A 72,089-nucleotide genomic window follows, 5' to 3' on the forward strand; every position below is an offset into this window, starting at 1 on the left:
GTTTCACTAAATATAACTCCACTAGATTTTTATATCTTAGCAATTAACTCATGCACAAGTTTACTTCTTTCCCATAAACTCAAATTGTTTGACTTAATTAAGTGACTTAGCCATGTCAATCTTGCTAACTACAACTCAAGTCATCTTGCTAAAGTGTTATTTTGAATTTCTCCATTGACTAGGGCACAAGTCAAATGAAGCCTTTTCTTGCTATAATTTAACGCATCTCCAACCATATTCGGATTTGTATAACCTTCAAGAACAACATTACTATTACCAAAACATAAAAAATAGTTACTAGTACCCTTGAGATGCCTTAAAATCCACTTTACCACTTTCCAATGTTGTTTTTATGAATTTGCAAGGAAACTGCTTAGTACTCCCAATGGATGTGCAATATTTGGATGGATAAATACCATGTCATACATCAAGCTAACAGTCATTAAAGAATAAGGGATTTTACTTATTTCCTCCTTATTCTTGTCATCATAAGGGCATAAATCAACACCAACTTTCTGCGAAAATTCCTTGAACTAAAGAAACTGAGTATTATTCTCCTAACTTAATACTTTATTTGTCTTTTGTAATTATTATTAAATAACGAATAAACCATACTTCAATTTTTCACCAATTAAAATACATTGTGGAAACAAAAATATGGAACTGAGAAATAGTTGCACACACAAAATAAAAATTGACACCATTCTTTTGGACTAAACATCCCTGGAAAAACCCTAAAGGGAAAAGCAATGCAACAGATGCGGGTTTATTTTATTATGTAGCAATTTGGGAAAAATTACAACTGTATGCCCAACCAGCTATCCTTCGGAAAATATAGATCACAACTGGAAAAATATATTGGAGATCTCAGATCTCCTCTTCCAACCAACTCGACCTCTATTCAACCACTCACACTTCTGCCCAGAATGCCCATTGGTGGCTTTAAATCCACTTGCACTGCCTAGAAACTAGATCTAATTGAGCTTTCTTGCCTCCCTCTATCACTATAAACCACTTTCTCCACCTTCTAGAAATAGATCTGGCTTTCAACTATTGATATGTGTCTCTTTCAGTAACTTGCACTAGGGTTTCTGGCTATTCGCACTAATTGTATGACCCCCTCTACAAATGTATTCAACCTCCATTTTCTTACCAATCTAGCATTGGAAAAATACTAGGATTCTCTCCTTTGGATATTTTCTCTCAAATATTTGTTGCTCGCTCTTCTGATGCTCTTTCTCTGGCTTGAACTGCACCCTCACTGAAAACTACAAACTGGGTAGCTTGATCTTCCTCTCACTATTGAGCACACTGATGCTATCTCTAAGCCCTTTGACCCACTCTTATAATCTCTCATTGATGTATTCAACAATCAAGATTTAATCTCCATCATTGGCTAAGATCAATTTGACTTCATCAGTATATTCCTCTAGAGAGGTCTCTAACATCCTTAATTAATTTACTTTAATTTACCACTTTTCCTAAGTTAGACTTAGGAAATATTTTGATTATGGAAAATTAATTTAATTAAGGTGTTTCCCAAGCTTGTATCATGAAACCTTTTCTATGTTTTGGATATCTCATGTTCCTTAGCCTCTTAGGAACATCTAATACTAAAAGACATGTTCGATGCTACTCCAAATCCATAAAATAATACTCCCTCTTAGTGAGTAAGGTGCTCTCCACTATACCCATCCGTTCTCTGATGAAGAACCTGTAGCTAGACTGTCACACGTTGTTGATGTCTGACATCACTTCCAATGATGCTACTACACATACTCTGATCCACCACACATTGTTGTTGCCATTGAATTGTTGTTGCAACTACTGCAAAAGTGAGTATGATATCACATGATCTCCCTCTGAAACAAAACTGGGAAATATCTCCTAGATGGAAAATCCCTCATGGAATCTCACTCTGGATAACGTTGCACTTGCAACCTGCAACTGGGAATTTTTCACTACCTCCTTGATCTACTGTGCGATCACAACTATCTCTAGAACCTCTGATTATGATTGGACATGAAACTACCTCTTGAGTAACTGACTAAGCTTGACTACCTCTCAAGCATTTGGATGCTCCAAGTTCTGCTAATTTATTCCAAGTAACTAACTACAACTATCTAACATTGATCACCTCCTACTTTACTATTGTGGGCCCCTGTAACAAGGGTGTTGATCCATGTGAAAAGAAACTAGTTTTGATCTAGACTTCTTGCTTGTCACGCATGGACCCCGCCCATACTGGTTAGCTGAAGCATCATGCTTCTACTCCATTTGGAGGTATCGATGTTATCAATGCAAACTCCTCCAATCTAGAGGTCAAATCATTGATCTCTGCCAAGCTATTGTCTATTGCCCCTTCTTGTCGTTCTCCCTCTTTGGACACTAGGTGACATAATAACCAAAATCACCACATCTAAAGCACTTAAAATTTCGCACGTCCTTCTTCTTCTTCTCTCCCTTTGAGTCTTGTCCCTGACTTTGACCTTTCTTTGCCTTTCCCTTTCCTGTAAGGGATACATTTTCTTCCTCCATTTCCACCTTCGGTCCCTTGCTATTGTTGTTGGTAGCACCTTCGGTGAGACTGAGCCTTAGCTCCTCCTGAGTGAAGTCACTCCACAGGTATTCTAAATCTGGTATCTTATCTTGTCTAGTGATTCCTTGAATGAAATTTTTTGTTAGGACCCTATACTACTAGTGTAACCCCTTATTGTTATTAGTACAACCCACTTATTATATTGATGTACCCATGTAGTGCCCATATTGTTACTATTGTGCCCCATAGAAGCCCACTATTGTTATTATTGTGCCCTTACATTATTATTGTTAGGTCGGCTCTGATTATGTTATAACCCCTTGGACTCCTATATATAGAAAGGAGGTCTTTTCATTTGTATCATCCAAGAATTGTTCATTTATGTAATGTAAAGGAGGTTGCCCCCTCGAAGAGGCTGAATTCTAAGGCGTTGATCTATCTTTTCTATCTTTTCTTGAGCTGGTTTCATAACATTTGGTATCAGAGCTTTGGATTCTAGGGTTTCGCTGCTCCAAACAGGTTATCGTGGCATTTTCGCTATAACTTTTTTTTTCTGTGACGTTTCAGAAGTCACAAAAAAACCCATTTGATAAGAAATCGCGTTGAATCTTGGTTCCGAATTTCAGAGCTTTTCACGCGATATTTGCGGAGATATGATCTGAGGAAGTTGGTCTTTTTGCAGACTCCTGAATTACATTCAAAACAAGTGACCTGGGGAAAATCGTCATAACTTTCTCTCTGGGGATCGGATTGAAATTTTGTAAAAAGGTACAGAACGAGGACGGACTGTAGTTTCTTGTATGCATTTTTCAGATCCAAAGGTCGAAACAGTGACTCGTGGCACGTCGTACAAGTTCGCTCTAATGAACTAGTCTATAATCAAGTCACTGTGGGAGATTTCGCATAACTATTCCTTGGAGAATCCAAATTGGGTTAGACTTGTGGCATTGGAAAGAGGACATAGAGGGATACTACAGGTCACAATTTCAGAACTTAAAGATTCGAAATTACAGAGTTAGATTTATTTCAATATTGAGCTCCTAAAATCAAGAAAAAACAAGATGAGGAAGTTTGATGGCAAGGATTCGGTAAATTGGATACTTCAGATGGAGCAATATTTTGATCTACATGGTGTACAACTGTTACAAAAGGTATGTATTGCATCTTCATATTTAGAACCAGATCAATTTTTATGGTATGAAGGGCTTTGTTCTTGTAAACAACTTGTTACGTGGTCAATTTTCACGGAGGAAATGATAGCACATTATGAGGATACAAAGAGCAACACCTTCTTTAGAGCAACACCACAACAATTGGAAAGAGTAAAAGGGATTTGTGACATATTGGAAAGAAAAATTATGGAAACCGGGAAGCATACCCCTCACAAATATAAAGATGGAAGTGTTGTTTCTCCTAGCCTTCCACAACCTACAAGGGTTACACCACAACAATTGGAAGAAAAAAGAGAAAAAGGGTTTTGTTACAATTGTGATAACAAATGCACTAAAGGTCATAAGTGTGTTGAGAAGAAATTATTTTACATAGAATATGAAGAGGAGGAAGAAAATGATCAAGAAACATCAAAAGAAGAAGATATACACCAGGACCCCACCCCAGAGAAAGAAGAAATGAATCAGACCATATCTTGTAAAGCATTGGCAAGAATTACCACTCCTCAAACTCTCAACATAGAAGGACATAACAAGAAGAAAAAGGTGTAGGAAGTGAAAGATAACATCTATAAAGAAGAAATGAATCCAACCATATCTTGTAATTCATTGGTCGAAATTACCACTCCTCAAACTATCAAGATAGAAGGACATATCAAGAAGAAAAATGTTCAAGAAGTGAAAGATCACATCGAGCATCAAGAAATGAATCTGGCCATATCTTGTAAAGGATTGGAAGGAATTACCACTCCTCAAACTCTAGAGATAGAAGGACATAACAAGAAGAAAAAGGTTCAAGCAGTGAAAGATCACATTGAGCATCAACAACAAGTTCTCCAAATTTTAAAGGATAACGCCACTTCGGTGCAAAATCAAACGAAACAACAAGTAGATCAACATCGTAGTGAGAAATCTTTTGATGTAGGTGATTGGGTATTTTTACTGCTACATCTCAAGCAAGCTATTGATGAGAATGAAATGTTGGCAATACTACATGCACTTAAAAAATGGCGACAATACCGAATGGGAAGACTCTTCAAGGATGAGGATGTGAAAGCATTGTTTTGTGCTATTTCTATTATTCAACCAGATTGGATAAATGAAGCAAGGGATGAATGCAAGAAGGACGAAGAAGTATGGCCACTTATTCAAAAGTTGCAAAAGATCCCAATTCAAACAATATTGCCAGAAATTGAAGAGGAAGGAAAAATCATATTGGAACCTAGAGCAGTCACAGAAACAAGAACCCGACAGCTACGAAATCGATCAATTTCAGAGTATCTCATCAAGTGGAAGAACTTACCCGTTGAAGATTCCACATGGGAGGACAAGAATTTTATACAGAAGCATCAAGAAGTACTCAAGCGTTGAGGACAATGCTTTTTGAAGGAGAGGGGCATGTTACGCCCCTATACTACTAGTGTAAGCCCTTATTGTTATTAGTACAACCCACTTATTATATTGATGTACCCATGTAGTGCCCATATTGTTACTATTATGCCCCATAGAAGCCCACTATTGTTATTATTGTGCCCTTACATTATTATTGTTAGGTCAGCTCTGATTATGTTATAACTCCTTGGACTCCTATATATAGAAAGGAGGTCTTTTCATTTGTATCATCCAAGAATTGTTCATTTATGTAATGTAAAGGAGGTTGCCCCCTCGAAGAGGCTGAATTCTAAGGCATTGATCTATCTTTTCTATCTTTTCTTGAGCTGGTTTCATAACATTTTTTCATTTCTTGGTAAACCCATTTAGAGTTGTCTGCACCAATTCATTGTTTGCAAGTTTCTCTCCTACAATTGCAAGTTCATCTCATACTCCATGAATTATGGTGAGGTAGGATGTTACACTCTCACCCTTATGTGTCTTTGTTGTCCTTAGCTTCTCTTTGAGAATAATTTTCCAAATCTATGATGGATCATGTTACGACTTCACAATGACATCCCACATTTCCTTTTTCATATTATTCTTTGTAATGTGTGGGATGATATGACATCGAACCCTTTCTAGGATCATCCTCTTTGGTTTTGCGATATCCTTTTTGAAATCAAGATATTGGATAGGGTCTATTGATTTAGCTACAACTGCTGTCACAAAATCCTTTAGACCATGCTCATCTAAAAGGAATTGCATCCTAGAATTCTAGATACCAAAGTTTGAGGCTCCGTAAAGTCTATCCCGATCTCTGAGTCCTGTTGTGACCATCTCTACAAAAATAAAATAAACTAGAGATTTATCTGTTGGAAATATCCTTCTCCTTCTGGAAGATCACCAAACCTTATCTTTGCTATATGCACTCCCCTGGGAATGTCCAGATATGCTCCTGCACTTGCCTCCGATGTCCTTCCTAGAATTTGCATTACCTACTGCTTCTACTGGGTAACTAACTCTACCTCTCGAAAGTCATTCTCTGGAATCTAGCACACGTACTGCTAACCTTGAAGCTAAAAACTGATGGATTGAAAAATATTTATGACCTTTTGTTGCTAGAAATCATGGTCTTCTTTCCTACAATTGGAAAACTAGAAACCCTCTGAGAAATAAACTCGAAATTTCGCTAGTGCGCTTTTCTCTTCCTGCCCTATGCAAATATGAAAATATAAACCCTTGTTGCAAATATCTACGCCCAGGTCTACTTTGTGAAATCACTTATCTGCTCACCAGAACCCTCTAGAAAATCTATCATCTGATAGAACTCCTACAGGGGAAAATTCAATTTTCCTCCACCATGGATTAGAAATCGATTTTCTTCCTCCAAAAAATTTGCACTACTTAGCTGGCCTATATAGATATGGAAATATTGTGCTCAAGTCTCCCTCTGAAACTACACAATTTCGCTTCCCTCACTTTTGAGCCTCTGATCTAGTCTACTTTTCTCCGATACCATGTGAAAATTCCTTGAACTACAACAACTAAGTATTATTCTCCTAAATTAATAATTTATTTGTCTTATGTAATTATTATTATGACAAATAATGAATAAACCACACAACAATTCTTCACCAATTAAAATACGTTGCGATAATAAAATATGGAACTATGAAATAGATGCACACACAAAATAAAAATTGACACCGTTATTTTGCACTAAATTTCCCCGGAAAAACCCCGAAGGAAAAATTGGTACAAAAAATGAGGGTTTATTTTATTATGCAATAATTTGAGTAAAATTTACAACTAGATTCCCAACTAACTATCCTTTAGAAAATATAGATCACAACTAGAAAAATATATTGGATATCTTATATCTCCTCTGCTAACTAACTTGACCTCTATTTAGCCACGCACACTCCCTACTAGCTACTCATGCCTCTACCCAAAATGCACACTAGTGGCATTGAATCCACTCGCACTTCATGGAAACCGACTCTAATTGAGTCGTCTTGCCTCCCTTTGTCATTGGAAACCACTCGCTGTACCTTCCAAAAATAGATTCGGCCTTCAACTACTGATTTTTGGTTCTTCCAACAACTCACACTAGGGTTTTTGGCTATTCACACTGCTTGTACGACCTCCTTTGCAGATGTATTCGACCTCCCTTTTCTTTCCACTCTGTCACTAGAAAAACACTGGGAATCTCTCCTCCATATATATTCTCTCAAATATATGTTTCTCTCTCTTCTAATGATATTTCCCTTGCTTGGACTGCACCCTCAAATGGAAATTGAGCCTTCAAATGAAAACTGCAAACTGGGTAGCTCAATCTGCCTCTAACGACTGATCACACTAATGCTATCTCTAAGCCCTTCGACGTGCTCTTATAATATCTCATTGAGGTCTTCAACGACCACAATTTAATCTCCATCAATGACTATGATCAATTTGACTTCATTAATAGAAGCCTCTAGAGCAATCTCAAACATCCTTAATTAATTGACTTTAATTTACGACTTTTCCCAAGTTAGACTTAGGAAATATTTTAATTATGGAAAATTAATTTAATTAAGGTGTTTCCTAAGCATATCTCATGAAAAGTTTTCTTGGTTTTGGGGATATCATATTCTTTAGCCTCTTAGGATCATATAAGAATAGAACACATGTTCACTGCTACTCCAAATCCATAAACTAATAATTTGAAGTGTGATGATAGGGGTGCACCAACTGGTTTGGGATCCTCCATGTTGAACTTGTCTAAAACCTTTTGAATATATTTTTCTTGTGACAACCACAACCTTTTGTTCTTTTTTTCACATATAATATTCATGCCCAATATTTTTTTTGTGGTTGACCTAAATCATCAATTGCAAATTGAATTCCCAAACATTTAATCAACCTATTGATCATGCTCTTATCATTTCCAACAATTGGCATATCATCCACATACAACAATAATATAATATACTTTTCTTGGTCAGACACAATGATCAATCTCTAGTAATTTGAAGCCATGCTCTAGTATAAATGAATCAAATTTCTTGTACCATTAGTGATGTTCTTGTTTCAACCCATAAAGGCTCTTCTTCAACCAACAAAAAAGGTTCTCTTTACCTTTTACCTTGAAACCTTTTGGTTGTTCCATATAAATTTCCTCATTTAGTTCTCCATGAAGCAAAGTTGTATTCAAATCTAATTGTTCACATTCCAAGTCTAAAGCAGCAACAAGAGCAAGGATAACTCTTATGGATGACATTTTAACAAGTGAATTTGTTTTGTAAATTCAATACCTTTTTTGGGAAAATCCCTTCACCATTAGCATTTCTTTGTACGTTTCCTTCTTTTCCTCACCCTCACATTTGATCCTATATATAAATTCATTTTGTAGGGCATTTATTCCTTTTGGAAGCTTCACTAACTCCCAAGTTTTTTCTTCCAATAAAGAGTCCATTTGTTCTTTTGCTTTCTTCCACTTTTTTCTATTTGCCACTTCACAAGCTTCATGAAAAAAATGAGGTTCACTTTCATCGATTGGAAAAATATAATTTGAGGGTGGATACCTTTGTGAGGTCTTATAAGGACCAATAGGCCTATGAAACAACTGTGGTGGTGTATTTTCTAGTTGAATCTTTTGTAATGGTTGCAACAAGTTTTATTGTTGTTGTTGTCCATAATTTTCCACTGCTTATCCATCCTATTCTTGAATTGGATGCCCAAATCCTTGTAATGATGGAAATTTATTTATTTTAATTTTAATTTTTATTATTATTATCAATGAACCTATCAATAATATTCTTGACCTCCATATCACTTGCAAGCCTTTTATACATATCTAATTCATTCAATATTGCATCCTTGCTTTTGACAATTTTGTGATTGACTGGATCCCACATATGGTAACCAAACTCACTATCCACATATCCTAGAAAAATACATTTCCTTGATTTATGATCTAATTTGGTTTGGCGCTCTTTGGGAATATGTGTAGATGCTTCACATCCAAAAATTTTATGGTGAGAATAATTTACCTTCTTAGCGGTCCAAAATTCTTCAGGAATACTACCATCTAGGGCCATAGAAGGTGAGTGATTGATGATATTACAAGCCACCCTTACTACCTATTCCCATAAAAAAAATTCTAATCCAGAATTCGACAACATAATCCTCACCTTCTCCATAATAGTGTGGTTCATATTTTCCGCAGTACCATTCTATTGGGAAGTACCAAGGACAATCTTCTCATGTTTAATGCTAAACCTATTACAATAATTCTTGAATACATTGGAGAAATACTCTCCAACATTATTTGTCCTTAAACACTTGAGAGATTTTCTAGTCTCCCTTTCAACAACAACATGAAATTTTTTAAATATTTCAAATACCTTAGGTCCTTTACTTTTCATATGGTAGGCCCAAACCTTCCTAGATGCATCATTTATGAATGTGACAAAATATGAGGCTCCTCCTAAAGACTTAAAATTCACCAAACCTAACACATCATAGTGTATAATACTAATAAATTTGTTTTTATTTCATGATCACCTCTCATAAAATAAACTCTTCATTTCCTACCATAAATACAATGCTTACAAAGATTAAGCTCATATGATTTTAAACTTGGAAGTAGATTTTTACCAAAAATAAATTTTAGGCGTTTTCACTCATGTGGCCCAGCACTTATGTTATAACTCCACTGAGGTTCCTTCTTTTTCAATAACAACTACATCTATTATCTATGTTGTTTCCCTCATTGTATGAAAGGTTATTGTTTTTAATCCTTTACCCATCCCCAATTACCCTTTACTAATTTTCCATCCATCTTTTCCAAAGGTTGTGGAGTAGCCTTCATCATCCAATTGTCTCATAGAGGTCAAACTCATATGCATATTTAGGGCATGCTTAACTTTTTTCAACAAGATACCCTGTCCATCCTTTGTCTTGACTCATACATCTCCTACTTTAATGATGCTACAAAAATTATTATTTCCTAAATGTACTCTACCATTATCAGTCACTTCATATGTAATAATATTATATTTGCATGGGGTCACATGGTGAGATTGTTGGCAGAGTTTTCATTGATGTCAAAGGTATGTGAAACAAAAATTGCATCCAACCTCTAGTCTGAGTGGGGAAATAGTTGCATTCTCCCAAGAGAATGTGCATGGAACAATGGAGGAGATTGAGGAGGGGATTTTATTCCCTTTCATTGAAGCCCGTGTATTACCTTCAACTATTGCTAATTTTTGGATTGTTCTGACTGGACACATTTCCTGGCATATCTCAAATACTATTGTGGTGAAAGTGCTTAACATGTGGGAAAGAATATGAGGCTTCTATTAAAGTTGAATATTTCTATGAATTGGAACTGAATGTTAAAGGTTTAAATAATCTGCAAAAGAGTTTGGATGATTATTTGAGTATTGAGCATCTACAAGGTGAAAATCAATACTTCTGTGAATATTGAAAAGCTCATGTAGATGCAACCTTTTGTATTAGGTTGTGTATCCTTAGATACTTAATTTTAAACTTAAACAATGTGTTCTCCCTGCCAAGACTACATCAAAGAAGAAGGTCACTTAAAAATTCAGTTTTCTAAGAAGTTTGGATACACGATATGGAATAAATGAGACTCAAGAGCTTGGGCCTCTCATATATGATTTTTAAGCTATATTGATACATAAGGGGGCCATGGTAAAAAATGGTCATTATGTTGCACATATTAAAGAAGAACACAATGGAATGTGGTGGGATTTTGATGATGAGCAAGTGTTAAAGTTAGGATCTCATCCATTTGGGGAAGGAGCATCTACACAAGGTAAAGGCATCAATTCTTTGTAGAAACTTAATACCAACGCATTTGATTTGAATGTTAATGCATATCCATATGTTCCAGGAAAATATATCCTAGTATTGTATGAAGAAGGTCTATAAACACAGATAATAAAAAACAAAACTTAGTGTCCAAAATTGAGTTGAAGGTCGAGAACATATATGAGGTGAAGACTATGATTTGATCCATGAAATCTAAGTGATGAATGCACATGAGAAAGATACCGTGGAGTATGATTGGTATAAGAAAGTAGTTCATGCAGCCTTACTTGATTGTGTACTTGAGGAGAAAGTATCAACAACTAATACTATTCTTATAGTTGTAAAGGAGTTGTGGTTTCAAAGTGATTTGAGTGATGTTCAATCTCAATGGTATTTAACTGAATTAGATCTGCATTCATTCTGTGGTGAAAACAAAGGCAAATCATACACACTATGTTTTGATGGACTGTCTGACTTTGATGATGATAAGGAGTCTAAGTCTAATCATCTCACAGGTTTGATTCAAGAAGATTTAGAGACCCAATCATATGTTAACATGTTTGATAGACCATTGAACGTTTTTAAGACAAACAATGTAGACTTAAGTGAAAATTTGAGTAGACCAATTAGCCTCACAATATGATATATCTCAGGGGATGCTCCATAAGTTAATACCCTTGTAATTGAATATGGGGATGAAGAGAAGATGAATGACCATCCTGGAAGATGAGGATTCTATTCTTAGAAAGTTTCTGGAGACTCAACCAATTATTTATGGGTATGAGAACACCACTGAAGTTGATGTGGATAGAATGTTAGATTTTGGACACCAAAAACTTAAGCAATATTGGATGAATTTTCAGTGTGAACCCATTTTTGACGATGAATCAGAGATACAACATATTCCTAAGGACCAAAATCCATGTTCTAAGTCTAACAACAAGAAGGATATTACTATGGATATTCACACTATTGATGATGTTGAGAAACAACATTTCTCAAGCTTCCCAAGATTGGAAGCAAATCAACTTTTGGCCGCGAATTATGATGTTAAGACAAAATTGACGATATATGATTGACCTGTTGATGCTTTTGGACACATATTAGTAAAGGAACATGCAAGTGAGTAGGACCATTCAATATTTGTGACAGATTATCAACCTCATGTAAAAAAACCATCCTTGTATAGGAGCTTTGAGTACAATGAACAAATTGTTCAAAATGGGTTTTGGTAACTATCTTAGGACCAAATCTTGGGATGATAATATTGAAGTGAATGATTGTTTTGATGGTAATATTCCTCACCTCCCAGAATATGAATTTACAAAAATAGTAGTCAAGGTAGGAAAAATGAGCTATTTGAGAAATAATCACATGCCATGGTTTATGCACTCATTGGAGTTGGCTTATGTTATTCTTTTTTAATATTTTTAGATACATTTGTTTTGTTTGGATCCTTAAAATTTTGAAGAATGAGAAATTAATAGGTAAACCACAAAGAGACAATGTTGGAATACAAAGAGACAACTTTTCAATTTCAAATCCTTGTGTTGGAAAGCAAAGAGACAGTAAGCTTTATAACAAGGGATTTTTGGAATGCCAAATTAAGAGTTGAGTTAATTGTTGAGAGATCTGGTTTGATATTTTCCCAACAGAAGAGAGAAATACATAAAGAAAGAGGAGATGAAGTGATAAACAAAATTGAGACAAAGGAGCAAAGGAGAAAATAGTTACAAAGGGGAAGAGACAGAGTACATAACATAGTCTAAAGAAGGAAGATTCCAGAACTTAGAGACTTGGAAAAATGAAAAAATAAAACTTTCATGTATCAAGGGATTGGTTTTTCCTTTCAGGTAGTAGCCTAAAGAAGAACATATTGGATCCTGTAAGGAATGGGAGTGGGTGCTTCCATCAAGTTGTAGTTTTCCAAAGAAAAGAGAGGTTGAAGCCTTCTATAGGTACAAGCCTACAAAAAAATTCATGTAAATGAGGGAGTGGGTGCTTGTCTTTACATCACAACAAAAATTCATGGTTTTCTCCCTTTATGGGTTTCCACTTATATCTAGCGTCTACATGTGCTGCTCTTATGTGTTGATTCTTATTTTGTGGTTTAATGTTGTTTATATGTTAGATTTTCTATTCATATGATGTATAATTACTTCTCTAATAGTTCATATCACATAGAGAAAAGTAAAAATTGGTAATTTATGACCATGAATGCACTATATTGATTCATCCCCCCCCTCTTAGTATATTCAAGCTTCTAACAGAGACACCCCAGAGTCAAGTACCCAATCAATGCTATTGCTAGAAGTATATAAACAAGTTTCTTCTATTGAAACAATAAATAAGACATCACTTTTAGAAGCTACAACAATGATCTCACCTTCATTTATGCTACTTGATTTTTTATTTGTGTTGATTGATTTTTGATCCTTCTGTTCCTTCTTCCAAAACCAACAATCCTTTTTCTTATCTCTTGGTTTTCCACAATGAAAACAAGTAAGTCTTCATGTTATTGATTTCAATCTACCTCTTTATTTTGAACACCCTTGTCTGCTACATTTAATTTTCCTTCCGCGATCAGGTAAGGCTAAAACTTCTCCTCCCTAGTTTTTCGTAATTGATTTGCATCATAAATCCTCGTACATTAAATTAATGTTGAAATCATCAAAATTTAGTTGAGAAATCAATGGTTATGGGAATTACGGTTTGATTCCTCTTTCTTGATAATTACTTGATAATTATGTTGTCTACTTTTACTTCTTTATTAGTTTATGTTTCATCAAGAAATTACCAAATTATATGTATATGAAGACCACAAGAACAAGAGACACAAGATGTAGGCACTTAGTTAGGGAAAAACCCCTTCAAGGGAAAAACTCAGTCCAACTCTTCCACTAGTAAATTCAAATCAAGATGAAACAATAAAATACCCTTTAGAACTAGACAAAGACCTCCTCCAACCACTAAGTCAACCCTTCCTTTCAATAGATGATCCCTGCCAAAATATCTAGGTGACAACTTTCTAGTAGTAATTGCAATCCATAATTTTGCTCCCCCAACAACAGATTTTCAGCCCCTAGCTATAGAACTTTAGACCTATAGTATATTTAGAATTTTAGCCCTAGAAACTTCCCATAAACTTCACGCATTTGAGAGATAGATAGGCCAAGAACTCAATTTAGTTCTTTCCAACTTCGTTCGTCCTTCTCCAACTAATTCACTCCTTTTTTTTGTTTCTCTTCCTTGTAGATCAAACTTGTTGAGTGAGTGATCCAAATATGTCGATCTTCCTCTCTATATATAGCCTTTATATTGGGTTGAATTGCTCTAATGTAGGCCAACTTCATGGGGACAGGGCCAACTTGGTGTGGAGGTGACAAATAACCTTTTTGACTCTAAAATAATTCTTTTTACATGATACAAAAGATCAACAAGGGTCTAATAAAAATGACAATGACTCTAATGACTCAAGAAAAAACCTAGAAGCCTTCAATGGAGGCTTTGACCTAGAAAACATTGACCCAAACATGAAATCCATGCTTTAATAAGTAATTTAATGTAATAATAAAATTTATTTTGACAAGTACAATTATGAAGACTGACACTAGTTACATTCTTTAACATGCCCTCTTAACTAGGGAGGTATTCATAATTACATACATATAAAGGTACTTGGAAGATCTCAAAATGATATGAACTACGAAGAATTCTAGCCCGCACAATGCTACAGATTAGATACCTGACTAGGGTACTCTAATTAGGTGGGACTAAGGTGAACTCAAGATTTAGTTACTCTAGGTACCATCAAGATTTTAAGCTCTATCACCAACCATCACGTCCAAAACCATGGACCGAAATCCATCGCGTCCAAAACCATGTGAGAAAAATCATGCACAAAACCATAGGTAGGTCTGCCAAACCTAATATAGGGTCCAAAAACAAAATTTTCCAGGGTGTTGCCCCAGACCCCATAGAGTGGGGTTACCTGCACCCCTCAAACCCCCTGTGACTCCCCTCGCTACACAATCAATGCAACGAAGGGGGGGGCCCACCCCCCTTCTAACCCCCCGGTTAACTACGTGGGCTAGTCATGGAAAGAATATAACACAACCCAACAAGGTGCGTATCCAAGGTTAAAGCTCCATGACCAATGCCACCCTCCCTAATTTGGGATCTAGACATCAACACATATGTCAACCAGATGTCCTCCCAAGCATCTTGCCATAAGATGCTTCATATCTCCCTATCAACTAAATTTTTAACATCAACCAATCCAAGCATGCTTCTAAAATATTCAAACTTCTTATTCGGAAGAGATTTCATTAACACATCAACTATCTGTTCATAAGTCAAAATATATTGTAGCTTCGCGACCCCATCTTGTACCAGAATCTTAATGTAGTGCTACTTGTTGTTGATATTCTTCGTCCTTGCATGAAATATGGGGTCTTCAGACATATTGATGTTTCTTTGATTATCACAATTTATCATCATAGGATCTAGAGGCTTTCCAAACAAATCTAACAAGAGGTTCATTAACCAAACTATTTTCCTGCTTCACATGCAACAACATATTCCGCTTCAGCTCTACTTAACACAACAAGATCTTGTTTTCCTCTCATCCATGAAATCATTATAGATCCTAAACTGAAACATTCACCAATAGTGCTCCTTCCATTAGTCTCACTTCTACACTAATCAAAATCAATAAAACTTGCTAACTTGACTTCATTTCCATCACATTTTAGCCAATGATGTATTTTTCCACGTAATTATCTCAAGATATGCTTGGTAGATATCCAATGGTCATGACGAGGCTCCAACTAAAATTGACTAAGAAAATGTACAACAAAACATATATCGGGTCTCGTATTTACCATGTACATTCAGAGAACCCACCAACTTATTATAGCTAGTAGGATTGATGAGACTAGAGTCGGAGCTTCTCAACTTCTTGAGATTAGTGATTATGGGAGTGGTCATAGGATTAGAATCCATCATACTGAAATTTTGTAACATCTTGATTATGTATTTCCCTTGAACAAGATATGTCTCACCAGGTTTCTACCAAACTTCCAAGCCCAAGTAATAATGCATGAGTTCTGAATCTTTCATTTCAAATTATGCTACTAGAATTTCTTGCATTCTAGAATTCTGCATTCCACACTTGTAATAAACAAATCATCCACATATAGTAGTATAATTATAAGTTCATTCTTTACTATCTTGGTGTAGAGTTTTGCATCGAAAAAACTTTGATGAATCCAATCCTTAAGGGATATGCATCAATTCTTGCATACCAAGCCCCAAGAGCTTGCTTCAAGCCATATATAGCTTTCTTGAGTCTGCAAACATTTGTATCCTTACTATTTATTTCAAAGCTTTCCAGTTGTTCAATGTATGCTGCTTCATTAATGGTTAGATTTAGAAATGTTTTTTTGACATCCATTTGATGGATATTCCATCCGATAGTATAAACTCGTGAAAACAAAGATCTTATAGTAGTATACTTGACAGTAGGATAATTTTTTTCTTCATTTTCTATTCCTTCCTTTTGTGAGAAACCCCTTGCGACAAATCTAGCTTTGTATTTTTCTATGCTTCCATCAATGACATGTTTGATTTTGTAAATCCATTTGGAGGTGACAACCGATTTGTCACTTGGTCTAGGAACGATTTCCCAAACCCCATTCTTCATGATGGATTGATATTATTCTTGCATCACCTTCTTCCATTCTTCTTGATGAGTGATTTCTTCAAAGGTAGTTAGTTTTGCTTCTGTTAATTTTTTCATGTATGTTGCACATCTTGAATATTTCTTTGGTCTTTTTCTTTCTCTAAAAGGCCCTTTAGTTTCTTCATGTCCTTTAGCATCTTCAAGAGATTTTAACCAATTTGGCCTCTTCTTTGTTTGAGGAATGATTATAGGTTGAATAGGCTCACTTGTTCCTTCTTCTTCTTCTTGGTTTGTATTTTCTTTATCATGATGATCTTCTTCTTCAAATAGTGGTCTATCTTTTTCATTGGTTTCAATTGGTATACCCTTGGATCTTTTGTAGGCATGATTTTCATCAAATATAACATCCCTTCTAACTTCAATTTGTCTTCCTTCCTTGATGTATATTCTATAAGCCTTTGACGAAATTCTATAGCCAATGAAGATCCCTTTTATGATTGTATAGTCCAACTTCTTTCACTTTTATTTTGGAACATGGATGTATGCGGGGAACCCAAAGATTCAAAGATGGTATAAACATGGCTTATTCTCTGTGAATGTTTCTTCCGGTGTCATATTATCAAGGATTCTATGAGGATTTTTATTTTGTATATATATTGTTGTCATGGTTGCCTATCCTAGTAGACATTTTGGTAGATCTTTATCAAATATCATAGTCCTTATGCATTATTCAATGGTTATTTTCTTCCTTTTGCAACTCCATTATGCTTGGGGTTGTAGGGAACAATGAGCTCCCTATTAATACCTGCTTCTTTAAAATATGCAATCATCTCTTTTGAAGTGTATTCCGCTCCATTGGTGTTATAAATATATATAGTCTTCCTTCAAGAACTCTAATAACCTTTTCCATTTCAATACTTGAATCCTTTCCCTAAACCAAAACTTTACCATCTATAAAAGCAACCCTATCTCCTTTATCTTCTAAGAAATGTAAAGTAAATTCTTTTTCAAACCCGGGACATAAAGTATGTTATTGAGGTGTAACTTTGCTCCACTTTATGTCTTCAATGATGTAGATCCAAGGCCCTTGACTGCATAATTGTTGTTATCTCCTAGTTCCATTGCATGTGATGATGGTTCTCTTGATAGAGTATGAAGTTGTCCACTTTCTCCGGTCATATGTCTTGAGGCTCCACTATCAATGATCCATGAATTGTCATCATCAAGGGTAATTCTAAGGGCAACCAAGAATCCTTCACTCTTGACACTCCTAGATATACTGTAGATGATGCTTCCAATCTAGCTTCCTGCAATTTTCATGATATTGAGACCCATCTTCAAATAACTTGCCATAGAGGGAGTAACCTCTTCTTCCAAGATTAATTTTCCCTTCTTGAAGTGATAACCAACAAAGTGATCTTCAACCTTCTTCCACCTTAGCCTTGAAACCATGTTGAGAAATCAATGCTTATTGGAATTAGGGTTTGATTCCTCTTTCTTGATAATTACTTGTGAATTATGTTCGCTTCTTTTACTTATTTATTAGTTTATCTTTCATCAATAAATTACCAAATTATATGTATATTAAGACCACAAGAACAAGAGACACAAGATGTAGGAACCCATCTAGGGAAAACCTAGCCCAACTCTTCCACTAGTAGTTTCAAATCAAGATGAAACAATCCAAGACCTTTTATACCTAGGCAAAGACCTCCTGCAACCACTAAGTCAACCCTTCCTTTGAATATATGATCCTTGTCAATGTCTCCAAGTGAAAAATTTCCAGTAGCATCTACAATCCATAATTTTGGGGCCCCAATAATAGATTTTCGGCCCCCAACTACAGAACTTCAGACCTACAGTAGATTTAGAATTTTGGCCCCAACAACTGCCTAGAAACTTCACACATGTGAGAGATAGATAGACCAAGAACTCAATTTAGGTCTTCCCAACTTCTTTCGTCCTTTTCTAGCTACTTCACTCTCTTTTTCTGCGTCTCTTCCTTGTAGATCGAATTTGTTGAGTGAGTACTCCAAATAGGTCGAATTGACTCTCTCTCTATATAGCCTTTCTATTGGGTCAAATTGCCCTAATGTAGGTCGACTTCATGGGGACAGGGACAACTTGGTGTGGAGGTGAAAATTTTTTTTTTACTCTAAAATTATTCTTTTTGCATGATACAAAAGCCCAAGAAGGGTATAATAAAATTTACAATGACTTTAATGAATCAAGACAAAACCTAGAAGCCTTCAATCGATGCTTTGACCTAGAAAACATTGACGCAAGCATGAAACCCATGCTTTAATAAGTCATTTTCTTTAATAATAAAATTTCTTTTGACAATTAAAATTATGAATACTGACACTAGTTACATTCTTCAACAACTTTAGGGTCCCAACAAGTGTTGAAGTTCTCATAACTATTATCAAATTTTCCTAGCTATCTGGCATGGAACAAATAAGTAGGATGGATTTTATTTCATCATCCAAAACAATTTTGATAGAGGCAAGCTGAGTACTAATTATATTAAATTTGTTCAAATATTTTGCAACTGAAGCACCCTCTTTCATCTTGAGGTTATATAGCTTCTTCATCAAGAATACATTATTTGATGCTATATTCTTCTCATACAAATCATGCAACTTCTTCCATAGCCCTTCCATTATCTTCTCACTTACTACATTTATGTAGATATTCTTTGCTAGGAACTACCAAATTGTAGCAATGGCCTTCCTATCCAACGATCTCCAAGATTCATCTGTCTTTCTTGGGGGTTTCTTTGTCACTCCTTCATTTTTCAAATACTGTTCCTTCAAAATCAATATATCTTCCATTTCTGATATCCATAGGACGAACTTGGCCCCATTCAACTTCTCCATATCAATTATTGTATTAGTCTCCATATTGCTAAGTAGACCTAGCTTACACCATTAACAATAAGAACCTGCAACTCTTATACCAATTGTTAATAAAAAGGACAACAAAAAAATAAATTGAAACAAATTAACTCATAAAATGGACACATACTTCATGTGGAAAACCCATTAGGTGAAAAACCACGGGGAAAGGGATTAGAGTTTTTTTATTACAATAACAACAATAAATTTATTACATTCCACCAACTTCTTTTTACTCACACCCTTATAAAAATAAATTTCATTACAATACCATGGGTTATTGATACCATGTTTGTGGAAAAATCACTTTGATTTGGTCTCATACCTAACACCTTTTAGAGGAACCATTCACCAAATGTTGAATATGAAGTGGGGAGTGTCCCAAAACAATGAGAGAAGCTATATGTTTTTATTTAGATAATTGAATCCCCTGGTAGAGGGCATAAGCTTCAACTTGGTTGTTTGTCATGCATCCTAAGCCCCATGAATACTCTACAACTTTGACTTCCTCCAAGCCATAGAACACCCCTCCCCCTCTTGCCATCCTTGATTAAGACAATATTCAAATGAACTAAATTATCAATAATTTTGTAGACCATCTTGCTCGATGAACGAAACTCAGACTATTGGACATTGGAAAAACGATAAAAATAATACTTGAGCCTAGATAAAGAAAAGTTAAGTGAAAAACATTTATCAAATGCTTGATTGCAAGGACGTTTGATTCCAAATAATTATAAGGTTATTTGTATTAATATTTTTGCTTTATTTTATTTTATTTTATTCAGGTTTAATTTATTAAAGCGATATATTATCTATTGTAATAAGGTTAAAAGGAGAGGTGATTTTTTAGAATGAGATCTCCCTTGTAAGTGTGTTTCTAAATATCTAAATCCTTGAGAAGTCATAATAAAATTATTGGTATATTTTGCTTCTAAATTGATCAATATATTCTTGGTATTATAATGGTAGTTAGAAAATCTACTCATAAACTTCACCCAAATTACATAAATGTGCTACCAACTCACCATAATTTGAAAAAAAAATCCAATACACATCCACACCGAAGATAATATGAAAGTAATTTAAATTAAAATATTCTCTAATAAAATTTGTAAAATAAATAATAACTATTTCAGAGGAAAATAACTTTAACAATAAAAATAAGGAAAAAGAGGGTTTTGAGCTTTTACTCATAAGAAAAATCTTATTGATGGAGTAGGGTTCCTAGTGCTCGAAATGGGTGCCATTTCTTTTGTATAGTGAGGAGGGTTCCTAGTGCTCAAAATCGGTGCTATTGCTTTTGTATAGCACTTTTTGAAAGTGTTTCACTTTCAAAGATGATTAATCAAGGTGCACATATATCTAACCTTAATATGAATTTGAATCGATCGACATCTATATTTAGCTTTAATATGAACTTATATATAAACTCGAATGCTAATGTCAAAGAGTGAAACTCTTACAAGAAGTAAGACTAAAATAATTATTGAGATATTGAATTAAGCAACAAATAAAACATAGAGTAAAATTAATCAACTTAGCTTGAGTATTGATACGTTTAAGTATAAAATTTGAATAATTATTTAAATATACAATAAAATAACTTTTAATTTAAGACCTCATTCAAGAAAGGTGCTTTTAGGAAACAAATAGTTTACCAAAAAAATCCACAATTAATAATGTTATAAAATGTTAAAATTTCAAGGTTTAATATATCATGTTACTCCACCACTTGCCTATTATTATTCCTTGCCGTAGGCTCGGCTGGGACTATAGTAATCGATATGGCTGATGTTAGTATTAATTGAGCTGTTTGTCTGTTCGGCAGATCAGGTATAATCAAAGTTTTTAAGAACATATTATTTTACTATCTTATTTAGCCTCTTCCCGAGGTGGGGAGGCAAAAGCATAGATTATTTTTGATTTGTTTCACATTTTCAAACTGCTCCTAAATGCTATTAAATTAATGCTGGAATTAGTCCAAGACACTAAATAATTGTACATATAACATATCTCTGAAGAACATACTTGTACATATAACATATCTCTGATAATCAAACTAGCAAGCCACAACACATGTCTCTCTCTTTTATAACTCCCTGGCAGCACATGTCGCTGGCTAGACCTAGACTGTCACGCCCCTACACCAACGGTAGTCTTTCAACCGCTTATAGCGAGGTGCGGCACCACCGGACGCTTCTTTTCACCAATACTCACCTTCGTGGACTACGTCTAATTCACTTGTCCTTACTTAGTTTGTTTTTCGCAACCAAGTAAAATGCATTTATCCTTTATACTTAATGAAGCCCATACTCATTCATTATCCATATGCAATTAACCAAGAACATCAACAATTGCAAACAAGTATAAAGGGAGGGCAACTCCCGAACAGTCTGCCCAACAATATATTATAACAGTTTCTTCAATAATACATCATCAAGTATACTTGGCAAAACTCCAAGTCTACACTTAGAATAATTTTACCATCAAGGCATAGAACAACCTTTTACAACATCAATGCCAATCTACACGGTAGGAGGGTGCTCATCCGAGAAACCTAAGACTCCCCCTTAGATTTTGCACGATTCTACCTCAAACCGCACACTTGAACGACCTACGAATGACCTCTGGTAAATCTGCGCACTTACACCTTGGAGCACATGAGCTATGCGCACTCCAACTTATTTCTGTGCCCTTTTTACCCCTTGTCCAATGCGTAGAAGAGATGCCAAGTTCGTTGGTTGTCAAATGAGCTCAAGGCTCTCCTTATTTATACATAACTCTGCGTGAGTTTTGGGAGGGTGTCCAGCCCCATGGCCGACCCCACAAACCATCACCACACGCCCACATGTATTCATTTACAAGTCGGCCTTGCTCCATTATCCATCGCATATAAGTGAGGGTTCAGCACTTAGTCATTTTAGCATTTTCCCTTTATCGTCGCATTGCCGTGCATACTTTCGTCGCATTGTCGTGTGTGCTCACCCGCCTGTCGTGCCGACCCGCCTGCCTGTCATGTAGACCCGCCTGCCGTGCAGCCTTGCCCGCCCGTCGTGCAGCCTCGCCCGCCTGTCGTGCAGACCCGCCCGCCGGTCATGCAACTCGTGTCCGCCCGTGCGCCCGCGCCCGCCCGTGCGCCCGTGCACGGTGACTTCACCCGGCGCCCGAACGTGCCCGTAGCCAAGGACCTTACATAGACAGTTGCATGTAGTCTCATCTCTTGTAGAAAATTAAACAATGGGACAATATTTCTCACGCTACAATCTTTCGACAATAGAGTTACAGGGTATTTTAGCCACTGCCTTGATACCTTACTTGCATCTTGTTAGAACAAGAAGGTTAGAAAAAAAGGATTTATTGAGAATAATGAGGGGTGGCAGATGCCCATAAACCATGCCTCCCATTTTCATTCATTTATCTGTATAATGATGGAAATGCAGCATAACGGAATGCATAAACACTGGTACACTGGTCCAAGTGGTGACTCCAACTCACAACAGGAAAGGAATGGAAGGCAACTGCTATTAGTGAAATAATAAGGTAAAAAACAAACTTACTTGGTTTATCGTATCATGAAGAATTATAGTATTTGAATTCTTCAAGAAGATAAATATCTTTGTCGTCCCTCTCAGATAGAGTCAGCAACATTCATAAAGAGATCGGGCTTTGATCCAGGAAATGATTTTCTTGCTGCTCACGATTTTACCTAGCATTAAGCAACAACTTATCCAGCCGCAATAGATTCAGTTGATGCATATGCGTCGATTTTCTTTTACTTTGTGCCATGGCCGAGGCAAATGTTGGATTGTACACCTGACTCGACCACCAGGGATGAGATTTCACCTTTGCCCAGACCATGTCTCCTCACGAAATTTCGAGGTTATGTTAATATCATAGCCACTATCCTGAATAGCTTTCTCTCTACTCTTTCCCTCCTTCAGAGCAATACTTTTCTTCAAAATCCTGCCCTCTTTGACAACAATAATGTTATTTAAAGGAGTATTATCATCAATGTTGTCTATATTTTGAAAATCTTTCTATTCCCGGATCAAAATTTTCCCTATTGGTATATTGTCCTCGTCGTCATCGGTCCCTGAACAAGATGATTGCAAACTAGGCATATCGACCCCGCATTTATTATTCTCCATAACACTGGCCTCCGACGACTTCATTTTTCCACCATCGAAGCTCTCGCTCTCAATCATTTTGACCCCTTCAGAAACCCTAGATTTATCATTTTTCCGCATCAACATTTGTAACGGCACATTCTCAGCATCGACCTCGTTTGCAGACTGATGGTGTTTGCGGACAACAAAATCTTTGCGGATAGGGAGGATCCATTTCATAAGAGGAAATCTATGTGTTTGTGGACAACAAAAGCTTAGCGGATATGTAGATCCATTTCATAAGTAGGATCCGAGCCAGATGAAGAGTCTCATCTTGGAGCCGAAGTCCAAAGATCTAGAAGAGGCAACCACTTCACTGATGTTGGAGTTGAAGGCCGAAGATCTAGAAGGGGTTGCTGCATGAAAGACCCACTTGGTTCCACATGGTTTTTTTTGGTTTAATTTAACTTTATTTATTACTTTATTACTTTTATCTTTTATTTTTAATCAAAGTTTTTATTTTTAATGCAATTGGTCCTGGGCTGGTGATCCGGGCTTGTGACACCAGGGATGGGCTATGGATCTGGTCAAAGGTCGTTGGATTCATGGGGTGCCTGATGAACTCATGGGTTGGTTCTCAATGCATTCAGGTTTCCCTGCTGGCTGATCCTTGCGAATGGACTTGGTTGGTTGAGTCCTGGGTTGACGAGTGGCTATGGCTGGTTTGTTGTGATTTGTGAAGGTAACTGGCTGGAACCAAAAGGGATTTCTTATCCCTGGCGAGTTGGGCTACAGGTTTAGGGCTAACAAGTGCAGCTATGTCTGGCTTCTTGATGCGAAGGGTCCTCATTGCTCTCCTGCACAGAAGATTACTTTTGGGTTTTCTGAATGGTCCTTCATTTTCTTGGCATTTTCTACAGACCCCGGAGATCAGGGAAGGATTGGAAAAGGTATCATTAACCCTGTTCTTGTCACCCATTGCAATGTCAACTTAATTGTCATTTTCTATGCAGATTTCAGCAACCCTACAATCTACGAAGTCATTTTCAGATATCTTCTCTCTTACGTTTATTTAACATCTGCCCTATTAATATCAAATCGCACCTCTGTGATGGACTTTGTGCATAACCTTCGTGCCTTTGTGGAAGCCATTTACCATGCAATTCCTTTGTCTCTAGGTCAGATGCTTTTCTCGAACCTGTCCTTCGATCACTTGGGCATTTACTCTCTAGGGACACAAGATTCACAGTATGAGGTACAGTTCCTTTGTTATGGCTGATCACACATATATTTCTGCTCATATTCTTGGGTAGTTTTATATTTTCTCTCTCAAGTAAATTTATTGAATCATATTTATATCTCCAATTCATCTTCAAGGTTGCAGAATCTATTGGAGTAAGTGTTTCACAGTCAGATGTAAATGTAGTTTGAAAAGAAGGTGGATGAGCCGGGGCTATTTTACAACTACATATGGCAGTCCTAGTGGGTTCTGTATTTTCGGAAACTGGTATACCGATTCAAGTATGAACTTTTGTGCTAACTATGTTGCGTATTTATAATTAGTGAAATATGAAGCAAAGCTTGAGGATGGAACACTCGTGGCAAAATCCCTAGAAGAAGGTGTGGAGTTTTATGTCAATGATGGTAAATTTTGCTCAGCTGGGCAAAAACTGTAGATTTTCCCAATAGCAGATGGGCTTTATGTCACTATTTAAGCTGCTTAAAAAGCTTGTTTTTCCATCTTGTTACCTTCTCACCAATTTATGTGCGTTAAGGTTTCAATCTAATCTATTATTACATTTGTGATCTACAGGACACTTTTGTCCTGCTATTGCGAAGGCAGTCAAAACAATGAAGAGAGGAGAAAGTGTGATTCTCACCATAAAACCTACGTGTAAGTTGAAAGCTCCAAACTCAGTTTGTTCTATATTGCTTTGGGTTGATATTTTACCTTCCAATGTTGAACTGTATATATGCACTTCTAAGAAGAATATTTGTGTGTGGGTATTCTTTTGGTGATTAGGTAGTTATCTTTAATATATTTTGAATATTGCTTTTCTATTGTTAGTATTGTCATGAATCAATCCACAAGTTTTCACCCCCGTGCACATGATATCATGGGTCAGATATATGTCTATGTCTACATGTGGTTAGTGGCTTAGGAAATTGGGCTTTGGTTATCATACGGAGTCAAAAGATTTCATTGTCATTTTATATTTTATGCTTATTCATATACATGAAGTTACCTTCGGAATTAAGTTCCTTGGTTCTATTGATTTTTTTGTCAAGAGGATATGGCTTTTCTCTTTTAACAGAATGCCTATGCTTTTCTTTCTTGTTCAGGCTAAGCTCTGCATGTAATATTCTATTTCTCTCCATTGTCAGTTAGTGCATGACTAAATAGTGAGGAATTATGCAACTCTTGTCAGCTTGGCTGAAAATTTTATGTCAAATAGTTTAAAGCACCCAAGTTTATAAAAATAGTTTGGAGTACTCAGGTTTGCTCTTTTTTTTGTTTGCTGGGAAGTCCATGCGACATGCACATGTTTTGTAGAGCTCCCATTACAGTGACTAATTTTCTCTCTTTTGAAGCTGCAATCTAATGTCTTCCTTTAGACAAGATTTGGCTATCTACTTGTTACTGTTGCCTTAGAAATGTATAGTTTTATTATTTTCTTTTGGTAACTACACTTAGATACATGATTGCAATAGGAAAACTAACGTGATATATTGATGCTCAAATGCCTTTGGTGAGCAGGGTAAGGATGCTGAAGAGGGGTTTGCTGTGATTCCTCCAAATGCTACTATCACTACGAGTTTGGAATTAGTGATTAAAATTATTAGTGATTATGAGGTACAGTTCCTTTGTTATGGCTGATCACACATATATTTCTGCTCATATTCTTGGGTAGTTTTATATTTTCTCTCTCAAGTAAATTTATTGAATCATATTTATATCTCCAATTCATCTTCAAGGTTGCAGAATCTGTTGGAGTAAGTGTTTCACAGTCAGATGGAAATGTAGTTTGAAAAGAAGGTGGATGAGCTGGGGCAGATGTACAATCATGTAGGGGGTCTGAAAAGGACACTGAACTGCTACTGACACAAGGCAATTGTTGTGTCACAAATTCCATTTTTCTTGAAGACAGAACAGGTGGATTATGTTGTTTCTTGTTATAGCTTGTCCCTTCTTTTGCTTCATTTTTCTTTTGTGCATTTAATAACCACTGAGGTAGGCTTGACTTACATTTTGATTGATTTTCTAATATTTGGAGTGCATCTGATTGGATTATAAGGGATCCGGGATTAATGGCAGCCTCCCCAATTCTAGAAGTATGTATGCAACCACTACTCACTGGTTTTGGGAAAGCATGTACTTCTAAACTTGGGCTCTGGTTTTGACTGTAGACTTGGTTTTGGTGGAGCCTTGTTGGATCTCTTATATGTTTGGGAGCATTCTGAAAGTAACTACCATGGAGGTTGCTATCTGATCTTGACTTTTCAGTCTGTCCAAATTCAAAAGTTGTATAGTTAGAGGAATATTTACATGCCACTTTGTCTCCTTGATTCACAACATTGTTGGACAGATGGCTGAAAGGAGAATCTACTAATTACCTCTCATTGTATGATTTGCTACAACCAACACTGTGAACATAAATGTCTCCCCATTAATCCCAATATTGGAAGAAGACACCCTGCCATGGATCTGAAATCTAACCAACAACTTGTATTGTGTTTTTTTTAATTGCAAAGCAACAACATCTCTCAGGAATTGATTACCAATGAAAGGTTGATGTTTTTTTTAATTGCAAAGCAACAACATCTCTTAGGAATTGATTACCAATTAAAGGTTGATATTTTTTTTAATTGAAAAGCAACAACATCTCTCAGGAATTGATTACCAATGAAAGGTTGATGAATAAGGTTCAGGCCAGAATGTAAATAGCTCAAGGCAATGCTTTGTGGGAAGGCCCATCTCCCAATCACTCAAACCAGTGATATGACTTCCGAACATAGGAACCATTGTACACCACATATCACTACTCTATCTCACAATCAACCATTATACACCACAGATTACTGAACCACAGGAAACAAACACCAAAATAAATGGATTGTTGTAGGTGAAATTTGAATGACCCACAACATTCTAATGTTTGTGGGACACCACCTATTAGATTACAGAGAGCAGGAAGTTAATAGCTATATGGACTTATCATACACAACAACTATCTAAACGATGAACAGAGAAATGCAATCAACCCAATTTGGGAAAACCAACATCAAATGGAAATGCTCACTCTATTATTATCAGCACTTGCAGAGACTTACAAATTATCATGCCCTATAGGCCATTAACAGTCTGCTCTGCAGCAAAGTCAGAGTCTCTGCCAAAATTCGCAAAAGGAACCCTCTTCCTCCTATTACTGGCATTTTCTAGATAAATTAGAGCATTTCCTATTGGAAGTGAGGGGGTCAGACGTGCCTAACACTTCAGATTCCCCAAACAACAACACTCCCTTGTTTTTTTTGTCTTTCTTGCGGCTTGTGAGGTTCCACAATTTGATGAGTGAATAGGTGGCCAAGCGTGTGGCTAGCATTTTGGTCTTTCTCATATACTAATTAATTTTCTTAGAATTGAGTCTTACGCCATGTTTATTTCGGATCACTTAATTAGCTGTGTACTTCAAGTTTTAGTAGATGGCATTCTATGTTTCAGGGATGGTGCATACAAATCTCTTTTGTCTGTGTTTCAGGGATGGTGCATACAAATCTCTTTTGTCTGTGGAAAAGGTGCACCATCTATTGCAAAATAGGGATGGTGCATACAAATCTCTTTTGTCTGTGGAAAAGGTGCACCATCTATTGCAAAAAGGTGAATTTACGAAATATAATGTGCCAAGCAAATACTCTTTTAGCAAACTGACTAAGGCCAAGATTCAAGGGATAAAAACAATGGTAAGAGGTTCATAATGCCAAACTCAACTCTAATGTGTGTTTATATTGTGATAAGCTGAAATACATATGTTCCTAATTACCATAAAAGATACTTGATTTGCTTTTATGATCTCTATCTTACTTCTTCTGATGATCTTTGAAAAGGCTAACGACGTAGAGGTGATGAAGCAAACTATGCAAAAAAAATTAAAGTTTAGCATATGTAGTTTCCAAAGGGAAATAAGGGTAGAAGTAATGTTGCAAATATCATTTAGGGGAGGATATTGAAGCTGACCATTTTCTGCTCTTGGGATATCAATAGTGCTGTTCAAAATGGAAGAGGAGACGGTTTACCGAACTACGTGATGTTCAGGGCCATAGGCAATGAGCCGCAGAAGAACTGGAAGGTACAAACTCTGCTCTGGTAAGGGTTCAGCTATTGAATTTTCATTTTTCAAAGAATCAAATTAACTATAAGACTGATTGAATTTTCATTTTTCAAAGAATCAAATTAACTATAAGACTGATTGAATTTTCATTTTTCAAAGAATCAAATTAACTATAACTGCGTTAATGTATTGTCCTACCTACAGGAGGAGTTTTATCAAGACATTTTGACAATAGTGCATAAAAGTAAAGCTGATTGCCCACCTCCACAGGTTGATTAGTTCTATTGTTTACATTTAATTTTGGATTTCACTTTTCTGCTGTACAATTATTTTAGCAAATAGTTTAAATTCAACTTCTGATGCAGGAACCTGTCATAGTGGAATCTATCATAGTTGGAGTGGATGCATCCGTGCTTGAGCATATTGCTAAGATCATGTCTTATCTTAGCTTGGGCGCCTCTAGAAAGGTATGGCTTTGGATTTCACTTTTCTGCTGTACAATTATTTTAGCAAACAGTTTAAATTCGACTTCTGATGTAGGAATCTGTCACAGTTGGAGTGGATGCATCCGTGCTTGAGCGTATTGCTAAGATCATGTCTTATCTTTGCTTGGGCTCCTCTGGAAAGGTATGGCTCTACTGTGTTGTTTTCTTCTTTCGATCTCAAATTCGTGATGAACTAATAAAATTTATCAACATACAGAATGTTAGAAATTGAGTCCATGCCATTTTTTCTGCAAGTTTTGAAGAAGAAAAAGAAAGAAAAACCAGACATAGAAGTATTTACATAGCATAGATTTATATGTGTGTTGATTTAAATATTTGCACAGCCACAACAACACGTCAAACAAGTACATCCAGTTATTCCAGCATCTTTTGGGATCACTGTAACTGGGAATCTCTCACACAATCTAGGGCCAGTCAACGTAGGACATGCTTCATTTAGAAACTATTTTGGGATCACTGTAACTGGGAATCTCTCACACAATCTAGGGTCAGTCAACGTAGGACATGCTTCATTTAGTGTAGTTTCTAGCAGAGTGACAACTCCAGCAAAGTCAACTAGAGAAATAATTACACCTTTCCCTGATTCCAAATGGCCGACTACCCATCTCTTACATTTTCAGAAGGGAACAAGATAGTCCAACTTCTGCACTTTTTAACACTGATGGTCTTCATTGTCTCTGAATAAACCTGTGAGTTCAAACTATTTTCTTCATATCCTATGTTTATAAGTGTTCCCTTCATAATGAAGTTCCTAAACTACTACTTGGTAGGGACTTGCTATCTCTGCAGCCCTCCTTGTTGTGTTACTCCTTCACTTGCCTATTAAGAATCTCATGTTTAGTAGTCATGGACACACTTTCCTATTAAGAATTACATAATAGTCATGGATGACACATGTCCTATGAAATAACATAATAGCCATGGACCTATGGAACCCACAAATGGCTTGTGAATGAAGGTACTAACAAAGGTTCTATATTAAAATATTCCTTGAAATCCACTGGGATAAGCATCATGGTAGTGGCATAGTCTAGGTAATTACACAATATTCCCGGTTGCCATCAAATTTACTATCCTTAGACATTGCAAATAAGTTTGGCCACATGCCACCAAATCCCTTGCCATAAGTCTCTTGAAACCTTAGGTTTGCATATCAATGTGGAATTTCATCAACTAATTTTATTTAGGTTGCATTTCAATGATTACATAGTTGCATAAACCAACCTAACACACAATTTGTCTGGAGAACTTTGTGGTTATTCATTTTGACTATATACCATCACTTTCATTACATCACTTAGATTCTAGAATCTTTGTTATGGAATGTGGTAAGAAACTCTCAAATACCTATTTCCATTTCCTTTAGGTTTATTTAATTATGGAATGTGGTAAGCAACTCTCAAAGACCTACTTCCATTTCCTTTAGGTTTATTGGGGAAGAGTTGGAATTAAACTTATATGAGTTATTGTTAAGTCTATATAAACAACAACAATATTAAGAACTTGTTATATTAAGCGAATTTTAATTATTCATGTGATAGACCCAACCCCTTGGTATCATTAAGGAGACGAGGTTTTCAAAACTTTTCATTTTTAGGACATAACTTAAGAACCACTTTTGAGCTCACAATCATATTCTAATCATCAATAACTATTCAATGACTATAATTTTTTCAAAACATGAGTACAAGGCACAAAGGTATGGCCCTTTAGAGATTAATAAAGTCATCTACTTGTTTTCTACCATACCATCATTCATATACAAGACACGCCAACACAGACTATGTGGCATTCATTCCCTACCACATCATGGCTTGTATGAGGCCTCCCTTCACCTTACACTTATCATCAAGGCATCAATACTTTGTTTTGGTACATCACTACACCCACACAAATCTTTGTATTGTAGTGAGAACTTTTAAATTGTTTAAAACATCGCATGATAAAAATGTTTATCATGTGACACTGCCATGTCCCTTACATTTCAAAATCAAAAGCTTTATCAGGTTTGGTGTTTTGCATGGCCACAAATCTTTAGATTTGCAACAACCCACCATGTTTCCACCACGAACCTTAATATTTGGAATTTACAATGTTAACTTTCGTATGAACATCTTGGCAGGTACACATTTATCGAGACAATCTTTTGGTTCCTAGCTTATTGCCACTAAAATCATTTTCCTTTATCATCAAGAAATTGTCTTTTTTTCTCACTGATACTCTTTAGTTTATCATCAAAATTTATTTTTCTTCTTTCCAAAATGCTTCTCTTTATTTTTAGGGTTTACCTTTCTTCTTTCCAATACTATTCTCTTTTTTGTTGGTAACAAATTATCCCTATCACCAATAAAGATTATCTACGGTGCCAACACTATTTCCTTTATTGATGAGAATCATTTTTGTTCTTTCCAATGCTTTTCCCTCCTTTTCTTTCTTTCTTGCTAATGTATTGACATGATTTTCTTTTCTTTTGGGAAAAGACTCACCCTTCATCATTTTTCTAAGTATACTCCTCCTTCAACTTTCCTTTGTTTATCACCCTTGATAATCTTTCTATTCCAACAATGTAGCACTCCTAAAAAATCTTTGGGGAAATACATCACTCCCAAATCTTTTTCTTCCATCGATGTATCAATGACTAAAATTTTCCTTAGCAATATAGGTTGTATCATGGCCTTTATTTTTCTTTAGAGACATGTGCTACATTACCCAAAATATATTTTTTTAGTGAAATGATAAATTACCCAAGTTTCTTTAAGGTTTTAAAACTTAGTAAAAAAGAACCCATGTATCCCCATTAAATTTCTAAGGCTTAGGTAAGGCTTAATACCCTATAAAAGAACTTTAATGACTCACACTAAGCATAAGAAAAGGAGTATTTAAGGCCTTGAAAACCCTAACTTGTTTAGGTTTAGGGTAAGAAGGCCAAGCTCATTATATTATTTCTTGAATGGATAACTAGGCAACCAAGGGAGTTTTTTGGCTTCAAGCATGCTCCTACATCTTACCACCACTGGAATAGGGTTCTAGGGATAACAAGATCTCAAGACAATTTTTTCTTGAGCACTTCATGAAGTGATTAAACTATTTAAGGTAGTAATGTAAGTAGGCCTTCCTAATATTAGATTTTTCATATTCTACAACACAATCAGCATGCTCTTACATTAAGGAAATGTATGAACTTTTGAATTTGGTCACATTGACCTATGTAATCTAAGTACAACCTTCAAGTGCAATGCTTATATGGGCTATGATAAACTTGTTGACAAGTTTCCCCAAATAGGTACACACACACAAAACCAAAACATCACTTCATAAGCATCATGTCACACTAACCAAGTTTTCATTGACATTATATGTTATAGATCTGACCTGCAAATGTAATAAATTATTTGATAAAATAAACCCAATATTCGATACAAAAATAATATAGAAATGGTTCTCTTTATTAATATCAAAACCCTTGAGGTAGGGTAACACCATACAACTACTCCTTAAGGAAGAAGATCACTCCACAAGCCATATGCTTGTCAATACAACAATATTTGACATCCTCCATGGAGAGTCTCTAGACTCTATTTAGGCTTCATACATACAATACCATGGGTCTCTCAATACCATATATCCAATACAATGGGCTTATCACATTATTTCGTAACTACTTGTGGTCCCTTGCATTATGCAGGTTAACTACTTTATTTATTAACTATGGCCAATTTATTTACCTTAGGTACCTTCCTTTATACTCCATGTTATCCCCCCTAGGTATACTACATTCCACCCCCCTTAAGCATGTTTTGTCCCTGAAACATGAGAAAAACACAAATAATAAGATCTACTTAAAAGAGTAGTTCACTAGTACTATGCACATGCATTCCATCCATCCCAGAGAAAGGTGAACACTCTTTCTACCAACTTCCTTTCTATCTTGAGATGGAAACCATTTCTTGTGGTGCATATGTGGAGATGTGTTGCAGTTAGATCACCCTGCCGCTTTGTGTGTCTTCCAGTTGTTGCCATCCCAGTTGTTACTCTTGCGCCCTCTTGTGGGTTGTTATCTTGCTGGGTGGTGTGGGTGGTGATATGTTGAAACCTTGCCTGATGGTGTTGTTGTATTCAATTCCCCACCTGGTGGAGCCTTAGTGGTATTGGGTTCCTTGTGTAGTACTTGTTTTTGTTTCTTTTCTTCCATTATTAATTCCACCATGGACTCCTCATATGATGCGTAAGTGTTATAGACATTTTTGGGCCCTACAACCCCAAGCATGAAATGTCCATAAACCAAGGGCTCCTGAGTCCCTAAAAGTGTTGTTCTAACACCTAAAGGAACAAGGTCAACAGATTACAGCTTCTCCCAGAAGTTCTCCATGAAAAACTACTCAGAACTGGTCAAAACTGGATCATTTCACTTGCTCCATAGCCAGGGTGCGATGCATCTCACCTTGTACACACGAGAAGTGCGTTGCATTTCAAAAAGCCCTTCTATGGGGTGCGATGGACGAGAAAAGACAAGTGGCGGAGACAGTTTGCAAGGGGGATGATCATGGAATCTTCCAGAAACTTCTCCTGTGACACTTGCCTCTCAGATTCGCCCAAGGATGAGTAAGAGATCAATGAGATCTCCAAGTGGAATCAAGAACTATCAGAGAGAAGACACTAATCAAAAACCCAGAGCTGACTCACACCTCTGCAAATATCTATATATAGATCTCTCATCTTAGAGATCCAAGAGGGGAGAGGCTGGAATTTTGCATATTGTAAGGAATTGCTGTTGGTTTCTTGAGACAAACATAAGATTGTTGGGTAATCTAAGCTTTGTTTGAGGTGAAGAGGGGCTTCTTTGCTGGGAGGTTGATGTTGGGTCAGAACAACTGGTTGTAACTCCTCTTGGCTCTTTTCTTGTTTATCAATAAAAGCTATTCAAGTTTTCCTCCATGATTTTGTGTCATTGATGCTTGCTACATTTGTATGGTCAATTTACATCTGATCCTAGATTGTTTATGATTATAATCCATGTCTTTGTATAGTGCTATGCTTCTGTGATCTTATAGGTACTTTGTGAAGCTGGGCGTGCAAGGGAGCAGGTAGCTGAAGACTATCAAAGAAGAGAGGAATCAAATCAGGAGATTAGCGCAAGATAGAGGTTGGTCTTTCTGTTCCTCTCTATCTATAATTCATAAAGGAAAAACGAAAGTAGCTTTTCTCTGTTTGTTTCTAAGGCAGCTGTCACACCTTAGCAAGATAGAGCAGTTCTATATAGACACTTTTCCCTGTAACAAAATGGTGACTTCACTGGGGAAATAATTAGTTGGTTTGTTTATCATTCTTTGTTGTCTATTTCATAAACTTACAGGTAACATTCGAACTGCATTTGCCATAACAAATGCAAAGTAGATAACTGCTACTTCAATCCATCTATTGGATCTGTTTATGATTTAAACAACTGATTCACAAACTATCTGATTGCCCTTGTGATAGCTCTTAGATCCTCCTTAGATCTACCCCTGATTGTTGCATTACTAATTGCTTTTTGCTCGGCCAAACCCAAGAACTGAACTGCAAATTGTGACCTGGAACCCGAAAAGAGTCTCGTTTCTGGCCCAACGCAGGTACTGTTTAGAGAATCTGAATTTCAGCGCACTTCCCGAGTGGACAAGCTGCGCTGCATTTCAAATTCTCTGTGTTACAGGTGCGCTGATCAGATTAGCTCTGTGCAGTTTTGGCTTCTGTGATTCATTCTTTCCAGTTCTATTCCTGAATTTTGCTGCCTGTGATCAGTATATGTCTGTTTGAAACCCCTTTTCCTTGCTGTTATTTCGCCTCCTTTGTAGAAAAGAACTACAGATGTTTTTGTGTGTTTGTTGAGTCATTTACAGTTCTCCTTTGCAAAAGTAGCATAATCGTACTATCGTCCTTTGATTTGAAACTGTCGCAAGTGTCGATTTCAATCGTAGGAAAGAGTTTGATTGCTGTTGATGGTCGATTATCCTGCTACTATTGCTTTTGGTCTGAATTTGTAATTTTCTAGTGTCAAGAACAAGTATTCATTTCAAAATCGTAAGGTGTTGTGTTCATCTCCATTTTTTATTTCGAAAAGAAACTTGTTGATATTTGTCGCTTGAAAATAAATTCAGATTTGTGCATCAACTTTCTTTTTAGCATTCATATACTAAGAAAGTCGAAAACAAATACATGCATGTGCATTTGCATATAGACAGTCTAATTGGCTTGATTTAGGAAAGTGCATTTAGAGTGTGCTCTTTGCTCTTTGTGAAAAGATTCTGTCTTTCTTTTCCCTAGTAGCTATGATTTTCATTGCACAAAGAAGATAAAAGTTTTAAGGAATTTAGACTTCTGTGATCCATAACATTGTTAAGATAATCTTCGGCAAAATCACATAACCAATCTTTTGTCGACGCGTTTCGAACCAACCAGTGTGGTTCATCGTCAGGACAAGTTGAAGATCTAATCAGGCTTAGCTCGATTAAATAGAGTGTGCAGAGACTCCAACAGCTATAAGGTAACGGCTAATTTGACCTAATGAAACTGGTCAAACTACTCAAATATCTAATTAATATTTCAAGAAATAGTTAAAATAGGTAAATAAAGGAGTTTATTTGTTAATTTAAGGATAATAATAATATTTTAATTATATTGGTCATTATATAATATATATTCAATGATTTAATATTATTCCATTATTATTTAAATAAATTAATTTAAAATTCGATATATTAATAATATTATTTCGAATATTAAGAGAATCTATTAATATTTTAATTATAATGGTCATTATATATATTTTAAATGATTTATTATTATTTAATTATATTACTAAATAATTATTATTAATAATATATTTGTTTAATAATAAAAAGATATATAATTGAATTCATTTGTTAGTTTAATATTATTTCAATTATCTACATGGTCATTATATAATATATATTAAATGATTTATTATTATTCAATTTCTATCTAATTATTATGTAATAATTCACTACTATTTTTTATAATTTAGTTACATTGGATAATTATGTAATAATTTCTTAATGGTCCATTGGTAAGTTAGTTCTTTATTATTTAAATATAATGGTCATTAAACTTATAATATATGCTTATTGAATAATCTATAACTACTAACTAAATAAACAAATTGTTAAAACATTATTCTTCCTAGAGATTTGTTATCCTAGGTAAATGCCATAATTAAGGGTAAGGTCCAAGTTAATTCATAATAGTATTATTCCTTTAATGGTCAAATAATCCATATTAGTTCAATATTTTTTATTCAAAAATATTAGAGGTAACTAAGCCCTTAGGTAAATAAATTATTACTTATAGGGTTGAATGATTATTCCTAAGAATATAACTAAAATCATTGGTCAATCATAATTTATCCTTAAAATCTAAGGTAAGATTCTATTAATAGTCGATATTTATTCAAATTTTATTTATTCAAAAATATTAAAGTCAATTCTGTTATAAGGTCAATAATATTATAATTTATAAGGATTAAAAAAGGGGGGTCGTTTTAGACATTAGTTAAAGGGAAACTCAATTAATCATAGAAATAATTATCAAGGTATAATTAATAAATTTATGAAAATAATAATAAATGCCTAATAGTATCATAATTAGGTTAAGGTTAATACACTGATAAGCCCGAGACTGATTCCTAACTAATTAAAACTCCAAAATAATCGGACAAAACCGCTAAAAGAAAATAAAAGGAAGGGGAAGATAGAAACCTAAAACCAAAAGACAGGGGAATGAGGTGGCTAGGAAGATAAGGCTGGGACCCAGCAACTGCTGATCTTCCATCCATCATCCCTATTAAGATTTATTGGCCTTTTCTCGATCTCCAGGGCCTCTCTGAATTTTCGATGGTGAAACTGCGCAACTTTGGCAATGACTTGAGCCTCCTCTATACATACATGATGCATAGTCTTCCCAGCATGCTCAGCTAGGGCCGAGGACTTGGTCCTACCATGTCTTAAATCCGCCGAATGCTCGCTGATCCATTGATTGATAGAGCGACCAGTCTCACCAATATAAGGGGTCCCACAGGAACATGGAATGACATAGACGCCTTTCATGTCCTTAGGGTCAATCGGGTCTTTCACAGACCTGAGGGAGCCACGGATAGTATTGAGAGGTCTGAAAGTTGCGGGAACATTATACTTCTTCAGAATCCTCGCAATCCTGTCCGTGGTTCCTTGGATGTAAGGAAGATTCACACCCAAGAAATGATCACTAGGAGCCTTACGGATTGAAGGCTCCTTCTTGGCCTTGAGGAAGGCTTTTTGACCGAGGTGCCTCTTGTAACCATTCTTCTCAAAGACTTCTAGGAGGTGAGCCTTCTCCGACTCCAAGCTCTCCTCATCCGAAATTCTAACAGCACGGGTGGCAAGCGTGCTAAGAACCCCTATCTTCTGAGCAGGGAAATGATGCGAAGAAGCATGCAAGTATTGCTCAGTATGCGTCTTCTTTCTATACACCTGATGAGAAAAGGAACCACCCACCTTCTTAGAGATGAGAACATCCAAGAACGGGAGACAACCATTATCTTCTTTTTCCATCGTGAATTTAATGGCGGCGGACTGGCTATTGAGGTGACTGAAGAAACGATCCAGCTCTTCAGGCCCATGAGACCAGACCACACCAGTGTCATCAACGAATCTTCTCCAAAGCTTTGGTAAGAGGCGAGAGGAGGCCAAAGCCTTAGACTCAAATTCTTCCATGAAGAGATTAGCCACGACAGGGGACAAAGGGGAGCCCATGGCAACTCCGCAAGTCTGCTCATAGAATTCTCCCTCGAAGCTGAAAAAGGTAGAGGTAAGGTAAAGTTCAACTAACTTAGCTGTATCAGGGTCAGTTAGCTTATTAATTACCTTTATGGCCTCATTGATAGGAATGCAAGTATAAAGAGAGACCACGTCGAAACTTACCAAAATGTCCTCGGGCTCAAGAGTAATCTTCTTAAGATCCTCAATAAACGAAGCTGAGTCTTTGACAAAGGACTCAGTCTTCCCAACCAAGGGTCTCAACTTTGCAGCGAGGAACTTGGCGAGGAGGTAAGTCGGACCACCGATGGTATTGACAATTGGTCTCAGGGGGACCCCATCCTTATGGATTTTAGGAAGACCATAAATTCTAGGAGTGATGGGGTTACCCTCAATAAGTTTCTGAGCTAGAGGAATCGTGGAATTGCACGACTTGATCGCAAGAGCGACCGCTCTGGAAACCTTTTTGAGGGGATTCTTCGAAAGCTTCTTATAACTACCACTATTACATAGATGGTCAAGCATCTTATCCCAGTAATATAATTAAAATATTATTATTATCCTTAAATTAACAAATAAACTCCTTTATTTACCTATTTTAACTATTTCTTGAAATATTAATTAGATATTTGAGTAGTTTGACTAGGTTCATTAGGTCAAATTAGCCGTTACCTTATAGCTGTTGGAGTCTCTGCACACTCTATTTAATCGAGCTAAGCCTGATTAGATCTTCAAATTGTCCTGACGATGAACCACACTGGTTGGTTCGAAACGCGTCGACAAAAGATTGGTTATGTGATTTTGCCGAAGATTATCTTAACAAAGATAAAAGTTTGTTTATCATCTTAGATTTCTTTTTAGGAATTACATCTACATATCGTGGTGAACCTGAAAGGCAAACTTCATAAACAAGATCAACTTAAAATAAATTCAATGAATCTAACAACGCTTTGGAACTTAACGCACAACATTTATAAGTCTAGGCTAGAGACGTATTCCGGCATCGTAAAGCCTGGTAACTGTTGTTCTCACTGATGGTTGGGTGATTCTTCCACTTTGAGACGATAAGTGCCAGTACGGACTTGTGCTCCCACGTACCGTCGAGTATATTTTGGGAGACCCCAATAGGCTTAATCCTTTATCCATAGGAAGCCGTGTCTGCCGCCCTATCGATCGCAATGCACTGAACACAGCATTCGGGAAGATTGACTGCCGTACCGTAAAAAGTATTCTGCAGTTTTGGGATTGGTTTGGTAATCCCTCTACCTAGATTTCCAGAGTAGTGCCTTTCGTTCCTTTTCAGACTCCTTAACAGAAAAGGTCCATCTGAGCACTTGTCACTTCAGGCTCATTAAAAATCGAAGGAGACTAGAGTCATCTTTTGTTTTTTCTTGACTCTTAAAAATTGAAAAAACAAGTTGTGTCAAAGCGTCTAAAATTTATTTTAAACGGAAAACTCATTACCCCCTTTCCTACGTTGATCTTGGGTTGAGAAAATGGAATCCACCAACCAAGGAATTCCCCTTGGAGGAAATCCTAGTCCCTTCTCCTCTTGGGGAGATGTTGGTGCACCCCATATGGCCACATTGTCGCTTCCAGGACTGACAATTGGTTTGCCTGTATGGCTTTTCTCAACCTCTGTCGTTCAGAACACCACAATTCCTGAACAATCGAACCAGCAACTAGACGAATCCAGAGTTACCCACCAACCTTCTACTTCCTCTAATTCTTCCTCTCCTCCTTCCTCTTTGCTTGATGGGGCTGGTAAAGCCAAAAGTCAAGTACCTAAGGAGAAGAAGGAAAAGAAGAAGAAAGAGAAGAAGAAGAAGGAGCCAAAAGCGAATGGGGGCAAATGAGTGTCGTCTAGCGAAAATCCACACACTGCACCGACCAGGCCTAAATCGCCATGTGTCATTTGCAAAGGAGACCACTATCACAGAGATTGCCCTTGCATCCCTCGGATCTTAAGGGACTGGTCTCCTCGTTTGCACAACCCGGTGTCGTCAACCTCTGATGATCATGTTGAAAACGCACTGTCAACCAGTGAAAGTGAAGCCCCGGGACAAAAAGGAAAATATAGATTTCCTTGTAAACTGTGCGAAGGCGATCATGCCGTCCACTGTTGTCCCTTCTTAGATGAGGCTAAAAGAGTTTTGGATGATCGTCCGGTTTCACCGTTACGACTTCCTCCTGGATATAAAAAACTCTTGCCAAGTCTGTCACTAGTTGAAAATCCGGCTGGCCCGCTCAGGTGGTCGGCTGAAGCATCTATCATTGAAGACAAACCATCTGAACCCATACCAGACGAAAGTCAAAAGGTCGAGGCGGCAGTTGACCCGGTCTTGCCTTCAGAGGTTCCATCTTCAGATGATACAATCACCGAAGAGAACAAGGATGACACCGTCCAAATTCTTTTCATAAGCATAGACTCCAACGAACATGGGGGCAATTTACCTGTTCCTTTACCGCAGGAAGGAAGTTCGTCAGAGTCGTATCTGCCGTCTATTCGGTCCCACCTCCAAGCAACCTAGTTGTCTCCTTCGACTGGAATCAACTAGGCAGACCCCGTTTACCGGCTAGTACACCATTTCGAATCATTGTTCAAATATATAGAATGGTTATGGCCGGTACCATCATAGATGAAGGGGCTTATGTGAGTATCCTTTCCTCAACTGCTTGGAAAGCGCTTGGTTCGCCATCACTTTTGCCTGAGATGAGAAATCCAACAGGCTTTGATAAAGGAACCGATCAACCGTTAGGGATCCTTCCCAATGTGCCCATAACATTGAGAGGGAAAACCGTTCACATGAACGTAATGGTAGTTCAAGGACCCCTAGATTACAATCTACTCCTTGGACGAGACTATATTTATTGCATGAGAGCCATTGTCTCATCACTCTTTAGAGTGATGTGTTTTCCACACGAAGGAAGAGTGGTCAAGCTCGTAGACCAGCTTTCATTTCCCAGAACACGCATAGCGAATAGTCATATACCATCCCTGAATGGTATTTTCACGCAAGAAATGTCTCAATCCCCAGTCCGTCCACCCGATGAGCGCGAGTGATTCGTGGAGACATGACTGAAACCCAGGGGGCATGCACCCTGGTCTGCTTCGGCAGGAAAACTTCAGGTATAGGGTAGGTTTTCGTGAGAGAATATGACTAGTCTGTACTCCTGTCCGTGATTGGAAGAGGGGGTTATTCTGGAACAAGATTCTCTTGTCAAAGTTATGTGAGTGGGGTAGCCTCCTTCACTCACCTTTGTCTATTTCAGTAGACATCGCCGAAGAAGTGTTTTGTTTGCGCTGTGAATAGAACAATCTTTGGTAACCTGAAAGAGGTATACCTTTCCTGATAAAACAAATGTTTTGTCAGCTCGAATAAAAGGTGACCTTGAAACTCTGTTTTATACCTGGGGGCATGCAAACCTTTTGGCGTGCAAGCGAAGAGCGACTATTTATTTTTTAAATTTGTAGGTCCTCTAACCCTTTAAACTCGTAGGATGGGTCGTTTCCTAACTTGCATAAAGAAAGGATGTGGGGCAAAACTCTAAAAATTGCTGTTTTTATATGAGACATTCTTATCACACGATTGGATTAATCGAGCAGTTTTAGCACATAGTTCAAGCTCGTTAAAAAATAAACATAAGCCATGAGCAAATGTTTCCCCCCCGCGTTTAAGCTCGTTAAAAAATGAACTATTCCCCGGTAAATAACCATCGTGAATGTAGTACTTCAGCCATTAAAGCCTTGGTCGTGTTTGCACCGTCACCTCCACTTTTGCATTGGCCGATCATTCACCCCCATTTGATTGTTTACCCATTTTGAGGAACATCTGTGAAGAGTGATTTCACTAGCCATCCTTGTAACACTGCTGTGATTGGAAAATTCCAAACCTTACCTGGAATCAGCTGCTACCCATTTTATCACTCGTTCCTCAAAAGACGAGTCTCCTTTAAGCTCTTTTCAACTGACTCGTAAAATATGAAAAGATTGTCGAGCCATTGGCCTCTCCAGCTCGTTAAAGGGACAGGAAGTGCTATCCCTCCTCTAAATTTTAATCATTTTGGACCTGAGGGATTATTACACAAAAAGATCGAGCGCTTGTTTTGTTCGGCTCATTAAAAGTATCGAAAATTCATCCCTTCTGTATTGTTTTATACTTTTTCGGACTTAAGGGATTACATGACGAAAAAGGAATTTTGGAGTTACCTTTACATTCCTTTTTAGACTCTATAAAAATGAAAAGGACCAAGTTATCTTTGTTGTTAAACTCGTTAAAATTTTAATAGCGACAAACTTGTCTATAGACGAGAACGAGTTTCACTATCGCTAGGCTCGTTAAAACATAGCGATGGGTTTGCCCGAAGGGAAAATTATAGAACAAGCATATGTTATCCTCCTCAAGCTTGACAAAAATAAAGAGGTACTGGTCAACAATGACTAGGGAAAATTGGGAAGAAAACTTGAAGAAACTTTGTTGGTAGCAAGTCGCTCTTGAACATGACACTTCCACTCCATGTCCGAGTCGGTTTGGGTTGTTTCATTCACCGGTCACATCACCATGGTCCCATCATACCATCCACATTTGGGGTTAATGCTACCAATCCATCACATCAGTGTCGCCGATATGTTCAAGAGAAGTCATTCAGAGAATTCACCTGTGTCTCACCCACTACCACATATTTATACTCCATTCTTTCATGACGGCCACCCTGAACCTTATATCACCAGATCGTTTTCACCTCCATTAAAATCATTTGCTCCGTTCCGTGTCATTGATGTGGGATTCATTAAGGCCCTCCTGTGACAGATCACTTCTTGTCGACATCAACTCATTATCCAAGAATTTGATCTAGGAATACCCCATTCAGTACTTTGAAGCTTGCATGCCTCAAGGGCAAGTTTCTCACTTCCGGCGACAGGTTTACATCAATGGCCTTCGATCGAAAGATTTTGCGTGGTGTTCGACGCCAAGTCCTTTATTCACACCACGTGAATTGTACTGCAGTACCTTGAGGGTCATTATCATTATCGGTGACTCCTCTCGCGCCTGTTAACAGCTTACATCATTGGCTGGTAATCAGGCGATGTCTTTCCATGTTCGACTCCAGAATAGCTTTCACATGGATCGACTTGTACTTTGAGTGAAGATCGAACGAGATTGAAGACCCCCGATCTAGTTTCATCCATCCAGGCTGCGATATATACTAAGGGAAATAAAGACATTAAATGTACATCATTGCTGCACAGATAATCATCCAATCAAAAGGATGATGGCTCTATTAGAATCATCAGTCTACACTCAGACGATTGTTTGTCCTATGTACATGAAAATGAATTTATAAAGCTGAGCATGGGAATGCCCGCCTCAGCTAGATCATGAAAATATTATGAAGATAATGTATTGTATTGTATCTTATTACAGGTCTCCTCCCAGCATTGAAATAACTTTGGATCCTCATAATAAAGCATTTCACCCGACATCAAAAGATTAACGACCTCATGCTTTAGGGGGCAACTGTTATAGACATTTTTGGGCCCTACAACCCCAAGCATGAAATTTCCATAAACCAAGGGCTCCTGAGTCCCTAAAAGTGTTGTTCTAACCCCTAAAGGAACAAGGTCAACATATTACAGCTTCTCTCAGAAGTTCTCCATGAAAAACTACTCAGAACTGGTCAAAACTAGATCATTTCACTTGCTCCATAGCCAGGGTGCGATGCATCTCACCTTGTACAAACCGGAAGTGCGTTGCATTTCAAAAAGCCCTTCTATGGGGTGCGATGGATGAGAAAAGACAAGTGGCGGAGACAGTTTGCAAGGTGGATGATCATGGAATCTTCCATAAACTTCTCCTGTGACACTTGCCTCTCAGATTCGCCCAAGGATGAGTAAGAGATCAATGAGATCTCCAAGTGGACTCAAGAAATATCAGAGAGAAGACACTAATCAAAAACCCAGAGCTGACTCACACCTTTGCAAATATCTATATATAGATCTCTCATCCTAGAGATCCAAGAGGGGAGAGGCTGGAATTTTGCATATTGTAAGGAATTGCTATTGGTTTCTTGAGACAAACATCAGATTGTTGGGTAATCTAAGCTTTGTTTGAGGTGAAGAGGGGCTTCTTTGCTGGGAGGTTGATGCTGGGTCAGAACAACTGGTTGTAACTCCTCTTGGCTCTTTTCTTGTTTATCAATAAAAGCTATTCAAGTTTTCCTCCATGATTTTGTGTCATTGATGCTTGCTACATTTGTATGGTCAATTTACATATGATCCTAGATTGTTTATGATTATAGATCCATGTCTTTGTATAGTGCTATGCTTCTGTGATCTTACAGGTACTTTGTGAAGCTGGGCGTGCAAGGGAGCAGGTAGTTGAAGACTATCAAAGAAGAGAGGAATCAAATTAGGAGATTAGCGCAAGACAGAGGTTGGTGTTTCTGTTCCTCTCTATCTATAATTCATAAAGGAAAAACGAAAGTAGCTTTTCTCTGTTTGTTTCTAAGGCAGCTGTCACACCTTAGCAGGATAGAGCAGTTCTATATAGACACTTTCCCTGTAACAGTAAGTACTTGTAGAGTTTTCTGCTTGGGCCTCCTTGGACTCTACCTGTTTACTGATGGAAATATCCTGTAATGTAATTTTCTTCTTTTTATACTAGAGCTTCAAGTTTTTTTTGTGCACATGAATATTGATAGTACCAATAGATTCCATCCAAGGTTATCCCAAAACAACATCCACATGATCCATATCATAAGTATGAAAATCATAATGCAACACATACTTATCCATATAAATCTTCAAATATTTATAAACTTGAACATCCTCACTATCAACCTGTGTGTTTTCAATTTGTTTTGCTGGAACTCGTATTTTTTTTTCCAAATTAACATTGATAAAATTATGCTTGCAACTAGGATTGATAGACACAATGATATTCTCTTTTTGAATACATCCATGAACTTGTAATAAGGAGAAACCAATAGAAAATAACTCATGTTTCTCATCATTATGTTTTCTAGCATGAGACCATTTGTCCAAAAGGAATTTTTCAAAATATTCATCGGGAATACTTACCAACTTCTTTGTGTCAAATGAGTTCCACCATATGGTAGTCTCGTCTCTAAAATGAAGCCATAATAAAGATTTCCAAAATATCGAATATTTTTAATTTTTGAATTTAGGAATTCTTCAATAGTAGGACCATCATCTTTACTTGTAAAAATTAGCTTAGTAGAACCCATGAAGTAGAATGAGGTTTTGAAAATTTTTACCTACTTTGTGCAACAAATTTAAAACACAACTCAGTCAATATGGCTCATAATCCTTATAATAGCTTGTTTTCGGAAATGGAATGACCATTCTACATATTTCCATGTGATTGAAATCATGATCTGGGTATTCTGGAAACTCAGATCCGCACCGCAAATTTATGGATGTCAGAAAAATATCTAAAACAAAATTTGATTTTAAATTAACGATATATCCCTCATCCAAAATTTGTTTCAAATGTTTTTTTCTTGAAATTGAATGATTTTTCAAGAGGATCTCAAATCTGCAATTAGTTTCCTGAAATTCTGCACAAAAAGTGCAAAAAATTACTTGAGAGTTTCCGTCCACGAATTGCCATCAGAAAAATTTATGCAAAACCACTGATTTTAAATCAGTGATATCTTCCTCATCTCGACTCTGATTCAACCGATTTTTTTGTTTTAAATTGGGTATTTTTTCACAAGGAATTCATATCTGTGATTTTTGTCTTGAAATTTTTGCACCAAAAATTTCAAATCTGATCTGCACACTCACTGCCCAAAAACATGACATCCTCCATGGAGAGTTTCTAGCCTCTATATATGCTTCATACATACAATACCATGGGTAATTACCATGGGTGTCTCAATACCATATGTCCAATACAATGGAATTATCACATTATTTCCTAACTGCTTGTGGTCCCTTGCATTATGCGGGTTAACCACTTTATTTATTATCCTTACATCACATTATTACCTTAGGTACCTTCCTTTGCACCCCATATTATCCCACCTAGGTATACTATATTATACTTGGTAATAGCTTCATACACATGCATACATTGATTTTGCATAATGAAGGATTACTAATTCAAGGACTTAGTCTTCAACTACATAATAGAGTAAGAGAATTAGTCTTCAAATACATAATAGAGTATACAAGGTCCTAATTCAACCATGCCAATTTAACCATGCACTTCCCTTCCACTAATTCAACCTATAATAAATTATAAGTGTATGTGTGTATGCATTAAGAATGAAGATTCTTATGCTTTCAACAACCACCAAACATATATGCATAATACTCATAAATCAAATCATGCAATACTTGATTAGTAAACCATTGATATTCCACTAGACAATTTGTCACGATAAACCTACTAAATATATAGTGAAAATCCAAAATCTACATTATGAGGGTTAATTTTTCCTTAGATTTATGGATTCATTGATTATTGTGTTATGCTTATGCATGTAATATATGAAAAACCAGAAATAGAGAACAAAAAAAAATACAATCACTCACAACCATAATAACACAAGATATGACTTGGGAAACCCTTTTGGGAGAAAACCAAGATGGATGAGACTGCTGTGCTCTCCCTTTTTCTAATTCAATGGAAATGGATGCAAGTGTTGTGGGGAAAAATGCCTATGCAGGACGATCCTATCCACCTAAGGTGTGACAATGCCTTAGCAACAAACGAGTACAACTATTCTGGTTTCTTCCTTTATGAAATGTGAAAGAAGAGAGATCAATAGACTTACCGGTGTCTTCTGTTTGTCCCTCGATCCGGTCTCTCTTCTCTTTGGGAGTTCACAGCTACTTGCCTTCTTGCTTGTCTAGCTTCAACGGGTTCCTGCAAGATCACAAGAGAACAGCTACTTGCGACAAGAGAAGAACTCTACACAAAGTCAGATATCCACAATCATAACTAGTTTAGGATTAGAAATAAACTAAATACACTAATGCATTCATACATAAAAAATACACCAGCATATAGGAGAAACCAAGATAGCTTTATTGATGAATAACAAGGTTCAGGAAGAGATACAACCCAGAGGGCTCCAATCCAGCATCTCCTTCCAAGCAAATGGAATTCCTATCTTCACCCCTTTCAAAGCATTAAGCACCCAATGATTCCAGTCCCAAACCAACAACAATTCTTTGCAATAACAAAATTCCAGCCTCCAGATCTCATGGAGGAGAGATCCATATATAGATGTTTGGAGAGAGGATGAGTCAGCTTGAGATCTGACTAGTGTCCTCTCCCTCTGTCAGTTCTTGAGTCCACTTGGAGATTTGGAACCTCTTACTCATCACCAGTCGAATTCCCTGAGGCAAGTGTCATTTTGGAAGCTTCCTGGGTTTTGACACCTTGAGAAATGAGCCTGCCACTTGTCCACTCTCGTTCAGCGCAGGTAGCCAGTGTTCCAGTTGACATTCAACGCAGGTAGCCAGTGTTGGCTTTGACATTCAGCGCAAACAGCTAGTGTAGCCACTGAAATGATCCTGAATTGACTTGTTTTTGAGCTGTTTCTGGTGGAGAACTTCTGTGAATTGCTGTGGTTTGTTAGCCTTGTTCCTCTAGGGGTAGGAACAACATGTTTAGGGACTTTGGATCCCTTAGATTATGGACATTTCATGCTCAATGCTGTAAGGCACAAAAATGTCTATAACAGTTGCCCCCTAAAGTATGAGGCTGTTTATCAGGTGAAATGCTTTATCAGGGGGATCCGAAGTTCATCCAATGTTGAGAGGAGACTTGTAATAAGATACAATACAATACATTATTTTTCATTCTGCTTTCATGATCTGGCTGAGGCGGGCATTCCCATGCTCAGCTTTATAAATTCATTTTTCTGTACATAGAACAGACAATCGTCTGATGGTAGACTGATAATTTTGATGAAATTATCATCCTTTGAGTAGGATGATTATCTGCTGCAATGATGTACATCTCAATGTCTTTATTTTTCCTGAATATATATCGCAGCCCGGATGGATGAAACTAGATCCGGGGTCTTCAAACTCGTTCGATCTTCACTCTAAGTACAAGTCGATCCATGTGAGAAATGTTCTGAAGTCGAACATGGAAAGACATCGCTTGATTACCGGTCAATGATGTAAACCGTTAACAAGTGTGAGAGGAATCACCGATAATGATAATGACCCTCAAGGTACTGCAGTACAATTCGCGTGGTGTGAATAAAGGACTTGGCGTCGAACACCACGCAAAATCTTTCGGTCGAAGGTCATTGATGTATACCTGTCGCCGGAAGTGAGAAACTTGCCATTGAGGTATGCAAGCTTCAAAGTACCGAAGGGGGTGTTCCTAGATCAACTTCTTGGATAATGAGCTGATGTCGACAAGAAGCGATCCGTCAAAGGAGGGCCTTAATGAACCCCACATCAGTGACACGGAATGGAGCTAATGATTTTAATGGAGGTGAAAACGATCTGTGACATATGATTTAGGGTGGCGGTCATGAAAGGATGAAGGATAATGTATGGCAGTGGATGGGACACGGTTGACTTTTCTAAACGACTTCTCTTGAACATATGGCGACACTGATACGATGGATCGGTAGCATTACCCCAAATATGGATGGTATGGCGAGACCATGGATGTGACCGGTGAATGAAACAACCCAACCCGATTGTGGTACGGAGGAAAAGTGTCATGTTCAAGAGCGACTTGCTACCATCAAAGTTTTCTTTAGTTTCTCCCAATTTTTCCCTAGTCATTGCTGACCAATACCTCTTTATTTTTGTCAAGCTTGAGGAGGATAACATATGCTTGTTCTATAACCTGCCCTTCGGGCAAGCCCATCGCTATGTTTTAACGAGCCTAGCGATAGTGAAACTCGTTCTCGTCTAAAGACAAGTTTGTCGCTATTTAATGATTTTAACGAGTCTAACGACAAGGATAACTCGGTCCTTTTCATTTTTAGAGAGTCTAAAAAGGTACATAAAGTTAACTCCAAAAGTCCTTTTTCGTCATCTAATCCCTTAAGTCCGAAAAAGTTTAAAACAATACAGAAGGGATGAGTTTTCGATAGTTTTAACGAGCCGAACAAAATAAGCGCTCGATCTTTTTGTGCAATAATCGCTCAGGTCCAAAAAGATTAAAATCTAGAGGAGGGATAGCTCTTCCGGTCACTTTAACGAGCTGGAAGGCCAAAACTCGGCAATCTTTTCATATTTTACGAGTCAGTTGAAAAGAGCTTAAAGGAGACTCGTCTTTTGAGGAACGAGTGATAAACAGGGTTAGCAGCTGATTCCAGGTACAGGTTGGAATTTTCCAATCATGGCAGTGTCACAAGGATGGCTAGGTGAAATCACTCTTCGCAGCTGTTCCTCAAAATGGGTAAACAAACATATGGAGGTGAACGATTGGCCAATGGAAAAGTGGAGGTGATGGTGCAAACACGACCAAGGCTTTAATGGCTGATGATATTACATTCACAGTGGTTATTTACTGGGATAGTTAATTTTTTAACGAGCTTAAACGCGGGTGGAAACATTTGCTCGGTCTTATGTTTATTTTTTAACGAGCATGAACTATGTGCTAAAACTGCTCGGATCTTGCGTTTATTTTTTAACGAGCATGAACTTTGTGCTAAAACTGCTCGAAATTATATGGTCAAATTTTTGATTTTTACCATGACTAGCTTTGCCCTTTTCAAAGATAGTACTGTATCCTCAATTGCTGCATCAAACTAGTTAGAAATGAATAACATTTGCTTGAAAATGAGATTATAACCCTAATATTTTGCTTTGAACTACGTAAAAAGCCATTAAAAGGTGTTTTTACCTCTCATTTTACCATTTCATTTGAACTTGGTTTGTTGGAGCTTTGGAGGTGCCTCTTCCCCCTTGATTTTCACCAGCTGATTCCGGGAGATTCTGCGGACGATTTTCGGCGCCGTCTGGACCAGGTAGGAGCTAAACCCTAGCTCTTTCTTTTCATGGTTTCCTTTTTCCATTCTGTGCCTGTTTTCCTATTCCCATGAGCCCCTGGGGTTTTTCTAGGGCACTCTGCCATCAGCGCAGGCAGTCCATTCGAAACCTGCGTTGAATGTCAAGCAGCATGAAGGCAGTTTGACCTTCAACGCAGGTAGGACACTAGCTAGTTGCGTTGATCATAGAAAAGCAGTTCTATTGCACAGTTTTTGATGAAATTTTGCCAGTTTTTCATCAAATCCAGGATCTTACTCTTTCTCTTGTTTGTTTTGCAGGGAATTTTGGGCAAAATGACCCTCACATGGCGAGAACGAGAACATGAAGAAGAGGACATGATTGCCCTCCATGACCCTGTCACGGTGAACGCGCTGCGGAACTGTGGCCTGCTGAAGTTCTTCCGCATCTCTAGTATGAGAGCACAGATCTCTTTACTGCAGTATATGCTTGATGCTTGGGATCCTGTTAACCAAGTATTTCAGATCAGGAGCAAATCCATCCCTTTGACCGTGGTATACATTTACTTCTTGACTGGTTTGTCGAGGCGGGGTGCCCCCATTTCTTTGTCAGGTTCGGCCCGAGGGAATGACTCCGTGAGAGATTATGTTCGCCAGTATTGCAGGGAGGGATCCCAGCCGAGTAGGGACGGCAAGGTTGTTATCCGTGAGATTACTGACAGGTCTCTCAGGTCCATCTTGTATACTATTGGTAGGATGGCCGGTAGCACATCTCTTCATGTTTCCAACAGATCTTATGTGCAGCACGCCTTGGAGTGTCTCCAACCGAAAGTATTCAACTGGTGTGATGCAGTAATTCTTCAGATGAAAATTCAGTTGAACAAGGTAAAGGACGGGAAGCTGAAGAACTTTGGATTTGGTTCTATTCTGACTGCCTTTGCCTTGGAGAAAATACCACTGATGCAGCCTCAGTATATCGTACTCGACTTGCCTTCTCCTACCGAGCCGAGCATGCAGAGATGGGTTGATCACATGTCTAGGCATGCTGGTCAATCTCAGATTTCTTTCACTGATACCTTCTTCAGGTGGTTCGAGTTCCAGGAGATGGTCTATTCCAAGTATCCATATGTTGGTATGGATTTCCGAGGTGATCCGGACTTGGTACTGCCGGATGGCGAACAGTGGGGCGCTATTGGTAAAATCTTCGACCATATTACTGTTTACTGTTCTTATTTATAATGTCCTTGTGCTTTATTCTATCAAGACTTTAATCAAACTCATGTGTGCATGCAGATGTTGGTCCTGTTCGTCCAGCAGTTCGCCCGAGAGCGCCAGTCGCTGCCCCAGCAGGGGAGACTGCTGGGAGAGTTATTCTCCGCGACCTTGACGTAGCCGAGACCCTTACAGCTGTGCAGGAGCAGGTTGAGAGCCTTACTCTCGGCATTCCCGATGTGAGGATTGATGAGTTACCTTTACAGTTGCAGCGGCATACTACTGGTGTGCCTAGACGATGGACTCGTCTCTTGCGCATGATTGCACAGGCCGTGACGTGCTATCATGAGCATCACTAGACTAGGGTGCCCCCTAGCATTTTTGAGTTTTTGGGTCATATGACCGATTTTTGTCTTGGTTACAGAACATTATGTATAAACGATAAACAGCTTATATATATTTTGATTTTTGAGGTTTATTCTGGTTGAGTTATATGATCCATATGTACAACATTGATGATGTGTCTCTTTTTATAAATGTCACAAATGTCTATCTAACACATAGTTTGCTAATGAGTCGGTTAATGTGTTTAAGTTTCTGGAAATATGTTGGTATTGAATTGAATCAAATCGTCTTTCCAAAATCTTAACCCTTAGGAACATGCGATAAATAGCTGGATTGCGAACGGAATATATACCATTGAGTTGTAGTATTACGAGTTGTGAGTCTAGCCTGACGATCAGTCGGCGTATACCATGGGTGATGGCATCAGAGAGTAGCTCTATCAACGTGCTATACTCAGCGATGTTATTCGTTGATTGCCCAATACATACACCTCTGAAACTTACTAACTCGCCGCTTGGATAAAAAATGGCCCAGGCTGCGGAGGATAGGTTCCGCGAACTACGACTCGCTCCGTCGGCATATCCAACACATGTCTCCAGAAGGTTTGAAATATGCAATAAATGTAAAAAGGTGGATTACTCAACCAAAACAAACACTTTAGCGAAAACAAAATACCACAAAAGCATTCAGGTTACTATTTAAGCATAGTAATGCTTGAGGTACAACCCATTACGGGGTTGCGCCAGTGGAATTCCATCATAATCCATTAACTCGTAGGCTCCTTTTGCTAACACTCGTTTAACAATATAGGGGCCCATCCATAAAGAATTAAATTTACTTGCTCCCAATTTATCGGATTCTTGGTCATAAAGCAAGACCAAGTCACCTTCTGAGAAGACACGGGGTTTGACATTTTTGTCGAACTGCGCCTTGACTCATTTCTTATGGGCTTCGTTTGCCAAAGCGGCTTCATGACGGGTTTCATCCAATTGGATTAATTCCAAGAAACGAGCCTCTTCTTCCGAAGTTCCGTGGAGGAGATCAATTGCGAGTTTAAGAGACGAGATTTCACACTGGATTGGCAAGACTGCTTCTAGGCCATACACCAGTTGGAAAGGTGTGAACCCGGTCGCGTTCTTTACTGATGTTCGGTAAGCCCACAAGGCTGAGTACAGGATTAGGTGCCACCTTCTTTTGTGAACCCCGATCATCCTTTGTAACATACGCTTCAGGAACTTGTTGATTGCTTCAACTTGTCCGTTGGCTTGCGGATAATACGGGGTAGAGCTGTCGTGAGATAGCCCTAGCTTGGCAGCTAATTCAACCATCATGTGATTGCGAAAATGCGACCCATGATCTGTAACTATGGCCTGTGGTACGCCGAACCTGGCGACTACATGATTGAAAAAGAAAAGGGCAGCTGTTTCACCAGTGTTATCTAATGTAGGCATCGCCTCGGCCCATTTGGTAAAATAGTCAACGGCGACTATAATATACCCATGCCCCCGGTCGAGGTGGGGTTACATTGCATGAAATCGATGCCCCATTTGGCGAAAGGCCCAACAGCAACTATTGGCTGTAAAGGTGCGGGTGGTCTTTTGGTTTTGTTATCGAAAATTTGACAAGCATGGCAACTTCTGACTGCGGTTATGCAATCTTTGAACATGGTTGGCCAGAAGTATCCTGCTCGTAAGATTTTCTGTGCTGTAGCATATCTAGATTGATGCCCCCCACACGCGCCTGAATGACACTCATTCAGGGCTTTTTTGGCCTCTTCATGGGTGAGGCACCTCCTTAGAACTGTATTGATACCACGACGGTAAAGCGTATCCCCGACGATCATGTAGTCTCTCGCTTGGTATCGTATATGTTTTTGTTCTGAGTGAGAGGTGTCAGGCCTGAATTTTTGGGTTTGGAGATAAATTATTATATCCCCATACCACTCATTGCTTACAGATATCAGAAACAAACTTTCGTCCACGATTGACTCTTCTGATGTTTCATCATTGGACGACGATGGGAGATCGCACAATAATTCTGCGAAAACTAAAGCTTTCTTTGATTTGGATTTTACAAATTCCAGATCAAATTCTTGAAGGATCGCTATCCATTTTGAATATTTTCCCCCCAGCAATTGTCGCGACAATATATAAGTCATGGGGTTGCAATCTGATAGAATGGTAGTTTTCCGAAAGAGGACATAATGTCGAAATCTTTGTATCGCTTGAACAGCAGCGAGTGCTAGCTTTTCAACATAAGAAAATTTGCTTTCTGTATCATTCAAGTTTTTACTTAAATAATATATTGGATGTACAATTCCATCGACTTCTTGAACTAAAACCATCGCAATGGTTGTATCTGCTGCAGCCAGATACAGGTTAAAATCTCTTTGATAGTCTGGGGCATACATTAATGATGCTTTTACTAGAGAATCTTTCAGAGCATCAAAGGAATCTTGCGCCACCTGATCCCAAACGAAAGGTACATCCTTTTTCAACAGACGAGTATAACCTTTAGCAAGTTCTGCGTAATTTGGAATGAACCTCCTCAGAAAGTTTGCTTTCCCTTGGAGTTTCTGAATCTGAAGCAAATTTGAAGGTGGAGGCAAATTAATGATTGCCTGAACCTTGCAAGGGTCGAGACGAATCCCATCCTTAGAGACTACAAAGCCAAGTAAATGACCAGAACTGACGCAAAACACACATTTGTGCGGATTGAGTCTTATCTTGTAGTGTCGGCAACGTAGAAATATCGCTCTTAAATGCTGCGGATGATCAGTCCGCTTTCGCGAATGAGCCGGAAGGTCGTCGAGATAAGGTTGAACGATGTTCTTGATGTCATGGAAGGCATAATTCATTGCCCTCTGAAACGTCGCCCCTGCGTTATTTAAACCAAAGGGTAATTTTCGATAAGCGAATGTGCCCCACGGACAGATGAATGCAGTCTTTGACTGGTCCTGTGGGCGGATATTTATTTGATTATACCCGGAAAATCCATCCATAAATGAAAAGATTTCACATCCGGCGCATTCATCAATTATCTGGTCGATGAAGGGTGTAGGGTAGTTGTCCTTCGGACAAGCTTGGTTTACATCCCTATAATTGACACACACTCTAATTGTCCCTTGTTTCTTCATAACTGAGACAATATTCGATACCCAATCGGTTAGAGGAACCGGGTAGATGAAACCAGCGTGGAGGAGCTTTTCAACTTCTGCTTTAATGGCAGCGGCTTTCTTGGGGTGCACCTGCCGAAGCTGTTGTCTTACTGGTTTGACATCAGGATACATTTTAATTTCATGTTCAACGATACTCGAGTCAATGCCTGGCATTTCATCATATGACCAAGCAAAGACATCTCTGAATTTGCGAAAAAGAGCGTTATATATTTCCAGTTCTGAAGGAGAACATCCTTTGCCGACATAAATATTCTCTACAACATTTGTCTTAGTCGAGATATTTATGGCTATAGTCTCTTCAATATTGGATAAGTTTCGCTCGGAATCCACCGTATTTACAGTATTTGATAGGAATTCAAAAACTGAAGGGTGGTAAAGGTCATGCTGAGTATCTTCTTCATATTCCGGAAGAAGGGAACGATGGTGGCAATCATTCCATGGTGCCCCCTCAATCAACATTGATTGTAGGATTCCTTCGTCAGTCCCATGTACTTTCGACCAAGGATATAATAGGGTACCATATTCTCTAGACCTATCTACCCAAACGCTTGATGAGCGTTGATTTGGGTTCGCCTCCCATGCCCGAAACATTGATTGCTACAATATTTCTATAGGGCTTTGGGGCAAAACCATTGCATGATCCATGTCGACATCGTCTTTTGAGATCTTCGTAGAAGATATCATGTTGCAGGCTCTTACCAACGCTACTTCTCCTATATAGACTGGAGGTGGAAGTGCGAAAGTTCCCATTAATGTGGGGTCTTTCAGTAGGCCTACTCCGATGTCTTGAAGTGAGTGGTTGCTTCCATGGATCATGGGAATGCTTCCTGTAACTTGTGAACCATTAGGGAGGAAGTCTTGTTGGTCGATGATCGTAATCCCTCCTTGAAAAGGGAATGCGATCTTCCTAAAATAAGTCGACACTACAGCTGCCATGGCATATATCCACGGTCTTCCCAGTAGGATTTTGTAGTCCAGATTCCCATCGATGAATTCAACATCTATTTCTACTGTTTTTCCTCCTAGTTCAACTTTCAAGTTATTAAGGATACCGCACTGGGTATATGTCCTTCCGTCGAATGCTTTTAATGTTGTCGAAGATCGCGACAAGGTTGGAGATCCTAAAGTTTTCCAGCAACTCATCGACATAATACATGTAGATGCTCCCTCATCAATAATTGTTCGGTGAACAGTTTTGTTGAGGGCTTTCACTTGAATAAGGAAAGCTAGTTGAGCTGGTAACTGAGGATCGTATCCTTTGTGCTCAAAGGATACAAGATTGGAATCCTTAGGATCAACCCCACCAATAGCCGATAACAAAGCCTGCCTTTGGGATGGGCAATTTTGTAGTACTTCAAGAGTCGACATAGCGGATGGCGATTGGGCCAAATCTTCCACTATGTTATAATGCTGCGCCACTCTGGTGCGAGGATTAAATGTCGACTTGTGTACTACTCCCTTTGGCGGTTTTATTGTTAATTCAGGAATGATGGGCGGTACAACTTCTGTCGAAGTTGTTGTCGAACTACTTGGTTGATCTTTACCTTTGTCGTTCGACAGTTGTGGATTCCCGTAATCTTTGTTCCTTGTCGAAATCAAAGCATCATTCTGCTGTTTTGAAACCGACAACATGAGCACTTGCGACGGGGAAGCATTTCCACTATCAACCAGATTTTGACCTGGATTGGGAAACGGATCAGTTAACACAGCTGAGGTTTGCGAACTTTTGAAGAATCTTTTAAGCTCAGCTTTATATGGACAATCCCTTGTCCAGTGATCCTCATCACATATTTGACATGGATTTTTCCTATTTCCAGGAGGGTTTGAAGAAGTTTTTCCAGGAGATGACTCACCCTGTTTCTTCTTCTTCCCTTTGTTTTGCTTCTTCTTGCTCCCTGGTTGTTTGGTTTCTTTGCCTTTATCTGCTGATATGGCATTTACTTCCGAAGCAAGAATTTCTTCTTTTGCATTTTGATCCGAATTCTTACGGGCTTTCTTAGACGAAGCCTTTGTCGATTTCGCGTTTGCCGTGCCAATCACACCATCGCCGGCATGAGAGTCACTATTTGATTTAGGAGGAGGAGGAATTGAGAATTCCGGTCTAGGGGCGTCAGGTATTTTGTCATAGAGCGTGCCAGACTGAGTATAAACTAAGTCTAGATATTGTGCACGAGCAATAACTTGCTCCTCTGTTACGACTCCCCCCTTTGCCACATCTTCTGTTATAGCAGGAAGTAACGACTTTATAAACCATTCAGCTAACAGCTGATCGGGAACGTATGTTTTCACCATCCTACGGCGACGACACCACTCATGTATATGATCGGATATATGAGTGGCAGTTGTCTGCTTGAAGTTGGTTAATATTTCCGTTCCCGTTTCATACCTTATCGGTAATTGAAAATGGGTTAAGAAAGTCGTGGCTAGGGAGCTGAAATTGTCGAACGAGGCTCTAGGTAATTCAATATACCATTTTTCCGCTGGACCCGTTAACGTCCTCTGGAAAAGGCGAAGCCTTATCGAATCATCGTTTAGGGTGTTTGATGAACACCACAGATGAAAAGTCATCACGTGATTCGATGGGTCTTCACCTGGATTTCCATTGAATTTAGGAATATCAGATGGAAGTTTGTGAGGAATCGCTGGCCACCAAGGGGCGTAAGCAATCAGATTGTTGGTTAACCGGTGTAAATCGGGTAACTCTAAAGTTGCCACGAATGGTAACTGTTGATTTAGGTTAGGTGAAGTGTACCCAGGGTACGATGGAATCACCTGAGCAGTGGGCCTTTGCATACCAGCATAATGTAATTGATGTTGGTATGACTGATACGGTTGGTGGACTTGACCACTGTAAAGCGGTTGGTTTTGACCGTTTTGAATATACGGTTGTCCACTGTTCGCAAAGATCTGCTGCTCAGAACCTTGGTACACTTGCTGGAATTGTGGTTGTTGGTATTGCACCAGCCATGGTTGTGAGGCCATGTTCTGTTGTGCTATACTAACTGTTGGACCAAGGTGTGGGGTGATTGTACCCGTTTGGACCTGTGTCGCCCCACCAGTTGGTGATTGTGGTTGTGTCCCAGGGTCAAGGGGTTGTTGCATTACAACCTGAGAAATCTGAGGTTGAAATACAACAGGCAACGTTTGAACTTGCGACACTGTGACAATAGCCGGTGTGGTCGGGATGTTTGACATAGGTACACACTGTTGCATAGAATATACAACCCTTGGTTGTTGAGGTAGCATAGGTACCTAACCACTTGATGTAATTCCAGTATAACCTGAATACTGTTGTGAACTCCCGTATGGATACCCTCCCGGAGGGGGTAATGAAAGGGCATACTGCCCCCCATACGGTAGCAATCCGGAACTCAAGGGGATTGTTTGTCCTTGGGGACTGGATTGCCCAAATTGACCTCCAAATGGATCAATCTGGCGAGTCTCAACATAAGAGTTGCCGGATATTATTCCGGATGAACAAATTGGAACAGACCACACTGTCGAAATAGTCCCTTGGTGGACTCCTTCTAGCGGTTGTGAGCTAGTCGGGACAGATGGTATGCCGGCGAACATTGTCGGAGTGATGGCAGGGGCTTCTGCTGTCGCTGTGTCATTCGACACAGTCCTAGATGTTGACGGTTGTTCAGACATTTTGAGTCTATCCAATAGATTGCCTAGCGATTCTACAGGAACTTCCACTTGTGGCGGACTAACTTCTGATGAAGGAAATAGAGTGACCCCGACTCCAAAATGGGTTGGAGTACTTGCTTGCGGATCCTCTACAATTTCCTCTATCGCAATCAAACCAGGTGGAAGAGGAAGACCGTCAGGTCCGTAAAATATTTCTGGTGCCGAAGAAGGGGTTGAATCGACAGCGATAGTTGTTTGAGGAGCAAGACTCTCCGAACCGGTTACAGATGGAACTGGTTCAGTAACGCAAGTATTTGCCCCTAGACTAGGATCAGTGTTACTGTCCCTCTGTGGCTGTTGAACTTCTTCTATAGAGGTAGGGTTTCCAGAAATGTTTGGAGTAACCGGAATCTCAGATGTCGTTGGAACACTTGTTATAACTTTGATAGGAGATTTCGAACCGGTTAAACGAGTTCGCTTTGTCCGTACTGTTTTCGATTCTGGAGACAAAGACGGTTGACTCGTAAGCCTCCGCGAACGACGGGGTTTCAATTGACTTTCTTCCACAATTGCGGATTACTCGATCAACCAAAATACAAAAGGGAAAATGTGTTTCCGAATTAAATGAATTTTTTAGACGCTTTTAGACACAACTTGCTTTTTCAGTTTTAAAGAGTCGAGAAAAAGCTAAAGATGACTCTAGTCTCCTTCGATGTTTTAACGAGCCCGAAGTGACAAATGCTTGGATGGACTTTTTCCGTTATAGAGTCTGAAAAAGGCCAAAAGGAACTGCTCTGGAGTTCTAGGCAGAGGGTGTGCCAAACTTTTCGCAATACCGCAGAATACTTTTTAGGGTACGGGCGGTCGATCTTCCTGAATGCTGTGTTCAGTGCATTGCGATCAGTAGGGTTGCCGACACGGCTTCCTAAGGATAAAGGTTTTATGCCTATAGGGGTCTGCCAATATATACGCGACGGTACGTGGGAGCACAATCCGTACTGGCGCTATCGTCCCTCAGGAGGAATCACCCACCATCCACGAGATCGACAGTCACCAGGCTTAACGACGCCGGAACACGTCTCTAGCCTAGACCTCTATGTTGTGCGTTATGTTGCAAAGCGTTGTTAAGTTCATTCAATTTATTTTAGGTTGATCTTTTTAGAAGTTTGCCTTTCAAGATTCACCACGAGATGTATGATACAATTCCTAAATGCAGTCTAAAGATGATAAGCAAGCTTTATATCTTTTCAACTTTGAAAATCCTAGCTACTAAGGGAAAAGAAAGACACCATCTTTTCTCAAAGAGCAATCAGCACACTCTAATGCACTTTTCCTAAATCCAACATGCAAACTATCAAATGCAAATGCACAATGCAGGTGTTTGTTTTCCGCTTTCTTAGTATTGATGCCTACAAAGAAAGCTTTTTGTACAACTTTGAATTTGCTTTTAAATGATCAATACAAACAAGTTTACTTTTTCGAAATCAGAGAAGATAGAAGAGATTACAACACTTAACGATTTTCGAAATGAAGACTTGTTTTGACACTTAAAAGAGACAAATTCAAAACAATAAGCAAAAGTAAATGTATAATCAATCTGCAAACAGCCAATGAACTCTCTTCTAAGATCACAATCAACAGATCTGAATCAAGGGCTACAGGATGACTATTTCACTCATGCAAAGGAAGACTGTAAATGACGCCACAAACACATAAAAACACTCACAGTCTTTTTGTACAAAAGGAGGCAGAATCTAAGCAGAGAAAAGGAGTTATCAGACTGGTACCTATGCTGGTTACAGGCTGCAAAAATCAGAGATCAAAACAAGGCAAAACAGAGCAGAGAACCCCAGCTGCACAAGGGCAAACTGGTTCAGCGCAACCTCAACACAGGGGTTTTGACATTCAGCGCAGGTAGCCTTCACGGGACCTGCGTTGAAATGCAGAATCCCTTCACTGGGTCTGCGCTGAAGGAGAAACTCTCGTTTCTCACAGGTTCTGGGTCACAGATTGCTATTTAATTCACTGTTTTAGGCCAAATAAAAGCAACAAGCAAGGTGTAATCAAAGGGATGCTTTGAAGGGCTACTAAGATCTATCACAAGGATCATCAAATCATTTGTGAGTCCATTGTTCAGATCATAGACAAGTCCAGCAATTGGATCAAAGCAGCAACTGTCTACTTTGCATCCGGGAAAAGATGCAGTTCAATTGTTGCTGTCAAGTCTATGAAACAAACAATGACAGAAACACAAATAAAATGACTAAACAAATCTCCCCAGCGGAGTCGCCAATTTGTTGTGGGGAAAAATGCCTATGCAGGACGATCCTATCCACCTAAGGTGTGACAGTGCCTTAGCAACAAACGAGTACAGCTATTCTGGTTTCTTCCTTTATGAAATGTGAAAGAAGAGAGATCAATAGACTTACCAGTGTCTTCTGTTTGTCCCTCGATCCAGTCTCTCTTCTCTTTGGGAGTTCACAGCTACTTGCCTTCTTGCTTGTCCAGCTTCAACGGGTTCCTGCAAGATCACAAGAGAACATCTACTTGCGACAAGAGAACAGCTACTTGCGACAAGAGAAGAACTCTACACAAAGACAGATATCCACAATCATAACTAGTTTAGGATTAGAAATAAACTAAATACACTAATGCATTCATACATAAAAAATACACCAGCATATAGGAGAAACCAAGATAGCTTTATTGATGAATAACAAGGTTCAGGAAGAGATACAACCCAGAGGGCTCCAATCCAGCATCTCCTTCCCAGCAAATGGAATTCCTATCTTCACCCCTTTCAAAGCATTAAGCACCCAATGATTCCAGTCCCAAACCAATAGCAATTCTTTGCAATAACAAAATTCCAGCCTCCAGATCTCATGGAGGAGAGATCCATATATAGATGTTTGGAGAGAGGATGAGTCAGCTTGAGATCTGACTAGTGTCCTCTCCCTCTGTCAGTTCTTGAGTCCACTTGGAGATTTGGAACCTCTTACTCATCACCAGTCGAATTCCCTGAGTCAAGTGTCATTTTGGAAGCTTCCTGGGTTTTGACACCTTGAGAAATGAGCCTGCCACTTGTCCACTCTCGTTCAGCGCAGGTAGCCAGTGTTCCAGTTGACATTCAACGCAGGTAGCCAGTGTTGGCTTTGACATTCAGTGCAAACAGCTAGTGTAGCCACTGAAATGATCCTAAATTGACTTGTTTTTGAGCAGTTTCTGGTGGAGAACTTCTGTGAATTGTTGTGGTTTGTTAGCCTTGTTCCTCTAGGGGTAGGAACAACATGTTTAGGGACTTTGGATCCCTTAGATTATGGACATTTCATTCTCAATGCTGTAAGGCACAAAAATGCCTATAACAACAAGTACAAATAAGTGAGACATGTGGCGCGTGGGTTGCTACAATACACAATCCCTATATGTGTTCTCTCTCTCTCTATCCAATCTCAACTACCATTTTCATTTATGGAACAAAATGCACTTGAATAGAATGGAATCCCTTTTTCCTCCTAGTGACCTAGTTATAACATAACTCGATAGCCTACTAGTTGTTAAGTTTGACTCAAACTCTTTACATACAGTTACAATGTTGAATATTCTAGAGTCTTCTTCATCATAATAACTGGCTATCCCTTTTTGCATGAATAATAAGGGGTTAATGTGACATACTCTTGAATCATTGTGGTCAAAATAGAAAGGCCAACTTTCGGGTGGCATAACTTTTGCATACAGAGTCTGACTAAGGTGATTCTTGAACTATTGGAAAGGTATTCACATTTAGAATAATGATAGGGGATACATGCTTCAGTAGTGATTTTTTACCTCTAAAAAACTTCGTTTGATGCCTCAAAATACTTCTGGAAGGTTTCAAACCCCAATTCACCAAACTGGGTCCTGGTGGTAAAAATGGTCTTGTGGGCTAATTCCTTCACTCTTTCCACACTAAAAGAATCAATATGGATTAAAAAATAATATAAGGATCCAATCCAGATCATTCCTCCCCATTTTTGGAGGATTTTGGTCCCTAAAATCTTCTACTAGGTGTGGTGAGGATTATTTTCCTCCACCTTCTCTCGGTTGTATGATTTATCTTTCCTAGAAGTTATCCTTTCAGCTCAATCTGACAAAGGTCATATTGTCACCATCTTGTATTTCTATAGCTCTTTTATGAACTATATCCTTTGTCAAATCTACCTAAGGATATGGTGTTAATTCCTCTATGAAAGGGAGGAATTTTTCCTCTTCCAATGATCCAACATGGAAGACTCATACAACTTCAAATTTTCTACTTTCACCATTGATTAAATGTGCATGTATGTGGGTCAACTGAGACTATAGGTAGTATCCCCCACTTTCTATATTATATCAAAGGGACCATATTGCAGAGCCTTAATTTTATTACCAGGAACTAATAACTTATCCTTGTTCAATTGTAACCATACTTTGTCTCCCACATGAATGACTCCTCTGTTTTGTGTTGATAATGCCTGACCTTGTAATTTTCTTGTGAATTCTACAACACTTTTTGTACTTGTAGATGGATTTTACTAATATTATCAATAGATTTTTTTGCCCTTAATGCATTCTTGGTGAGATCCTCCCTCACCCCTCGTTGCTGCCCATATGAAATATCCAAAAGTGAGGGCGGAAAATATCCAAAACAAGTTTCAAATGGTGACTTACTGGTATAAGTGTGCACTCCTCTATTATAAGAATGCTGTATATATACTAGATTTCATTTGAATTCTTAAGATGCTTCTGATTGTAACCCCTTGAAATAGGCACAAAATTCCTATTAATTACTTATGTTTGCCCATATGTTTGTGGATGGAATGTTATAGACCTCTTCAACTTCATTTCCATCTTCACCCATAATGTAGTCCAAAATGCACTAAGAAATCTCATGTCCATGTCTAAAATAATGCTCCTTGGTATTCCAAAGTGCACCCAGATCTATCCAAAGAACAAGTTTCTTGCTTCTTTCCCACCGATGGCCTTCTTATAGGTATTAAAACAAACATATTTCTAAACTTATTAACTACCACAAATAGGTGGTCATGTCCATTCCTGGTTGTTGATAAACCTCCCACAAAGTCCATGGAAATGCTTTCCCAACAATGAGTGAGTACTAGAAAGGGATTACATAGGCCTTGTTTCCTATTAGTAGGCTTGTTAGTACAACAAAATTTTCATCCTATTATGAACCTAACTACCTCCTCTTACATCTCAGGCCAATACCCATACTTATGCAAGTTGGCCATTGTGTTTCCTACAACAAAAATCCTTGCAAACTTGGAGGTGTGATATTATCTCATCAGTGGTAGTTTCTCATCTTTAGGAACACATAACTTGTGTTAGGTCCCTATAATACTGGTGTAGCCCCCTTATTGTTATTGTTAGTGTATCCCACTTATTGTTATTGTTGTTCCCATGTAGCCCCCATAATGTTATTCTTGTGACCCATAGAAACTCACTATTTTTATTGTTGTGCCCTTACATTATTATTGTTCTATAGGCTCTGATTATATTGTGACCCCTTAAACTCCTATATATACAAAGGAAGCATTGTCATTTGTATCATCCATGAATTATTCATTTATGTAATGTAAAAGAGCTTTCCCCTTAGAAGAGGGCAATTTTTAAGTCGTTTATCTATCTTTTCTTTTGTTCTTTGAGTTGGTTGCATAACATTTGGTATCAAAGCTTTAGATTCTAGGGTTTCACTTCTCAAAATAGGTCATCTTGGCATTTTCGCTATAATTATTTTTCTATGAGGCTTTAGAAGTTGAAATTTCTACCATGTGGAGCCACAATCTTGGTGAACTTCATGTAAAATTTTCATTTCTTTGTTTGATATATCTTTTGAGATATGATCTAGGGAAGTTTGGGTTTTTGCAGACTCTAGAATTCAGTCTCAAATAGGTGACCTATGGAAAATCATCATAAATTTCGTTTCAGGCATCGAAATTGAATTCTATAAAAGTGACTGAAAGTGCACAAACTTTATTTTGTTGTGTATTAATTTCAGGTTTGAAGGTTGAAACAGTGACACATGGCATCCCATACAACTTCTCCCTACTGAACTCGTCCATAATCAATTAATTGTGGGAGATTTCACATAACTCTATATTGAAGAATCCAATATTGGTCCGACTTGTGTAATTGGAAAGAAGATTCAAAGGGCTACCATAGTACTGAAAATTAAACCTTGGAGATCCAAACAGTGTTACAACAATTTCAAGATCGAGCTCCTAAAAGCAAGAAAAAAGTGTGTATTATTATTATTATTATTATTTTTAAATTTTAATTAATTAATTTATTTTATTTTTTATTTTTTAAATTAGATAAATTTTGCTTGAAAAATAAATTTGAAGTGATTCCAAGGTCATATTGAAGCATAGATATCAGTATTCGGTTCTAAAATCCCTCCAAAAAAAATAATTCCACACTCATTAAGCCCTCAGAAAAAATATACTATGACGCATGAAGAGGAAGAATTGCAACATGATATCTCAAAATTACGGGACCAAGTGCAACAAATTTCGCTCTCACAAAGAGCAACCAAAGATGAAATAAAAGGGGACATGGATGGATTAAAATGGGAAATGGATGGTTCAAAAGTAGAAATAAAAGGTGAAAGTGATGGTATAAAAGAAACAATGAAGTTTTTAAAGTAGACATGGATGTGATGAATGTAATGTTGGAAGGGTTGACAAAGTTGTTGCAAGAAAGACTTCCAGGTGGTGGCAAGGTAATCCATGAAAATCATGATGAGGACAAAAGGAATATGAATTATGATTTTAGAGACTCCAATGTGGGGTTTAAGAACCACCACATTCCAAAGATATATATGAGGAATTTTGATGGCAAGGATCCGGTAACATGGATACTACAAATGGAGCAATATTTTGATCTACAAGATGTGCAACTCTCACAAAGGTGCATATTGCATCTTTATATTTAAAATCCAATCAGTTTATATGGTATAGATGGATTTTTTCACGTAAACCACTTGTCACCTGGTCAATTTTTATGGAGGAAATTATAGCACATTATGAAGATACAAAGAGAAACACCTCCTTTAGCCAATTGCTAAATCTCAAACAAAAGGGTCCAATGCTGGAGAACATTGAAGACTTCCAAAAAATGAATATTAGGGTGATCGATATTCCAGACAATCATAGGATTTATCTCTTCATAGGGACTTTAAAAGATAATATCCAACATGAGGTTCACCTTTGGGAACCTAATTCATTAGAGAAGGCATTCAGGGTGGTAAGAAAAGATGAAAGAAAAATTATGGAAATAAGGATGTCTACCACTCACAACTATAAAGATGGAAGTGTTGTTGCTCCTAGTCTTCCACAACCTACAAGGTTTATGTTATCACTCAGGTTGTCCCTTTTGACTCCCAAAGGGATACGGCCGAGGTAACCACAAACCAAGCTTTGGACTGCAGGTCCTAGCCTACCTGCAATCAGAGAGGGCTCTCTCTTTATGATTTAGCTTTGTTTAAGGGATGATTTTAGGCTAGATGTGATGCACAGGGGTTTTGATTGAGTTTGGTGGGAAGGATGAAGCTTTCAAGCAGAGAGGCATGCATAGTGTGATAATTTCAAACCATTGGGCATGGAGTCACGGAGTAAGACTGCTGGTGCGTTTTCTTGGTCACAAGAGGAATATGGAGCAAGATAGCTATACATAAAACAACATTAAAGCTAGATAGAGATGGAATGAAGGCTAAGTGATGAGAGGCAATTAAGAATCTCTCATTCAGCTTAATAGAGGGAAAGTGAATGAGCTCTATCTAGGAGCAGTTAAGGATTCCTAGATAACTGTCATACATGGGTGAAATAGGGGAAATATGAGCCGACAGGAATTCATACTCATGCCTAAATCAAGAGGAAAACATAAAGAAGTTACAGAAACTGAGCAGAGAGTGCAGCCAAGCAAATTCTAAGCTAATATTTTGTTCTGTAACTTAGATAGTAATACATGGGCGATATAAGCATATATGAATGGAAAACAGAGGTAAGAAACACTTATTGAGTCATGTAACAGCACGAGAATTCCACAATCACTCTCCAACCATTTAAACACAGCAAACAATCCATTCTCCAAGCTTTTTAGCAGTCTTTGATTATAGAAAATATCAGATATACAGTGCGAGTCTCTCTTGGAGTGAATCAACCAACCAACCCTTAATACATGGCTGAGGGTGGTATATATAAGCAAAATATCTAAAAATATCTACAACAACAGATCTTAAATAGATCTGGAGCAATAACTCTGATCAACCTAACTTATCTTGAAATAAATGCATGAAATAACTATCTAAGTGCTGCGCTGGGGCAGCTGCCTCAAAAATGGATCAAAATCTGTCCTTATGACTCTGTGCTGGCATCTGTGCAATAACTGTGCCTTGAATATTGAAGCGCTGCTCTCATGTGTCTTCATACACTGCTTTCTGCAATATGTGGGCTTTATCCTTTTATCAGCACCTCTCAAGCGGTTCTACTGCTGCAAAGTGGCCTTAATGTGCATTAACTGTGATCTGAGAGCCTTTATGGCTTCATCGCTTTCTTTGACTTTGATTGGGGGGCTCTTTAATGTTCTCCTGCTTCGGGCTGCTGATATTTTGATCTGATACTCTTTGCCGCTTCCTCTGATACACTTTGACACTGAATCGGGCCACTTCCTTCGGCTGATATACTTTGACTGTCCCATCGCCCCTTTATCTGCCAATTTAATGCAAAAAATAACTGCTGCAAATGGTTCCGTGGCCTTTGGGATGCTATCGGCGCTGGCCAATCAAAAATAGTATTAAACTCTGAAGAAATGCCACAAAAAGGAGGAATTATATGATGCTGACTGTGCTGAGGCCCAAAATCCTGCATCTGGAGCCGATCTGTGGAGGAGCGATTTAAGATTGATGAAGAAATGATCTGGGCCGCCCCTGGAGAAAGAGCGCACAGGAGCGATGCAATAGATCCTCAGAAAAAGGCCCCTTCTGCCTTACAAGGCAAAAAATGCCTTTAAACGTGAAATTTCATAAAACATTGGGGCGGGAGCGATCACTGTTCACTGGATTAAATCTTGGCCGTTGGATTCGACGCGGGCCGATCCAACGGCTGGCGCTAACTCGGCGATCGGCGGATCGGCGGTCCAAACACGTAAAACCTCCGAATAGTGATGAACCTGGTGGACCCGATATACTATAGGCCCTTTCTTTTATGGATTTCGGGTCCGCCCATCGGAGCTTTCATATCGGCGGATTTGGTAAAAATGGGTAAGCGGACCCGATCTCCCTATATGCTGCACTTTAATTTATTTCGGCTCCGCCAGTAGGACATGGGGAGAGCCGCGAAAAAATCATGACCATTGATTTGGGAGGGCGATGGACGGCAGAGATTACGTCGGCATTTCGCTATCGGCGGGGTCATGGGGTTGCCACATAGAAACACCGAAACCCATCGGACCTGAAATGCCTTTATGCCGCGCTTTATTACTTTTCGGCTCCGCTGGTCGGAGCCATATGGGAGTGATGTGATTAAATATGGGCCGTTGATCTCTGGGCCTGAATGGGCGGCTGAGATTAACTCGGCGTTTCGTGTCGGAGGAGAGCATGGGGCGTGACTTCATTTTTGTTGCGATCGCTGAAATGGGGGTTGCGACTTAATACGGACCGTCGGATCTGAGGCTTGATCGGACGACCGCGATATGTATAATGCGATAAAGGGGAGATATGATAAGGGGGCCTCCGATAGCGATATCGCATCGGAGGAGAGGGAAATGGTGTTATATATATATGCGGCCAACACTGTTACCACCTCCGACAGCGATATCGCGTCGGAGGGAGGGGATTCGGATCGGAGGAGGGTTTAGACCTATAAAAAGGGGTTCATGCCTTGGGAAAGGTAAAACAAGGCCCAAAGATGGATTTTATACATTTGGAGGGGGATTATGCAAAGGAATGAGTCCTTATGCATTTGGGAGATGGTTAGAGGGGGTATTGAGGGCTCTTGCTAAGTTTCAGATAAACTTAGCAATTCCCGAGGATGTATAAGGTTATCTTTCAACCAGGGGGAGGGGATAAGTATATATGGGAGTAATATACATAGTTTAGTAGGGGAAAGGGAAATAGATAGGGAGCTACATAGTAAAGTTAGTAGTTAACATGAAAAGTGATAAGAAAGCGCTAAGTATGTGAATCTTAGGCTATTAAGAGGGAAAATGACTCATAGAAGAAGTATGGACCTTCCTTGAGTGAATCAGATCTTCACCAAGGCAAATGATATGGAGAATGATGAAACTAAGAGGTATCAAGCAGATCTTGACCTCTTTAGGGGAAGTTAGTGAGTGATTCGGGGAAGAGGAAGAAGGGGAAGTTAGACATGCCTCGCTTGAAGTCCTCCAACTGAAAAACTGCCTCAAACCAAAAATGAATTGCTTACCAAAAATTGGAACATAGCAGTGGCATTTAGACTAGCACACTTTCATGGACAGTTCTTTGGCCATCTGTAGCAAATATGGAGCATTGCAGCATGCATTGTACGACATGTTTGGCATGTAGAAATGTCGATCATGAAAGATGATTAACCTGCTGCAGCAGGAGGCTAACAGTTGACATCACAACAATTGGAGGAAAAAAGAGAAAAATTTGTGATAGAAAATACACTAAAGGTCATAAGTGTGCTAAGAAGAAATTATTCTACATAGATTGTGAAGAGGAAGAAGAAAAGGAACAAGAAACATCAAAATAAGAGGATATACACAAGGAACCAACCCTAGAGAAAGAAGAAATGAATCTAACCATACCTTGTAATGCATTATCAGTAATTAACACTCCTCAAACTCTCAAGATATAAGGATATATCAAGAAGAAAAAGGTAATATTGCTGATTGATTCAGGTAGTACCCATAATTTTAGTCATTGTAAGATAGCCAAGGAATTGAATTGCTTCCTATATCTAGCACCAGAGTTTCAAGTGATAGTTGCAAATGGAGGAACTATAAATTTCTCTAGAAAGTGTCATAATATTAAGCTAACCATGGGGGAATATGTATTGAATATTCCAATTCTTTCCATTCCAATGGGTGGTGCTGATGTTGTACTAGGAGTCCAATGGTTACAATTTTTGGGGACGATCACTGTCAATTTTCAAGAACTTTTCTTGAATTTTTTTTGGTAAGGAAAGGAAGTTGAATGAAGTGGTATCGTAAGTAAACTAGGAAATATAATCAACTCTAATGGTATGAAAAATCTTCTGAAGAAAGAACAACAAGGCATAATTGCACAATTATGATCACTAGAGGTTTAAACTTCAAAAACATCTATTTCCACATATCTCAAAAAAGTCTTGGACAATCATTCCAAGCTGTTTGAGACTCCCAAAGGCCTCCCACATATTCATGATCATGATCATGCTATTGATTTGATTCCAGGAAGTGTTCCTCCAAACATTAGGCCTTACATATATCCTTATGCCCAAAAGAGTGAAATTGAACATATGGTTGTAGAATGTTAGATGTTGGTATAATTCAACCTAGTCAAAGTTCTTTCTCTTATCTAGTAGTATTGGTTCACAATAAGGATGGATCATGACGTATGTGTCCGGATTATAGGGATATCAACAAGCTCACTATTATAGATAAATTTTCCATTCCTATCATTGATGGATTGTTGGATGAATTACATGGAGCAATTTACTTCACCAAGATGGATCTTCATTCAGGATATCATCAAATTAGAATGAAGACTAAAGACATTCTAAAAATAACATTCAGAACTCATGAGGGGCATTATGAATATTTGGTAATACCTTTTGGCCTTACTAATGCACCTTCCACATTTCAAGGTTTGATGAATTCCATTTTCAAACCCTGCCTTAGAAAATTTGTGTTAGTATTTTTTGATGATATACTAATCTACAAAAAGTCTTGGAAGGATCATGTTAAACATGTTGATAGGGTGCTCAAACTATTGGAGGAGAAGCAATTATATTAAAAAACCTCCAAATGTTTCTTTGGAGTAAAGGAGATGGAATATTTGGGTCATATTGTATCTCATGAGCGTGTTAAGGTAGATCCTAACAAAATTAAATCCTTTAAGGAATGAAAAATCCCCACAAGCATAAAGAAACTTTGAGGATTTCTTGGGTTGACAGGGTATTATTGCAATTTTGTTAAGAATTATGGGATAATAGTGGCACCTCTAACATCATTACTGAAGAAAGATGCATTTTCTTGGACTCTAAAGGCAACTAAGGTCTTTGAACATCTTAAAGAAGAAATGTGCCAAGCACCGCTCTTAACTACACCAGACTTCACAATAACCTTTATTATGGAATGTGTTGCTCGGAAATGGAATTGGTGTTGTTTTAATGCAAGAAGGAAGAACCATTTATTTTGAAAGTTGTCCAATCAAAGGAAAGCATTTACATAAACCTATTTATGAGAAGGAAAGGTTGGCAATACTACATGCACTAAAACAATGGCGACTTTACCTAATGGGAAGACACTTAAAGGTAAAAACAGATCATGATGGTCTTAAATACATTTTGGAACAAAGATTATCTTCAAAAGAGTAGAAAAAATGGGTGAGAAAGATGATGACTTTGAAATCATCTACAAAAAAGGGAAGAAAAATGTTGTTTCAAACACACTCTTAAGAAAGGATGAGGAAATGGAAGCATTGATTTGTGCCATTCATATTATCCAACCTAAATGGATAATTGAAGCAAGGGATGAATGGAAGAATGATGAAGAGGTGTGGACACTCATTCAAAAGTTTTAGTAAGATCCCATTACATCTGATACATTTAGATGGAAAAATGATTCATTATGGTACAAATATTACTTATATATTTGTAAGAATTCCCAACTCAAACAAACGATTATTTTGGAATTGCACACCTCTCCCTTAGGAGGGCACCCAAGATTTTTAAAAAATTACCATAGGGTCAAGAATGATTTTTTTTGGGATGGCCTTAAATCTGATATTCAGAAGTTTATGGCAGTATGTTTGGATTTCCAACAAAATAAAGTTGAGACAATTAAGACCCTAGGTCTATTACAATATTTATCCATTCCAAGTTAGCATTGGGAGGAGGACTCAATGAATTTTATCATAGGTTTACCCAAGCCTAAGAAATAGTGTCATCATGGTGGTAGTTCATAAACATACCAAGTATGCACACTTTTGTGCATTATCTCATCCTTTTAGAGCCATTACAATTGCTACTGTATTTATGGAAACAATTCAAAAGCTTCATGGAAACCCAAAGATTATAGTAAGTGATAGAGATCCCATTTTCACTGGAAATTTTTGGACTGAATTATTTTATTGACTTGGTACTCAATTAGCTCATAGCTCATCTTATCATCCTCAATCCGATGGGAAAACTGAGATAGTGAACAAATGTTTGGAAGGATATCTTTGTTGCTTTGTATCTGAAAAACAAACACAATGGATCAAGTAGTTACCTCTAGCTGAATGGTGGTATAACACTTCCTTCCATATTGCAACAAAAATGACCCAATTTATGGCACTT

At 38.1% G+C, this 72,089-nt stretch overlaps 2 long non-coding RNA genes across 2 annotated transcripts; both read left to right on the forward strand.

Moving 5' to 3' along the window:
• Positions 1-23,133: 23,133 nt before the first annotated feature.
• Positions 23,134-23,821, forward strand: LOC149182734 (uncharacterized). Its single transcript, XR_016257636.1, has 2 exons — positions 23,134-23,364; positions 23,777-23,821. It is a non-coding gene; the product is annotated as an uncharacterized LOC149182734 (long non-coding RNA).
• Positions 23,822-24,397: 576 nt separating this feature from the next.
• LOC149182735 (uncharacterized) lies at positions 24,398-29,453 on the forward strand. Its single transcript, XR_016257637.1, has 6 exons — positions 24,398-24,846; positions 24,969-25,235; positions 25,405-25,485; positions 28,349-28,550; positions 28,852-28,953; positions 29,123-29,453. It is a non-coding gene; the product is annotated as an uncharacterized LOC149182735 (long non-coding RNA).
• Positions 29,454-72,089: the final 42,636 nt, after the last annotated feature.

This window comes from Pinus tabuliformis, chromosome 3_2 (assembly GCF_031772625.1).
Source record: "Pinus tabuliformis cultivar Carrire ecotype Pingquan chromosome 3_2, CPIR1, whole genome shotgun sequence".
Taxonomy (NCBI): domain Eukaryota; kingdom Viridiplantae; phylum Streptophyta; class Pinopsida; order Pinales; family Pinaceae; genus Pinus; species Pinus tabuliformis.